This window comes from Silene latifolia, chromosome 7 (assembly GCF_048544455.1).
Source record: "Silene latifolia isolate original U9 population chromosome 7, ASM4854445v1, whole genome shotgun sequence".
Lineage (NCBI taxonomy): Eukaryota > Viridiplantae > Streptophyta > Magnoliopsida > Caryophyllales > Caryophyllaceae > Silene > Silene latifolia.
In genome coordinates, this window is record NC_133532.1 from 116,919,932 (window position 1) to 116,992,020 (window position 72,089).

General features: G+C 38.2%; 4 protein-coding genes and 3 long non-coding RNA genes across 10 annotated transcripts; 4 read left to right on the forward strand and 3 right to left on the reverse strand.

Moving 5' to 3' along the window:
* Positions 1-4,313: 4,313 nt before the first annotated feature.
* On the forward strand, positions 4,314-9,548 carry LOC141592678 (mediator of RNA polymerase II transcription subunit 4). 2 transcript variants are annotated; one of them, XM_074413437.1, is made up of 4 exons: positions 4,314-4,452; positions 6,327-6,501; positions 7,986-9,250; positions 9,370-9,548. In XM_074413437.1, the coding sequence occupies exon 3, from the start codon at positions 8,018-8,020 to the stop codon at positions 9,248-9,250; it is 1,233 nt and encodes a 410-aa protein (XP_074269538.1). In that variant the 5' UTR covers positions 4,314-4,452; positions 6,327-6,501; positions 7,986-8,017; the 3' UTR covers positions 9,370-9,548. The 2 variants fall into 2 exon arrangements, with proteins under 2 accessions (XP_074269538.1, XP_074269539.1); XM_074413438.1 differs by having other exon boundaries at positions 6,334-6,501; positions 7,986-9,548.
* A 2,835-nt stretch (positions 9,549-12,383) lies between these two features.
* LOC141592679 (uncharacterized) lies at positions 12,384-16,330 on the forward strand. Its single transcript, XM_074413439.1, has 2 exons — positions 12,384-15,573; positions 15,784-16,330. The coding sequence occupies exons 1-2, from the start codon at positions 12,615-12,617 to the stop codon at positions 16,137-16,139; spliced, it is 3,315 nt and encodes a 1,104-aa protein (XP_074269540.1). The 5' UTR covers positions 12,384-12,614; the 3' UTR covers positions 16,140-16,330.
* Positions 16,331-16,820: 490 nt separating this feature from the next.
* On the forward strand, positions 16,821-17,998 carry LOC141591272 (mediator of RNA polymerase II transcription subunit 4-like). Its single transcript, XM_074411612.1, has one exon. It carries the CDS (start codon positions 17,086-17,088, stop codon positions 17,797-17,799), a length of 714 nt encoding a protein of 237 aa, XP_074267713.1. The 5' UTR covers positions 16,821-17,085; the 3' UTR covers positions 17,800-17,998.
* Positions 17,999-21,377: 3,379 nt separating this feature from the next.
* Positions 21,378-35,599, reverse strand: LOC141591273 (uncharacterized). Of its 2 annotated transcripts, XR_012520778.1 has the most exons (4): positions 35,414-35,599; positions 29,087-29,136; positions 24,884-24,926; positions 21,378-21,608 (listed from the first exon to the last, which is right to left on the reverse strand). It is a non-coding gene; the product is annotated as an uncharacterized LOC141591273 (long non-coding RNA). The 2 variants fall into 2 exon arrangements; XR_012520777.1 differs by lacking the exon at positions 29,087-29,136.
* Positions 35,600-48,165: 12,566 nt separating this feature from the next.
* On the reverse strand, positions 48,166-51,288 carry LOC141592682 (uncharacterized). The gene is made up of 3 exons (XR_012521199.1): positions 50,155-51,288; positions 49,163-49,777; positions 48,166-48,489 (listed from the first exon to the last, which is right to left on the reverse strand). It is a non-coding gene; the product is annotated as an uncharacterized LOC141592682 (long non-coding RNA).
* A 23-nt stretch (positions 51,289-51,311) lies between these two features.
* On the forward strand, positions 51,312-53,754 carry LOC141592680 (mediator of RNA polymerase II transcription subunit 4-like). The gene has a single exon (XM_074413441.1). It carries the CDS (start codon positions 52,326-52,328, stop codon positions 53,028-53,030), a length of 705 nt encoding a protein of 234 aa, XP_074269542.1. The 5' UTR covers positions 51,312-52,325; the 3' UTR covers positions 53,031-53,754.
* Positions 53,755-55,186: 1,432 nt separating this feature from the next.
* LOC141592681 (uncharacterized) lies at positions 55,187-63,157 on the reverse strand. 2 transcript variants are annotated; one of them, XR_012521198.1, is made up of 5 exons: positions 62,873-62,992; positions 62,628-62,690; positions 61,654-61,703; positions 61,319-61,361; positions 55,187-55,424 (listed from the first exon to the last, which is right to left on the reverse strand). It is a non-coding gene; the product is annotated as an uncharacterized LOC141592681 (long non-coding RNA). The 2 variants fall into 2 exon arrangements; XR_012521197.1 differs by lacking the exon at positions 61,654-61,703 and having other exon boundaries at positions 62,873-63,157.
* Between the last annotated feature and the right edge of the window lie 8,932 nt (positions 63,158-72,089).

A 72,089-nucleotide genomic window follows, 5' to 3' on the forward strand; every position in this document is an offset into this window, starting at 1 on the left:
CCTCACCGCTTTCTTCTCCATCATGAATAACTTTCCATCGGTCTTCTCGTCCACCTCCCGGACAAGATCGGGCCGAGGTGGCCGGCTTGGCACCCGACCTTTGATTGTTGTTGTTGTTCGTCGGTGGTTTCTGATAAGAATTACCGTCGTTGCGGTTGCCTCCACTCTGGTAACTCTGACTTCCCCGGTTTGGCCATGACCCAGCTGGTCTGTTGCTCGCGTAGCTCGCGCAGTCTCCGGAAAGATCCTGCACTTGTGCACTCATGTCTCTTGTGGCCTACACCACCACAACTATAGCAGGTCACTCCCCAACTACCACCAACACTTCCACGGCCACGCCCAAAGGAAGCCCCAGCACTAAACCCTGACCCAGAAGAAAACCCCTTAGACTGATTGTGGTTGCCTTTCTTGTGATTAGGTTGGCCACCACCCTCGCTCTCAGACTTCCTCTTCTCACCACCTGACCTCTCTTGAGCCATCTCCACCAACCTCTCGCCTCTCCCACCCTCTCATAGGCTTCCTTAACATCGCAAGGACTCCCACGGGTAACTTATCCATAATCTTAGGGGTCAACCTCTCTCAAACCTCGGTGCCAAATTCTCTTCACTCAAACCCATATCCTCAAAGATATCTAGACTTATCATTGAACCGCTCGTAGTACTCGGCCACGTACATCTCGGCGGTCATCTTAAAATGTCAAACTCTTCTCTCAACTTACTCCTCACATGCTCCGCACAAACTCCTTTCTCACAACCCTACGAAACTCCTCCCAAGGTATAGCGGGTAAGCCTTGGTTTGTATATATCTCCTTAGCACTCACTTTCACCGTATCCCACCACTTGCCACCGCCTCCCTCGGATAGAACGCACTGTTCCACTCTCATCTCATCGGACGGTGAACCAAATCTAATATGTTCTCCATCTCTCTAAGCCAACTATCGAGAAGGTTAGGCTCCCCAACTCCCTTATACTCTTTCGGGTTAAACCTCGCTATATAGAGGCTGATTTTAGAATGATCAACCTCATTCTCCTTATCCTTATCCTTATCTTTCCCCACAGTCTTTAAAGCCTCAGTGAGAGCATCCTGATGCTCCAACATCTTAACGATGTCATCTATGTTCATAAGCTCAGCTCTCGCATACAAAGCAGTCTTCTTGGGCGGCATCTTGAAACTATATAAAAGAAAGGGTAGACATAAACACACGTACTAAACCTCAAAACACGAAAACACGGTGCCCAGAACCTACTCGATCGAGTTCCCAACACACTCGATCGAGTAACGGGCTACTCGATCGAGTACCCAACATACTCGATCGAGTACCCAAACATCAGACCCCAAACAGACCTTCTGATCTCTAACATACTCGATCGAGTACCCAACATACTCGATCGAGTGACCCCCTACTCGATCGAGTACCCCTAGTTACTCGATCGAGTACCCAAAAAAACGATTCTGGACTCAAAATCGTCAAAAACCCACCCGATCGAGTCAGTCCCACTCGATCGAGTCATGCTAACTCATAAACGCTACCCGCATGCTATATCATATGCTAACATGCTAAAAACTTTATAGAACCACATATTATATCATAACTAAGCATATAATGCTACGCATCCTTTCGTACGATCTACGAGATCATTATATCATGCTATTAAATGCCACCTTATAAACATCCAACATGTTATCACTCCAACAACGAGTCTACATATATCATTAACCTTTCTTTCACATTCTCAACTTCTACTTCAAACATCCAACAATTACACACACTTCATCACATTCTTACACGAGCTAACCAAACAACACATATGACCTTAACATACACCCCCCATGTGACCGGTTCAAAATTGTAGGGCAAGTTCGCGACTTTAGGACGTCTCCCAAGCCTTTGCATTAGCTCCTACAACTTTTACCCCAGGTTCATTTTAATTGACTCCCTATGTTCATTAGGTTCATTGGTTACAGGTTTCAGGATCGTCGCTCTGATACCATTTGTAACACCCCCATACTCCAAGTGTCTTACCAGGACCACTCAGGTATGAAGACATTACCATCTCGGTTACCCGAGGCAATGATAATCAAATAAACAATGAAGAAACAACGTTTAAATATTAATACTTAGCGAAGAGTTACAATTCTCAAAACCAAACCAAATGTGTAATACATGTCCTCAACCTGATTGTTCTAACTGAAATGTAAATAACTAATAAACTACAGTGGAAGACTCCTATCATCATGTCGTGGCAATCCCAGCTATCCCAGTACTCATCTCAATACCTGCTCAAAATCTGCTCACCATCCCCGAATGGATCACCGCAGTTTACAAAACAACACCGGGTCGACTAATCACACAATTCAATATATATTAACGATAAGATAAACAGATGCCTTAATCGTCACACACACACAATCACGCCAAATCCAATCATCTCAATCGATCGTCCTTTGGACCACCGCGATGGGGACCGCAGCCGTACCCACCAAATCCCCGCTCCACATAGTGAGCGACAACCCTGTCCATTAATGTGCACATCCCTTCTGTGGCGGGTTCCACAGAAGGCGAAACTAGGGCGTGAAGCCACTCCCGCAAGTGACCCCACTCAGCCGAGGCCACGTCTCACGAATCATAGACAACGATCACAACCACAATCACAATACAATTACTATATCAAACAACCAAACACAACACATCAACCAATATCCCATTATGGGACTAATACCGAGTAGAAATCCTACCGGTAAGCACACAATCGACGGTCTCTCTACCGCCGAGTCAAAAGCTTCTTCTATGAAACCTCCTCCTATCATACGACATATAAATGCTACCGAATCATATACTATACAAAAACCCCCAAATCCCTTAATTAGGGTTTAACCAAAATAAAGGAAATACAACAAAAAGGGTACACAGCTCTTACCCTTGACGCAAGGAACTCAACGGTATAACCAACGCTAAGAACCGACCTTCCAAACTCCGGGGATTGCTAATAATGCGATTAGGATGAAGAACTTGCTTGCTTTCTCTCTTAAACAGTAATTTAGGTTTTGCAAAAGTGATTTAGAATAATGACGACAAAGCTTATATACCTTAATCGCATAATTAACAAAACCCGAGAAAACTCCCCGTAAAACCGGACACTCGATCGAGTACCCCCTTACTCGATCGAGTACCCTAGTTACTCGATCGAGTACCCAACAGGTCAGAAACTTTTCTAAAACGCCACTTACCCTTACTCGACAGAGTAAGGCCTACTCGATAGAGTACCCCAAGACTTATAAATACGGAGTATTACAATAACACCATTTAGTTTTACGTAGTTGTTATAGGTTAAAATAATTTGCAAAACTCATAAAGGTCTATCTCAGTTATTAAGGGCGGTTCATTTAGTGAGCTGCACTATATTTATGGAGATAATGTTTTGTATTTAATTAAAACATGTGATTTCTATAACAATAATGGAAAAACTAATTACATACTCTTATTATGTTACTTGATGTTTTATAACTAAAATGATAACTACTAAATGACAAAACTCCTATGCTAAAAACACTAATAGTTCATTGATCAACTATACCAACCACGAACTTTTGTTTATTATAAATGGTTTAAACATAATTGAACTTCTTTTATCAACTATAAAATATATTTATAAAGATGGCCCTAATAGGAGCCCCGTGCATCGCACGGGCTTTTCAATTAGTAAAGTTAGTTAATTATAAAAAGTAGTATTTACGTAACTTTTACACTATTTTTTTTAAAGAGCTACTTTTATTTAATTTAACTTATTTATAATTTTAATATTAAAAAGTAGTATTTACGTAACTTTTATACTATTTTTTTTTAACGAGTTACTTTTATCTAATTTAACTTATTTATCATTTAAATTAAGTAGTTAAGTCTTAGTGAAATTTCAAGGGTTTCAGGTCAAGCCTCCCTAAAACCATTCATGTGGTGTGTTTATGGCACGAGGCTTAGCCTTTAGACAGATTTACTTGAATACTTCCATCTTAAATACGAGTTTGTATTAAAAAAAAACATTTTAATTTAAGATATATTTCCTCCGTTCCGGTCAATTGTTGTCTTTTATTTTGGCACAAAGATCAACGAAAGAGGAGGAGACCAATTATTAAATAACAAGAGTATCAAATTGAGTGTAAATGTTCCAATTGCTCATCAATTATATTCCTAAAATATAAATGATACGGAGTAAATGATAACAATTGAATGAGACACCGAAAAATAAAATTAGGACAACAAATAATCGGGACAAAAGAGATATAACTGTTTTAAATAGGGATTTTTTTTTTTCTTTTTCAATTAATTCCCTTCGCCCCTTCTCTCTAAAAGGGCCCAAAGTCCAAACCAAGTTTCTATAGACTGCGAATTTGCGAGATTGGGTGCAATTTTTCGTTGAACTTTGAAGGTTCACTGAACTGACTGAAGAACCAAGGGTATGTTCTTTTCATCCTATTTTGTCTTTCAATCCTAGTAATTATTTACACTTTCCGTCTCAGTCATTTATTTACTCTTTATATTCGTGGTAAGGGTTGTAAACAAATGATTCGACTGAGTGGTACCAAATTGTATAATCTCTGTACTGTATGAGTTATTGTTGTTAAGTTGGTAGTAGATATAACCCAGAAATTGTGAATAATTTTTAAATTCGACAGTGGTAATTTTGTTTTAATTAAGGTTATCATGATTGTAAATTAGGGAACCCAATTGTTAAATTCATGCTATTAAGTTGTAGTTCATGATATTCATTGATTGAGGTTGAGTTAGTTGCTGAATTCAATATAAATAAAGTATAAAGTGTTAATGGTGACTACAACAACATTACCCCATTGCTTCAATGCTTCCGTAAGTTGCGGGGTAAGGGGGGTCGGATGTAAACAGCCTTACCCTTGTTGTGTTAGTAACATAAAGAGGTTGTTTCCGAATGACCCAAGTGTTAATGGTGATTCTAATTAAGAAATTAAAGGTGGAACTGTGGAAGTAATTGCTTTGATTGTTGATTATTTACTACATATCCTTAGTACTTATCATTGTGGTTAGATTAGTTACACAGTTGATTTCATTAGTAGTAATCTTGCTTCAAATTTGTTACATTAAAAGAAGTTATTCGTCAAGCGTTTCATCTCTGCCTATTGAGTGTGTTGTGTAATCTGATGTTCCGATGGGTGTGCTTGAGATTTGGATAACAATAACGGGTTAAAAGGCTCCAAATGATAGGAAAGTAGAGACAGTGGTAGACTGGTAGTAGTAGTTGAGGGTGGAAATGAGGGAGGGAAGGTATTACTACTTCATAAGACTTGGTTTGGATGAGGTCATTGTTACGGGAGTAAAGAAGCTCGACACAATAAGACAATGGAGGAACATGGTAGTAGATGGTGGGGGAGTAATCGTCTAATTGATACTTCTATCAAGGTTGTCTTAGGGTAATGCATTACTCTATATGGGAGTAATAGGTCTCCATCACCCCTTTGCCACTCTCTATGCCAACCCCGACTGCAGAATAGAATGAACGGGATGCCTGCATATGGGGATAGCACCACAACATAACTTCTCACCACTTTCTTCCACTATTCCACAATTACCCCTGTTCCAAGCAATATTATAATGGTGTAATAGTTACTACTTCTATGATAATGCTTTACTTCCATAAGCGAATCATGATCCCATCCTATTATCGCCTTTTTCCACCCTAGTGACTCTACATAGGATAATAGTTATCTACCCTAGCTATGTTTTACTGTTTTAGCCATACGGGATTAATAGTTCCCCTCTCACACCCTTCTTCCTTCACCACCACCCTCTCCCTCCTGTCTCCTGTCTCCTTTTTCTTTTTTACTTTTTACTTCTTTTATCTTTTAACAATTACCCCATTCCAAGCAAGGCCTAAATGCTGTTGTGAGCTTTAACTGGATTTCTTGGTGTTTCTGTTATCACTCATATGTTCATTGTACAGTTTAGCTTTTGATTTCCTTAATTCCTTTCACCTAACATGCTAACCGAAGTGTAAGGCTTTGATCTTTCTAAGATTATAAATATTTGCAGTATGCCGGATTCTTTATTTGTACAGGCTCTCTCTACATGGGACCCGTAGGACCCGAACATGACAGCCTTTGCAAACAATTTATATGTTTTTTAACCAGTGTATGCTCTTCTATGAAAAATTTACCCTAGTTCTCCAACAGTATAGCAGGGGGGAGTCTATACAAAACAGTTGGAAACTAAGTAGCATTTCTCTCAGTATAATGTACAATGCGCATTGCTCGTGGCTAATGTATGATTGTATGATGATAATTCTTTTTTTTCTATGCAGTTCTCAGGCTGACAAAAATATTGGAGAAAGGGAAGTTAGAAATATTTATAACTGTGGTTTAAGTAGTGTCGGCTGGCGGCTACTGGATAGCTGGATACCAAAGATTCGATGGTCTCTACACCAATTGTACATCAGTGATCAGTGCCAAGACATACTACAACCGCTTCCATTGAAGGTATGCAATAGCATAGTGTGTACTCAATTTAAATTTGCAGAGGGGGAGAGGAGGATAAAGGGTTGTTTTATTCGTTGGAAAATTGATTCAAGAATATGAATTTCTGATTAGTAGTACCACATCTATTCGACCTCAGCCCACAAATCTAACCATCTAGCAAAACCCGTGGTATTTACTGCTAATAATTTATTTCCCATTTGAAGTCCCACACTCCCACAGTCCCACTTGATACTTTGATAGACCAGAGCCATTTAACAGACTAATATTCCGTTTAACTAATTGCTACAACCAGTTTGAATATATCGACTCATTGAATAATATAGATGGAGAGACCTTTTGAATTGCTTGGGTGAGTTGGGACATTTGAATAGGATTTGGAAGGATGGGATAATACTGGCTGTTTCTGGTCCTACAGTAAATCAATAGAACCTGTCATTTTGGGATGGGGCTTAAGAAAAGGTGGTTTTGCACTTTAACCTATAACAGATGTCAGGGATCCAAAGTTGAATTTTCTCCAGCTCATAAATTTAGCCGATAGAAGTTTTATGCTAGCCCAACATTTTATATCATAATTATTTGCTGCATTGCGTAAGTTCTATACCCATAATATTTTGGATTCTGAAAATCAAAATGGCTAATCCGTCACTTTGATATTTTATATTCAAAATTTTAAGTTGTGTACATGTAAATTGTAATCCTGTATGAAGGACGTTTAGGTTGTGATTTGATTTAAGAATTACCATTTCACTTTTCCAAAAATTTACCTTGAATATTTTTCGTGGTACTCGGGTGGGTCAGTTAGGGTCGGACATTTCGGGGTTCGGGTTGTGTCCAGTCAAACTATTCCCCAGATTGGGTTTGGTTTGCATCGAAAGTATTTCTTCCTTGGTTCCTTCTGCTGTTGGGACAATTTGAATTGGTTTGAAGTTTGAACTTCGGTATGATGGAGTTTTAGGTCTGATCTGCGTTGTTCAAGCTCATTAAGTTTGCCTTCCTCTTAGTGCCGATTCATAAATTTCGTCTCTTGGAGTTATTTGGTGAATACACTGTTTTTGTGGAACTCAAAAGTGAGTGTATAATGTCGGATAATACTGATATTCCCGTGAACTGGCTCGTTTAGATACTCTTTCAGTTTAAGTCTCTGATTTTTGTGGGATTTTAAGTTGTAACAGCAGCAATGACCCTAGTTTTAACATAATTAAAGTTACTTTCGCTTCATTTTTCACATTTCTATCTCTTGGCCATTCAGGACTTGTTAAAAGTTGGCGATTGATTTATGTTGCTGTGTAAGCTGGTTTCTTTGTGTAAAAACCTTGCTAATCTGGATCTTTGAGATCTCTGTAGCTATTGGACCAGATTTTTCTGCAGTGAATCTATGCGAGACTAACTGCAATCCTTATGTTTCCTCATTTAATAATACGGGTAATTGTTATCTTTCACATGTAAGATTGTCTCATACTGTCATGTATGTTTTCTCATTTCAGGTTTCTTCATCTTGCTGCACTGAATATTCAAAATGTTCCAAAATGTGCCTCACCAAATTGTGCCATCGCCAGCCAGGCTTGGCCTGTCAAACCCTAATTCACCAGCTCTTCAAAGTCCTAGTCCTGCTGCATCCAAGCCCACCTCTCAGCCATCTCACCAGCCTAACCAGCCTAACCATCAACAACAGATAACCTTGTTAACTCCAAAAATAACGTCGCCCACTCTTCTTTCCCTTCTCCCTCCTCTTCCAAGAGCTCAAACTCTTTTACTTCAGATGGGCTCTTTAGCCACTAAACTCTTTGATGTCTCACCCAATCGTGCTTCATGGCTTAGTGCCTTTCGTGGCTCACTTCCAACTTTCCTTTCTTCCCAAATCCAATCCACGAGTTTACCTACACTTGATTCCTCGGTTTCCAACACCAAGGAAATAATCTCCCTTTTCACCTCTCTTCAAACTCAGCTATTTGAAGCAGTTTCAGAACTTCAAGAAATTATTGATCTTGAAGATACCAAACAAAAGCTAAACCGTGAAATTGAAATTAAAGATGCTTCTATTCTTTCTTTTACCAAGAAACTCCATGAGGCTGAGCGAGTTCTCGACATTCTTGTGGATGACTACGCTGATTATCGCCGCCCCAAACGATCAAAATCAGAAGATACTGATGATGACTCGTCTAGCACAACTGTTGCGACTCAGTTGAAGTTGTCAGATGTCATCTCGTATGCTCATAAGATCAGTTATACAACATTCGCACCACCCGAGTTTGGTGCTGGGGGACCACTTCGAGGCGCTCTTCCTCCGGCTCCACAAGAGGATCAAATGCGGGCCTCCCAGCTCTACACTTTTGCCGATCTCGATGTGGGGCTACCTAAAATGGCTGAGGACAAGGAACGAGCTATCGAACCCCTCATGGAGATCCCTACTATACCCGAGCCTAATCCAATGGGTCTCCCCCCAAATTTCCCGCTTTCTGTTCCAGCTGGTTGGCAACCAGGTATGCCGGTGGAGCTACCCAGAGATCTACCCTTGCCGCCTCCTGGATGGAAGCCTGGGGATCCCATCCCATTGCCTCCAATGGAATCAGCTCCATTGTTATCTCCTAACAGTGTACACCAGCAACAACGTCCTGCTGCTCCTGCTCCTCCTCCTTCAAGAGCATCTGAAGTTGTACATGTCAACCCTATTGACATCAATATTCTTGGTGATGACAGTAGTGATGAATATTCTAGTTCTTCCGAAGAAATGTCAGACGACGAGGATTAGGTACATCACGATTTCATGAATTTTAGTCGGTAATTTGGTATCTAGATGATATATTCCATTTCAGTTTGTGGTAGTATATTTATATGAAGTCACGAAGCAATGTCACATTTTTCTTGCAGATTCGTGCATTTTCGGAAGAGATTAGAAATTTTAATGTATCTTGAGGTAGAAATAGATTAGAAATTAATGTATTAAAGATTGATCTTGTTTTTTCCTTCCAAGATTTTGTGGATTGTTTTTTCCTTTGGTTTTTTTGATCCAGGTAATATAAATTATAAAACTATGAATGTAGCATGTCTCTTTGACATTATGTTATTTTACATTTTGTTCCTTTTCTTCCCAGTCAGGTATGAGCAGTTTTGAACATTTGTTATTCTGGATAGTAATTCTTGTATCGTGACTAATATTGTTTGTGGTTTGCTAAAAATGATGTTCAGAAGACTCGAACATTTGTTATTATGGATAGTAATTCTTGTATCATGACTAATATTGTTTGTGATTTGCTAAAAAATGATGTTTAGAAGACCCTTCAGGGGAGAGAGTGAGAATAATTAAGCACTCGTTGAACCAAAGACATCATCCAGTGTGGTTGTTTGGTTCAACGAGGCGGAATGGAATAAAATGGAGTGGAGTTTTGATTAAAGGCTAGTTAAATTAAAGTAGATTCTAACTTTACCTCAACCCTTTGGAATTTCATACCGATCTTCCTCCTTTGGAATCAAACTCCATTTCAAATCACCCCAACTAAACAATAGAATAAATTCAAATTCATTCACTGCATTCCAATGTAGCCAACAAAACACCCCCGATTTCCCTGACTTGGAGATCTTTGGTAGAATCATATTTGTACTAGCCTAATCTAACTCGAGAGTATCCGTGAGCAAGTATTGACTACTCTATTTAATGATCTGAATTATGAATTAACTTTATAACAACTCAAATAAGGTAAATTTAACACTCAGTATATACATGGTACACAAATGTTACTTTGAATTTCAAAAGATGAGAAAACCTAACTTATGTCCGACCATACATCCCTTAAGTTGGGAGTAAGTTGAGTTGAACCAAACTAAGACCAAATAACAAAGGATAGCCCGAGAAAGCCTAACTTATGTCCGACCATACATGCCTGAACTTGAGTTAAAACCGACGCTACTAACCGACACTAATAACCCACATACTATAAAATGTATAAACTCTCACAGTGATAATATACCCGTTTTAAATATAAAACAGGTCAAATTAAAACTAAACTTATCACATCTATCTAAGTATAAAATAATACGTAAACTGTTTTAACTTTTAAACGGATTATTTAGAATAAAATGTACACAAAATCTCATTGAAGACGGCACGTATCCGTCACTTTGGAGTGACGGATACCATTTCCTCTCACAAATGACCCAAATAGAGGAGAGAGGGAAGCACATGGGGGTGCCCCCACCTTGTCCCCCCTATCCGTTTTGTGAGTGACATTACCCGTCACTTGCTCCGACCCGTCTTCAGCCAGACTAACTGTAAAATGTAAAAGAGGGCACAATGGAGTAGACCTGGCAAAAGCAACCCGACCCGAAAAAGCTGACCCGAGACCCGAATTGACCCGAACTACATCACCCGAATGTGACCCGAAAACCCGAATTGACCCGACCCGACCCGAACATGGCCCGAGCTTTCTTGACCCGTACTGGCCCGACCCGAAAATGACCCGATCCGAAACCACCAAACCCGAAAATGACCCGACAAAATATACCTCTAATTGAACCGAAAAGACTTGAAATGGCTATTTCTCTATTATTCATTGACCCGAAAATGTCCCGATCCGAAACAACCCGACCCGCTTGACCCGAAGCAGACCCAACAACAAACCCGAAATAGACCCGAAACCCGAAAAGACACGTACCGACCCGAATTAACCCGAACTCAACGAGAGACCCGAATTGACCCGACCCGAACCCGACCCGTTGACCCGTTTTGCCAGGTCTACAATGGAGTAGTGGATTACGATTAGACACCGACTAGGAGCCTACCAAGTTGAAGTGATTGAATAGAATGCTTAAAGTGGGAGTGTTTTTTTTTTTTTTTTTTTGACAGCAGGGAGTGTGTTAATACTCGGCTTGTATCACTAATTTGGTAATCTATCACTAAAAGACAATACGTCAAAAACACTACAAAAGTATCCTTACTGAGATACAAAAAGGAACAAATACTTGAAATGCACAAAAGTAGGTGCTCTCTTATATTCAATCGTTCATACTTGTTCACACCTTATAGTAGTACTAATGTATGATCATGGGGCATGGCCGCATGGGCATTTAATTGTTGACACATCGTAGACTTTCCATGACTCCACTTTACACTTAGTTACCAATCATTTTCATGTGATTAATATTACATTACATAGTGATTACAAAAATGTGCTCTTCAGATTCTCTATCCCATTTACGTGTCTCATTATAAAAATTCAATGAGGTCAAGACATGTGACATAACTAGTACATGTGACAAAACGCCTTATCCTCTTAAATTGAAACCGTTTTATTGTTAAGACATGTGACATAACTAGTACAAAAATTCAATGAGGTCAAAAATAGTGAAAATGAAAACAATTGATTGTACTAAACTAAATCTCGGTTATCTTTTCAGAAAGTAACACCAAAATTACAATATCCAAGTGCCTTCAATGTGACTTCGCTACTGGCTATAATGAACATGTTGTAAACTTACGCCTTACGGTGATTTTAAATTACACTTAACTCTTATTTTAAATAAAACCGTCTCAATAACTATTATGACAATTAATTATGTTGGGACCAAATTATGACAATTAACTATGTTGGGACCATATCTGATTTTAGCACAACAAACACCGCAAATTCTTATTTCAGGCAGACTATTTTTGTCTGAAATAAGACGGATTAAATGTAGCCATTTTACGATAAAATATTACCGTCATTTTCCAGGTAAAAAATGACAATTTTAATTATAATATTTTGTCATTAAATAATTACATTCTATTAAAATAATGATAATATTTAATCCGTCTTATTTCAAACCCGTTAGAAGACGACTTATTGATTCATTAATTGTACATTTGCATGTGCAACTGTAACCTTCACCACACTACTGAGTAAAACAGTGTAAAACTGTAAAGTGCATTCAGAAATACAGAAATTCAGAACTCCTCCATTCACACTGTCAGTCCTTAACCTTACTTAACACCACAGTAATTTCTCTCACATTCTCATATACCTGAAAAACATGACTCAAAACACATTACTTTGTTCTTTTCTGCTCCATAAATCCAATATTCTTCCAAACATTCCATGAACAAAATCTGGTAATCTCTTAATTTCACTACTAAAATAATGTCATTAACTAGTAAAACTACATTTTTACTGTTACATTACTACATATTTACTCTGTTAACTTCGTTTAGTAATTCATATGCTTTGAATTCTGATGAACAAGCTGTAGTATCCCTTATATCCAACTGGGTTGTTCCTAATTCTGCAAAATTTAATAGTTCTTCTTCCAATTTTACCCCTTGTTCATGGATTGGTGTGTCCTGTGACAAAACCCATCATGTAATTTCACTTAATTTTTCCGGGTTAGGAATTTCTGGTTCTTTAGGTTCTGAAATTGGGAATTTATTTTATGTTAAATCCATTGATTTTAGTAATAACATGATTTCTGGTAGTATCCCAATTGAGATTTCTAATTGTAATTCTCTTGAATATTTGGATTTAGCTGATAATGCTTTGACTGGTGAAATTCCTGAGAGTTTTGGGAATCTTCAGAAGTTGATTTATTTGAGCTTGTTTGGTAATTTACTGACTGGTCAGATTCCAGAATCCTTGTTTAGGGTTTCAGGGTTGCAGTATCTTTATTTGAATAGTAATAAGCTTAATGGTTCGATTCCGGAGAATATAGGGAATGCTAGTGAGCTTGTCTGTCTGTATCTTTATGGCAATCTGTTATCGGGTTTTATACCTTCGTCGATTAGTAATTGTACTGCACTGGAAGAGGTTTATTTGAATGAAAATGAACTTGTTGGGAAGTTGCCTGAAAATTTGAGTAATTTGGAGAAATTGGTGTATTTTGATGTGAGTTCAAATTGTTTGGTAGGTACTATTCCTGTAGGTTTTGGTAATTGTGAGAATTTAGAGGAGTTAGTTTTATCGGATAACGCGTTTCATGGAGTTATTCCGGAAGATATTGGCAACTGTAGTAAGTTAGGCACATTTGCTGTTAGAAATAACAAGTTAACTGGAGTGATACCTTCTTCACTTGGTTTGCTGTCAAATTTACAAGTTCTTTACCTTTCGGAAAACTCTCTGTCTGGGAAGATACCGATGGAGCTTGGAAATTGCAAGTCATTGACCGATTTACAGCTGAAAGAAAACAAATTAGAGGGTGAAATTCCAAGTGAACTGGGGAACTTAAGGAAATTAAGCTATCTTGAGCTGTTTAATAATCGTCTGTCAGGGGAAGTTCCGCTTAGTTTTTGGAAAATTCAGACCCTAGAGTATGTTATTATATATGGTAACAATCTAACAGGAGAGTTGCCTTGGGAAATAACCGAGTTGAAAAACCTCAAGAACATTTCCTTATTCGAGAACAACTTTTCTGGAATCATTCCTCGAGGTTTAGGGATAAACAGTAGCTTGCTGCAGGTTGAGTTTACAAACAATAGGTTCACTGGTGAAATCCCGCCCCACCTTTGTTTCGGAAAACAACTGGAAGTGCTCAATCTGGGTGAAAACATGCTTACGGGTAGCATTCCACCTGGTATTGGGAGTTGCTCTAGTTTGACAAGGTTAAGGCTTGAACAAAACAAACTCACGGGAGTAATTCCGGAGTTTGCTGAAAATCACAATCTATCATTTATGGATGTTAGTGGCAATAACATTGAAGGGATTTTGCCGCAAAGCCTTGGGAAATGTCGGGAACTCTCTTCAATCAATCTGTCGAGGAATAAGCTTAAAGGCGTGTTACCACCAGAGTTCGGGAATATGACTAATCTTCAAGCTGTGAATCTATCTCACAATCGTCTGACAGGATCGTTACCATATCAACTCGGGAACTGTAGCAAGTTGCTTCAATTTGACGCATCTTTCAATTTGCTGAATGGGTCACTCCCAGAAAGTCTAAGTGCTTGGACGACCTTATCCGTCTTGAACTTAAGAGAGAACAAACTTAGTGGAGGAATTCCCCTCTTTCTATCAGAATTACAGACGCTGACCGAACTTCAACTTGGCGGGAATTCGTTTGGAGGAGCAATCCCTTCTTCGATTGGTACATTGACAACTTTAAGATATGCCTTAAATCTCAGTAGCAATGGTCTAACAGGTGAATTGCCGTCTTCTTTGGGTAGTTTGGTTAATCTACAACGCCTAGATGTATCACAAAATAATTTGTCAGGATCCTTGACGTCTCTTGGTAATCTCCCCTCTTTAATTGAGATAAATGTTTCCTATAATCATTTCTCCGGTCCAATACCTCCGACATTGTTGGGTCTATTGGGCTCATCGCCATCTTCCTTCTTGGGGAACTCTGAGCTCTGCGCAAAAGCAAGCACATATATCCGACCATGTGATGGTCAAGGGGGAAATCATAATAGGCGCCTTGATGGTATCCATGTGGCCATTATAGCTCTTGGAGCAACATTTTCTGTTGTATTTATTATTCTGTGTGTTTGTTACGTCTTTCTGAGACGCAAAAGAAGGCGAAAAGACGATGCTGAAATTTCAGTCCAGCAGGGTTCTTCATTCTTTTTGAACAAAATACTGCAAGCCACTGAGAATCTCTGTGAAGATTACATGATTGGGAGAGGGGCACATGGAATCGTCTACAAGGCCAGTTTGGGCCCAGACGAAACCTACGCTGTCAAAAAGCTTTCACTTGGAGATCAAAGAATTGGAAATGGGAGTATGGTTAGAGAAATTGAGACCTTGGGGAAGGTTAGGCACCGGAATTTGGTTAAGCTGTGCGATTTTTGGTTTAGGAAAGATTACGGCATAATATTGTACGAATACATGGAAAATGGAAGCCTCTATGATATTCTTCACGGAACACGTCCTAATGTGGTGTTGCCTTGGGATGTACGGTATAAGATAGCACTTGGAACAGCTCATGGATTAGCGTACCTCCACTTTGATTGTCGTCCTGCTATAGTGCACCGTGATATCAAACCGGAGAACATACTATTAGACTCTGATATGGAGCCTCATATTTCTGACTTCGGCATTGCCAAGCTTTTGGACCAATCAAGTTCATCTACTCAGTCATCTGTAGTCACTGGAACTACAGGGTACATTGCACCAGGTGCTGACTTCTGTCATGTCGGTCTTTTGTATTTTGGCCTCTTATTTTAAATTAAGTCATTTGAATTTTCCAGTGAGGTGTGCGTTCACCCATGGACGATTCTAAAGGATGATTCATGCCAGCTGACCCCAAATCATTTTGGGATTAAGGCTCTGATGTTGTTGTATTTGAATTTTCCGCTATGATCCTAATTTTGAAATCATTGTACAGAGAATGCATTTGCTACGACAAGAAGTAAAGAATCAGATGTGTATAGCTATGGAGTAGTATTGCTCGAATTATTAACAAGGAAGAAGCCAGTGGATGCATCATTCCCTGACGGAATGGATTTGGTGAAATGGGTCAATTCGATGTGGGATAGTTCTCAACAGATTGATAAGGTGATAGACCAGACTCTTCAAGAAGAATTCATAGATTCTAACGTCATGGACGAAGTATATGACATGTTGTCGATAGCATTGAAATGCACGGAAAGGGAACCGAGCAAAAGACCAAGCATGAGAGAAGTGGTAAAACAGTTGGAAGATGTCAAGGTTTCTGGTAGACAGAAAAAGTCTTTTAGTTAACTATGGTGTTGCTGCAATGTTGATGTTCTTATGTATATATACTATTAACAGATAATGTTGTTTTTGTAATGGCTCTGTTAATTCTGGCTAAACCACCGCGACTATGGTGTTGTTGCTATGCTTGTCTGTCCGATGGAAATCTTTTGAATGTCGTTTGGTTTAAAGGGAGTTATAAAGACAATTTTGATGCACATGCACAATTAGGACTAGCATCTCCGTCTAGGGTAGAGAAATGAGAATTAGCACGGGTCGTTGATTGTCTTAATTACCTAATGATAATTGGCGCAGTAGTAGCATGGGGCTGCGCTTGGTAGGGAGATCTGCGGATCGATCCCCCACAACTACGATTGAGAGGGGTTTAAATACCGTAATCCTTGGACACGCCCCGAAATCCGGATTAGTCGGTCCAATGTGGCTCGGATTACCGGATGATTTAGACCAAAAAAAAAAAAAAGATTTCCTAATTTTAACCGAATAATTATAAATAATTAAGTATTTCCTAATTCCGGTAAAAAAATATTTCCTAATTCTAATAGAAAAGTGGATCAGATTTCCTAAATTAAATATCCATATCCATTATATAAACAAGAAGAAATTGGGTTTTTTTGACAAGCTTTATTTGATTTCGCCCAACTTTTCAAAGAGTACAACCAAGTTTCTCTACTGATTGCAAATTTGCGAGGGAGATCACTGAAGAACTAAAGCTATAACGTCAACAAGTAAGTATTAAATAAAGATCATACTTTGTTAAATTCATGCTATTAAGTTAATTATACTTGATAATTCTTAGTGTGTATAATATACTTCCTTTGTCCCAATCATTCGTCTACCAGTAAGTCATTGAAGGAATCTCGTGGTAGTAGTCGATGTTGATTCTTTCACGTGTAAAATTGTCTCATACCGTTATACTTGTATATATTTCAGGTTTCTTTGGAGAATATTCAAAATGTTACAAATGGTGCCTCACCGTGAAAGTGAAATCAAGTGTGCGCCGGTTCTTACCTTTACTAAGAAAATGAATGCGGCTGAGCGACTTCTCGACGTCCTTTTAGACGACTATGCTGATTATCGCCGCCCTAAGCGATCAAAACTAGAAGATATTGATAACTCGGCTACCACAACGGTTACCTCTCAGTTAAAATTGTCAGATATCATCCAGTATGCTCAGAAGATCAGTTATACAACCTTCGCACCACCCGAGTTTGGTGTTGGGGGACCACTTCGAGGCGTTGTTCCTCCGGCTCCACAAGAGGATCAAATGCGGGCCTCCCAGCTGTACACTTTCGCCAATCTCGATGTGGGCCTACCTAAAATGTCGGTGGAGATCCCTACTATACCCGAGCCTGTTCCAATGTCTCTCCCCCCAAATTTCCCAGTTTCTGTTCCAGCTGGTTGGCAACCAGGTATGCCGGTGGAGTTACCCAGAGATTTACCTTTGCCGCCTCGTGGATGGAAGCCGGGGGATCCCATCACATTGCCTCCAATGGAATCAGCTCCATTCAATGTACACCAGCAACAACAACAACGTCCTCCCGCAAGAGCATCTGATGAAGTTGTACATGTCAACAGGGTTGACATCAATATTCTTGGTGATGATGACAGTAGTAGTGATGAATATTCTACTTCTGAAGAAGAAGAAATCTCAGACGACGAAGATTAGCTAGCTACACTCGTGATTTCGTGAATTTTAGTCGATAATTTCTAATTTGGTATCTAACATTTTGTAGAATTTATTGATGATATATTCCTTTTCATCAGCTTGTGTTTGTATATTTATATGAAGTCAGAAAGCAATGTCACATTTTTTTTTGCAGATTCGTGCATTTTCGGTAGAAAGAGATTAGAAATTAAAGTATTAATGGCTGATCTATTTTTTCATTCTTCAAGTGTGGATTGAACCAAACTAACAAACGATGATATTTTAGCTTGACAAAACCTAGCTTACTTGATATGCCCGACATGATTTAGGAATTAGGATGTCATGAATCGGTTGGATCGGATTTTGCGAGATTAAAACCCAATCCACTTATTTAATGGATCGTGGGTTCATATCAAAACTTTAAAATCCACACTCGATCTGGTATATTATTTCCAAATTCATACCGATCCACAATATAATCCATAACTCGATCCCAAACAAAATTTGAGTTTATAAAATTAGATCTAATGTCCATGTGATGCAGGGTTGCATTGTAGTATTGTTTTTATAAGCGAAATGATTGAATGAAACAAGCTTTAGAATCTAAGGTGTATATAATACAAGTTCATAATATAAAATGTTTCAATTAGTCTCACTATAGACGGATATATCCGCTTAAAAAGTGAAAAAAAAAGTCAAATACGCTTAAAGTGATGATATATTTTGGTTACCCATCACGTAACTTGTTGTCTGCCTTATGCTTAAATTAAGTGGGTGGATATTTGACCCGTCTATAACTATAAACGGATATCTCTCGTCTATAATGAGAATTTGTGAAAATGTTTATAGGTGAAATAAATTAGGTAAGTGAGCCAAATTGAGTGTGGATGAACAACTTGTTCATCATAGACATTTCTAAAATAGAAAGGTAAACAATTCAACATCCAAAATAAAATAGGTAAACAAATGATTGGAATGCAGGGAGTAACTTCTAATAATACCTTTAAGGGGCGTATATTTCGCGCATGGGTAGAGTTGGCAATCGGGTCAGTCGGGTCGGGTTTGGGTCGGGTCACGTCGGGTCGAGTCATATCGGGTTCGGGTCATATCGGGTCAGCATACCCTTTCGGGTCGAGTCGGGTTGAGTTCGGGTCGTTATCGGGTCGGGTCATTTCGGGTCAAATGATGTGGCCTGCCGGGTTTGGGTCGGGTCATTATCGGGTTCGGTAAGTTAATCGCATTACTATAATTTTTTACCATTAAATTTAGTTTTTAACCTATTATTTGGTTTAATTAATTCATTACTAAGTCAAACATATCAATCTAAACACAAAATTACTTTCATTTTGATCAAAATTAAGCTTAATAATTATCGGGTCATCAATTTAATCGGGCCAAGATTCGGGCCGGGTCAATATCGGTCGGTCCGGGTCGGGTTCGGCCACCGATAATCGGGTCGTGTCGGGTTACGGGTCATCATCGGGTCGGGTCGGGTCGGTTTCGGGTCACAGTATTTTCGGGTTCGGGTCGGGTCGGGTTTGCTCGGGTTCGGGTCGGGTCACTCGGGTCGGGTCAGACTTGCCAGCTCTGCGCATGGGTATGGGTTTAGAATCAGGAACTATACTTGAGTGGTATTGGTGATGTGAACACGGTACGAGAACTTTAACGAAAATTCTACGAGAAAATTACCGTATCAAGGGACGCGAAAAATAAAACAAAAACAGTCCGAATAAGGCTTGGGGGCCGTGCAAACCGTGAAGAAAGGGATGAAGAACCTCGAGAAAGACCAAGGCCAAGTGCATGGAACTACCTAGTTTTTTATACCACCTAGTTTTCTTAATCGCCTAGTTTTCTTCCTAGTCTTTTCTAGTTTTCTTCTAAAGTCTTTCCTAGTTTTTCTACACTAGTCAAAACTAATAACTAGGCACCTAGAACTCATGCAAACATTGAAAGCTTGCCTTGGAGCCCAAGCATCATTCGGCCTATATAAGGCTTGGCTCTCTTCATTTGTAAGCATGATGTTTTGAGTAAAAAAAGTTCACCATGTGTGAGAAACTTGTCTCCTTATTTGTGTTGTTATACGAGTAAAAGGCTCAAGAGGTCGAAACGAGTTTTTCGTACCTTGCTTAGACCGAGGACGCGATCCAAAGTTTAAGTCGGATTGTTTGACGCATATCAAACAATTCACCCATTGACGTAACTATAGGTCTAGTTACGGCAAATATCCCATTGTTTTCGAGGTCTTCATTGATCTTGAAACAAATATCCCCTTTATTCAAAAACACAAAAAACAACCTTACAAAAATGTCTTCCGCTTCCGCCAAATTCACATCAATTGGGTTGGAAGTGGAACTTCATTCCTGATGTTTAGTGCTTGTTGATGTTGCATTGTGTTGTATTAAGGTAACAACTTTGCCTTACAATTGCCTCGAGTTTTGACATGTATGTTAGTTATACTGAAAATTCGATTTTATACCCCATTCTTATCTAATTATGTCGTAAAGATTTAAATGTTGTTTAATGATGTTAGGCATGGTCTCGAAATTTGGAAATTTTGTTTTAAAGTCCTCTTGAATTAATTGAGTAATAATACTTCAATTTCTATTAGTAACTAGTTCTTGTGCTCGTGAGATTCACGGGGCGTTTATGTGTAGTCATATGTTTGGCAACTATGCATAATTTGGTTTAGGAAATTGTGGTCATTACGAGAACGTTTTTGTTTATTTGGTTTAACTAGGTTTGGTGCCCGGCTTCGCCCGGGCTACCTCTATTTACCGTTAAATTTTATTTTCAATGAAATAAATTATGTTGGAGTTGTCTAACTCACACGTTTACTATTTGTAATATATTTTTCTACGGCATATCTTGTAATTATGATGAAATGTAAAATTTATTTTCAAACTATGAGACACGTTCACTACCCCGCTATTAATATTATTATTTTCACGACATTCTTTCTTAATATCATTACGTTCACTACTCCCGTGGTTACTATTGTTTATTTTACTAATTTCTCTATTTTTTTTATGTTAAATTCATTATTCCCGTTAATTTTATCCGGCCTATATTTAAATAAATAAAATATTTCCTTGAGTCGAATGGTTATTTAATTGTTCATACTTTTTCTCATTGTTACCACTGCTACTTTCACTATATTCGTAGTTACTTTCACTACTCCCACTATCATTTTTATAACTGTCACCACTCCCACATTAATACCGTTAATTTTATTAATCTCGTTGCTGCTACTATTACTTTTACTATACTTAATTTAATGTATAATTCTATGGTGATATTAATTAATTCCATAAGTGGGCATGTTAATTTTAAGGAAAATCACTATATTCTTGTATTTTCTAAATTTAATTACTTTAATTTAATGTAATTTCCATAAATATTCTTTATCAAGGCATCTTTATTTTATACTTTTAATCAAAACTATATAATATTTACATTGAGGTCCCTTTATCAGGTCCATCACACGGTGCTATTGATTTAAAACTATATAGTATAATTAATTTGTATAAATTTCTTTAATTACATTAAAGTCCCTTGGTTTCTGGAATTAATATATAGTATTGAAGAGAGCAACTCAATAAACAATCTGTTTTAGTTAGATATCTTTCAATAAAAGAAAACGATGTAAACTCTTATGCAACTATTTAATGCGGTTGAACTTTTGATCCCATATTAGCAAGCTCGATAAACTTTCTTCCACTTATATCTTTGACTTGACGTTAATATCAGCACATTCATATTCGCACCATAAAAACCATAAAATCATGTTCCACCAGATTCCTATGTAGGATTTCTGTCGGTTGGAAATACTCCTGGTCAACACAAAAAAAAACCTAGATCAACAAAGGATCCGATGACCATCGATTGGTATTATTACAAACTACAAGCTCTTTTAACAAATTTTCTTTGTGATAATGCTTTTGAGGTAACTTGACTTTAACTGTTGCGTTGTCAGCTTGACCACTGGCTAAAAATAACTAAAGACCTTCCAAATAAGAGACTCCATATTAAAGATCTCATGTGTCAAATCTATTGACCAACTCTTAATTGATTTTAAGATGTTGGATATCGACCGATCAAGCATAATACAAATTTACAGTAAAAGCCAAGATTGATTTCTAAATTCAAGTACGAAGGTAGAAAATCAGGTTAGGAAGCGAGCTTCAAGAGACTGCTTATACATTCCTGAACAATTCTCAACCAACATCTACGATTCATTCTTGCTGTCCTTTTAAGTCTAGAGCACCAAATTGAATGGATTAAAAGTGTCTTATTATCAATTGCTAAATGGTGGATACGGGAGGACAATTTACTAAACAATAAGACCTGTTGTCACTGGTAAATTTGTGAGGTAGAACTGGTTTAATAATGGCAGGGGCGAAGCCAGGATTTAATTTCCGGGGTAGCAATCGAACCCAGGGCGTTAGGTTGGAAACCAAAGCCTTTACCATTGAACCACAATGTCTATTATATACTTAATGAGATAACATTTACTTATCAGCTATTCAGCAATATTTGGGGTAGCAAAAATCCGTCTTCTAAACCAATTTTTTAAAGTTTGGGGTAGCGACCGCCACCCCTTGCTACTAGGTGGCTTCGCCCCTGAATAATGGCCAGGATGTCTACATTAGCAAAGAAAGCGACATGAAATTAATAAATGATTTGAAGGAAATTGTGAATTTGTGAGAAAACAACCCAAGGAAAATTTGCAATTGTTAGGGAAGTTAAAGCAGCCTAGGTACACAAAGACCCCAAGATTACCAAACCGAGTGCCTCAAGTCTCAACTTTTGGCTGCTAGTAGCAAAGATTAAGTTATACAAACCGACCATAGATCATAAACATTAGTGTCTATTAGCAAAACTAAAAATTAAAAAAGAAAGAATTCATCGCAGTATAGCAGCACCAAAACGTCCTACATTTGCTCAAAACACTGAATAGTCAGATAGTGTTAACCACTAAAAATGAATGAACAATGGTAAAAACTTCTCAACAAATACTTTGGTACCTAAAGTAAACAATTGTGTCTCTACCATCATTTTAGTTCAAATATAACTCCAACATCTAATAATTTATGACTCTATGTAATCATTGAAGAACAAAATCATAGCCACTTCATACACAACATGAAAGGAAGAACTTAGACAACCCATTAAAGCGTAAAAACACCCGCACACAATCATGATTTTTCTTCACCATGAAAGTATATAATTTAGTCATCCAAAATTAAATTGCTTATTATTAGAATAATTAATTATTAAACCATGTTATAATATGCCTCTCGAGCGACAACTAATCTAGTCCGCCCAAGTCTAAGGTCTTGTTTGGATACCAAACAAAATAGGAGGGAAAAGAAGAGAGAATGGAAGAGGTGATCACTACAAAAAAAAAACGTTTCGATGCGACGGACACATTGCGACGGAAGATTAACCCGTAGCAAATTTAAACCTGCGACGGATCCTGCGACGGACCTCAGAATCTGCGACGGACTTTCCGTTGCAGCATATTTTCCCGAGAGCGCCAAATTTTCTGACATGGCGGGAAGGTCTGCGACGGAATTTCCGTCGCTACATTAAAATAATAATAAATTCTGCGACGGAAATTCCGTCGCTGCATTAAAATAATATTTTTCCTGCGACGGAATTTCTGTCGCAAACATTTTTTAGTGTCCACCTGTACATCTCTTAACACGCTGGACTAATATTATTATTTTATCCGTCGCAGGATTTATTATTATTTTATTTTTGCGACGGAAAATCCGTCGCAGGATTTCTTTATACGGGCAGCAGCGGATCCCTTCTCCTTCATTATCACTCTTCAATTATTTACCCAAAAAATCTCTAAAACCCGTCTCCCTCAATCCCACCACCACCACTCCCACCGCCACCACTCCTACCACCACCCCACTCCGCAAATCACTCCTCCTATTTCTCCTTTCTCGTTTCCCTTTTCCCCTTTCTTCTTCTTTCCCCTTTCTTCTCCTTTCCCCTTTCCCTTTTTTTTTTCTGCCGCCGACGCCGCCTGCTGCCTGCCGCCGCCGCTCCCTCCCCTTGTCTCCTTCTCTTAATTAATATAAGGTTTGTTTAATTTATTTTACTATTTTGATTAATTAGGGTTTATGGTTATTGTTTTGATTAATTATGATTAGTTTAGGATGCTTAGTATTATTAGGATTGTTTAGTTTAGTTGAAAGCCAATTTAGGATGTTTAGGATTGTTTAGTTTAGTTGAAAGTCAATTTAGGATGTTTAGTATTATTAGGATAGTGAAATTTAGTTAAAATCCAATTTAGGATGTTTAAATCAATTTTATAATACTTAGTTTAATTAAGTTTAGGATTGTTAAAATAAATTAGTTTAATTAATATCCAATTTAGAATGTTTAGGATTATTAGGGTAGTTTAATTTAGTTAAAACCAATTAAGGATGTTTAAATCAATTTTATAATGCTTAGTTTAATTAAGTTTAGGATTATTAAAATGATTTAGTTTTGCGACGGGTTACTGCGACGCTTTGATCCGTCGCAGATTTTCCTGTGCAACGGAATTCCCGTCGCAAAACTAAATTTTGCGACGAAATAAAGCGACGGAATAAATCCGTCGCAATTCCGTCGCAAGTTCTGTATTTGCGACGGGATTGACATATTTGCGACGGAGTTTTCCGTCGCTATGGAACCTTTTCTTTGTAGTGGATTTTCCCTCAAGATCTTTCTTTTGTTGGAGGGAAATAATTTGACTTGTAAAAGAGAATTAGAGGGTTCCCTTTTCCTTTCCCTCGCCTCCTTTCCAAATATCCCTATACCTTCATTCTGCTACCAAACAAAGAATTTCTCGTCCCTCCAAGTTCCTCCCATCCCGCCCAATCCAAACTTGAAACAGAGATGTTATGCCTGTGCCAAATAATGTCTAATCCTTGAGAGAGTAACCATGACACTCGACCAATTGATAAGATTATACTCCGTATGAATTAATGAACAACAAAATTCACAATCAGTAAATTCACTTACTATTCAATCACCCAATGGGTAAATCACAATACAAAGTTAATGTTCACAAAATTGAACCTATCTACGGAATACCTAAGGAACTTACAAATTTACCGGAATGGGCTATCATCATCCATACTCTCCCAGCCCTATAAAACAGAAGAATAAAAATTAATTAGATTTCAATCCGAAAATAATATAAATACCAATCTGAATACAGTATCATACTCACAAAAGCAGTTTGAAATAAAAACACAACTATTATCCAAAGTCACATTCAAATAAATTGGAAGACATGTGAAGGAAAAAGGCTACAAAGTAAAAACTGAAAATTTGATTCTAGTCTATACGTGATGAAAAGAATACCGGCATACCGCATTGGGTACCCACATAATAACATCGACTATTCAAATTTACTAGTTTTAAACCCGTGCATAATTGCACGGGTCTGTATACTTAACAATTATTATAATTAATTGTAAAAGAATTGATACAGAGTATAAAGTAAATATTAATAAAGAACAAATTTTTTGACTAAGGCCCTGTTCTTTTGGACTTAAAGTTGCTGAACTTAACTTAATTTTGCTGAACTTAACTTATTTTTGCTGAACTTTTCTGAACTTAATTTTTCTGAACTTAATTTTGCTGAACTTTTCTGAACTTAATTTTGCTGAACTTAACTTATAATAGCTTAAGGGGTTGTTTGGTTACCCAGCATAAAACACATGAATTGCAATTCATGTGATTTGTAAAATTGATAGGTTGTTTGTTTGCCCCAAATCACATGAATTGAAGTTCCATAGGAACTCTAATTCCTCCATGATGGGGGAAGTTGCTTACCTAGGTCCCCCTAGGTAAGTGGGAATTCCTATGGAATTCATTTCCTACATTCCAACCAAACATTTTTTTTCCATTTCACATGAATTGCAAAATCATGTGAATTGTAACTTCCTTGGAACTTCAATTCCTCTAGCGAACCAAACGACCCCTAACTTTTCTAAATTAAAATAATGTTACTTAAATTAACTTAATTTAATTTCACTTAATACTAATAATAATAATAATAATAATAATAATAATAATAATAATAATAATAATAATAATATTTAATAATAATAATACTATTACTTCCTCCATTCAACTCCAAACTACCATAGTACACTTTTCACGTTTGTCAACGCATGTTTTGCGCAGTAAATATCATTAGCTACGTATATGCAAAAATTATAAAAGTTACATATTTTTAATGTACTCGTAAAGACGAATCAAATAAGATCCCACAAGAATATATTTTCACTTATATATTGAGAGAAAATTGCAATTGAAGATTCATTTGTGAATAGTATGCAAAAACCAATATGGTAGTTTGGAGTTGAATGGAGGAAGTATTTAATAATAATAATAAAGAAATATAACTAAAAACACAAATAAAGATTATAAAATACTTTATTTATATAAGTTAATATTTTCGTACACATTACCTAATATATAAAAATAAAAAGTAAATCACATTACTTTTTTTTTTCTTTATAATCATCTAGTTCCATATTATCATCTTCCTCGTCACTTTTTTCATCTTCATTTGAGCTCACCCCGTCAAATCCATTGCCTCGCCAAATGTTCTTGACTATGTTATTTCGCACCTTGTACATAGCTTTTTTCCGCTTCTTATCAAACATGCCTAAATCTTTTGTCCCTAGAACGTTCTCATGTTGTATAACAGATATCCCATGAGTGTGCATCCGTATAAAATTATGAAGTGTGAAATTAGAAACAATAATGGACATTTGATACTTAGGTGACATTTGAGGCATAACTTTTAACACCTTCCACCTTTTTTTCAATTGACCTTCCACCTTTTTTTCAATTGACCAAATGCCATTTCAACTTTCATTCTCAATGACGAATGTCGGTAATTAAAATGCTCTAACATACCTTCGGGGGATAGGTAAGAATTCGGCTTTAAATAAATGTTTTTTTTTTTTTGAAAAAATTATATAGAATAATAATTAATCTCGGATTGTTTATACAACCGATTTGAACGAAAATTATATCTATTTTTTAAAACTCGTCAATATTATGAAACTTATTATTCTGCTGAACTTAATTTTGCTGAACTTTTCTGAACTTAATTTTGCTGAACTTAACTTAACTTAATTTTACTGAACTTTTCTGAACTTAACTTAATTTTGCTGAACTTAACTTATAGAGAGTGACTTTAAGTCCAAAAGAACATGGCCTAAGTGCATAAATATTGAAGACACTATTACACAAAAGATTAAAGTAAATATTGGTAAAGAACAAAAGATTTGACAAAATGTATAAATATTGAATATATTATTATTATTATTATTATCATACAAATTACGGAGTATAATTTTAAATACTACGGAGTATTTTATTGATCTTAATCATTTATATACTTTTTTTATTTCTTTATAAAGAATATTTTAATCAGAGGCGGCAATTATTGACACGACCCGAAAACACGACACAAATCCGACACGAAGTTAGTGGGTTATGGTTAAGTCGTTGTGACTCATTTAAATAATTGAGTTGACACGAACACGACACGAACTTAAATGAGTCGGGTTAGGGTTGAGCTCTTTTGACACGAACCCAACATGACTAACCCATTTATTTAAAAATGTCATTATAAATTTGGGTTGAGTCAATAATTCAACCAAATAACTTTTTAATATGCATTTTCATTCGTCGATTTTAAGATTATAGACCTGTAAAACTTATTTTATTTTATTAGTTTCTTGAGTTAAACAGGTTAAGTGGTTAATAATGATCTGCTTGATAAATGAGTTAAATAAATCGGGATGGGTTATAGAAAAATTAAATTGATTGGGTTAGGGTTGAGACAAATGACTTGTTTATGTAACTGGGCGGGTTAGGGTTGGGGTAATGGTGACTCGTTTAAAGTTAATACGGTCATGAACACGACACGACACAATCTGTTTGCGAGGTCTAATTTTAATTAAAAATAAATACACACTTCGTAATTAGGATAAAAATGAGTATAAAATACGGAAACGAATACGGCATAACACAATCGATTTGTCAGGTCTAATTTTAATTAAAAATAAATAAATACGTGTAGACGTGTAGTTAGGAAAAAAAAAAGAGTATATCATCTAATAAAGGAGAAATTATAGGGGGCAATTTACATCCTAACTAAACTACTATTGAGTGTTATGAATCATTGGATCATAGATAAATTCATAAAAAAGCTCATATGACCCAAAAAATATGCAAAAAATATAACCCTAAACACAAACACTTCCCACCGTCACAAATAGCATCCCACCTCCATATAAATTGCATATTGCCTTATTTCTCCTCCTGTGAGTTATGAGTTATGACTCCATTTAAGTAATAATTAATATTAATAATTAATAATCATGATAAAAATACAACATCAAAAAATCACTATCGTTTTTATCTGTAGAAAAGCATATTGAAGGCGCAAATTTACGTCGTGTTGGTACAACGGATGGAGCATAAGTAAATCGACAGCTCAGATAGATCTATTATTCATAATGTATTTTTTCTGCTTTTTTGAAAACTATTTTCCTTTTAATACCATTTAATGAAAATATTCAGATCTATTAATTAAAAATGATTGGATTTTTTTTTTCAGAATAATCTAATAATTCGTTTGAGTCTCGATTTTTTTTTTACTGTGGTGTTTTTTTTTGTTGGCGAATTTTTTTAGTTATTTTGTTTGACTATTATGAAGTTATTTTAATATTTTGTGAATTATATTTGTTTGAATAGGTTAGATGTGATGAGAAAATTTTGATTTTCCAATTTTTAACATGCATTTTAAATTTTGGGTTTATTATTTTTGCCTTATTGATCAAATATTTCATTTTTGTGAAATTTATTTGTTATATTAGGTGAATGATGATTATTATTTTACCAAATCACTTAATTATGTTAGTATATGATTGATAAATTTATATAAACATAGTTTTGTTGTTGTCCTCATATTTTTCGGAGTATACTATTTTTTTTTAAACTTGTAATTTTTTTATTCAATTTTTAATTTTTATTTTTATATATGTAGAATGGGTTGAGAATAATTTTGGAAATGTATATTATATGGGTAATTATATTCAATGTGTTGTATTGGGAGGAATCAATGAAATCATAAGAGTAATTAAATTCCACCCATGAACGTGGGTTTCATATTAGAAAAAAAGAAAATTTCAACCCTAAAAATCAGGAACCAATCATAGTCTTCTATATGCTTCAGCTTTTATAGAAAGAGGATTATTTTAAGAAGAGCGCAGAATACCTGGATAGCTAGTTTGCGAGATCGCCAATTTATCATCAAGGGTCAAATAACTTGAGAGAAAGGCATATGAGGAGAAGAGGAGTTAAAAGGAGAGGAACATATAAAAAGAGATTAATTATAGAGTTAATTTACAGAATACTTCACGACAATTAAACGACATTTGTGAATATCAATAGAATCTTTTATCTATAAAAGCTGAAGCCAATAAAGCTTTTCTATTGGTCCATAGTTTTTAAGGATTAAAAAGAAAAAAATTAAGGTAGGACCCCCCATGTTCATCCTACCCATTTAATTATCCTCTCTCCTATATTTCACTTGATTTGCTTTTCTTTTTCTCCTTTTCAAACTACTGAATTTACCATATTTTAATTTTAGTTTTAACTTTTTTTATAATTACATATTATACATATATATTTTCCTAAAATGTTAGGAAAACATCTGAATGAAAACAATTAAAAAAATTACAAAATAAATAAAATTACAAATTATTTTTACTGGTTTTCTTATTGATAGGTACCCAAATAACATTCTTATACAAAAAAAAATGCAAGTCTTGATAAGAATTAAAGCACATTCATATAATTATAATTCATAATGTTAAGAAATATACAAAATTTAGCAAAATTTGAAGAAGATTCATATAATTATAATGTTAAAAAAAATACACATGGTAGATTTTAATGATTATAAAAAAGTAACAGCACAATTCATTATATGTGGTTACAATAATAGATAAGAGGCTCGATTAAAATCAATACCGTCTCTATGGACAATCTATATTATTACGATATTGAACACTTAACATTTGTTATTACGACCCGTGCATTTTTTTTTTTTGCACGGGTGTAAAACTAGTGAGGCATTATTGCGTTAACCTTTCATATAGAAATGGATTTCAAGTTGGAAGAGCAAGCTAAAGAACCAAATTTGTACAGGAGTAGGTAAAAGTTCAGTCATCACAATCAACAATGAACAATCATATTATTTGAGGCATATTCAAAGGTAACTAAACCATTAGCCAATGCTACAAATAAATCTAAGTAATAAGCTTATAATGTATACAAACACTTTACATAAGTGTATTAGGGACCAAAGCCTATCTTAGTTCAATTCTTAACCAGTTATTTCCACCTTCGTTCTTAATATCCTCTTCTCCTTTGATCTTTAAGGACTCCTTTTATTCGATCATGAATATGAATATTAGTCTTAGATGGAAGTTGAAAAATGAGAAATACGCTATAAGTTTAGACTAAATTTAAGAAATGAAGAAACGTGTAAATGAACCAAGCTAAGTAAAAGAAGTTGACGTTGAAAAATGCCCCTACTTTACGAAGGGTAGAATTCTGCAGAAAATGAAATGGTAGATGGGATACGAACATTTTGGAAGGCAGTGTTCTAGAGAGCGAGACAAATGATCGCCAACTTAAGATCATTTAAATACGTCTCTCGATAATCAGCGAAACTACAGAATGTAGTAGCCATCAGCTAAATTGGTAAATTCAATCCAACTCATCAACTTGATTCAAACACCTTGGTACTGTTAAGGAACTAAATCCAATCTCCTCTACAAATAAGGAGAATATCAGTTAGTTGCCATTATTTGATTTAGTCAATATGTATATTATCTTGTTCATATTATTAGCTTCATTCTTTCCTACTTTTACGTATATTGTTATTATTGTTAGCTTGCTATTAGGGCTAGGTTTAGTATATATACATATGTAATTCCTGTATTCATCATCAAGTTATATCAATACAATTCCTTCCTTTCAATCTTACTCTTATATGGTATCAATCGCCTTCGATCCTACGCTTCGTATTCCTTCGTCACGGCACAAAACGCCCTCATCCTACCCAACGCTGCTCAACCAAATCACCCTATCATCTTTGTGAATCTTTCCCAGTGCACCAAACTCACCACCTCCAACTACACTCAATGGGCTTTTCAAATTCGGTCGTTCCTTGAAGGGATGGAGCTATTCTCGTTCATCGATGGTTCCAATCCTTGCCCGGCTGAAAAGGTCATTGTCGACAATGCCCCCACCATCAACCCCGCCTACACCACATGGTCACGACAAGACCGTCTCCTCCTCGCCTCCCTCGTTGGCACACTTGACAGCTCTATCGCTCCTTTGGTGACTCAAACGAAATCCTCTAAAGAAGCCTGGACCATTCTCTCCTCCACCTTCGCAAACCCTTCTCGTGGCCACATCCTCCAAATTAAGAGCCGCCTCGAAGCCATAACCAAATCTCCCACCCAAACCATAACTGAATATATGCATAATATTAAAACCTGCACCCTCGAACTCGCCAATCTTGGCAAACCCATGGACCCGGAGGATATTATTGCAAAAGTTCTTCGTGGTCTCGACCCTGTCAAATATCGATCTGTCAAAGACACAGTCGAAGCCCGTGACGAACCCATTTCCTTCGATGCATTACACGAAAAGCTTATCAATCATGAACTCCAAAATCCTGAAAACACCACCACATCACCCTTACCCACCTCTGCCTTTGCTGCACATGTCCGCCCTAACCAGTCCCACCTTTCACCACGACCATCCTCTCCCTCCCCTGAACCTGCTGCGCCGCCAAAGGATGTCACGGTCTGTCAGTACTGTGGTTATAAGGGTCACTCTTTCCTCTCCTGTCGCAACTTCAAAAAGAATCACCCCTCCCTTACCATCACTCCCTACACTCGTCCCAATCGTTACCCCAATCCTCGTCCCCAAGCCCATACTGCTACTACCTCCGCATCTCCACCAAATTCATGGCTTGTTGACAGTGGAGCTACTCACCATCTCACCAATGATCTTTCCAATCTCTCCCTCCATGCCCCGTATGCAGGTCCGGATGACGTCGTCATTGGTGACGGTTCTTCACTTCCCATCTCCCATATAGGTTCATTTCATTATACCTTTAATTCTAATTCTTTAGCCTTTCGTAATGTTCTTCATGTTCCTCTTATTTCTCGTAACATCTTATCCGTGTCTCAATTCTGTCTCGACAATAACGCAACTATTGAGTTCTCATCTTCTGCCTTTTTCTTTAAGGATATCACGACGGGTCGGATACTACTCCACGGCAAGCTTGATCGTGGCATCTATTCTTGGAACCCGTCTCCTCCGCAGACTTTTCAAGCTTCATTGTCGCCCTCCACGGTGCTTTGGCATCACCGTCTTGGGCATCCCTCTTTGAATGTTTTCTCTTTGCTTAGTCGTACTTTCAATTTATCAGCTTCCGTTTCTACTTTTGATTATTGTAATGCTTGCAAAATAAACAAATGCCATAAACTTCCGTTCTTTGATTCTACACTTACGTCCACTGCTCCTTTACAATTAATTTTCTCTGATGTTTGGTCCTCCCCGGTTCTATCTCATAATGGTTTTAAGTACTATGTCCTCTTTGTTGATCACTTCACCAAATATTCATGGCTTTATCCCTTAAAACGTAAATCCGACACCCTCGGCATTTTCTCGCAATTCAAGCTTCTTGTGGAAAAATTTTTTAATCGTCCTATTGTCCAACTATTCTCTGATAATGGTGGCGAATATATTAAAATTACCCCATCTTTACTCCAACATGGTATCTCTCATCTTACCTCCCCGCCTCATACACCCGAACATAACGGGTATGCGGAACGGAGACATCGACATATCGTGGAGACGGGACTCTCCCTCCTTACCCACGCCAATATGCCAACCACTTTTTGGCCAAATGCGATGGCCACCGCTGTTTATCTCATTAATCGTCTTCCCACCCCTACACTACAAAATGATTCTCCATATTTCAGATTATTCAACTCACTTCCTAATTATAACAAACTTCGTGCCTTCGGCTGTCTATGCTACCCATGGTTACGACCTTATTCCTCAAATAAACTTGATCCCAAATCTGTCCAATGCGTTTTCTTAGGATACTCGACTACACAGAGTGCCTACCATTGTCTTGATCCTACTACAAACCGAGTCTACACATCTCGCCATGTTACATTTGTCGAAACAGAGTTCCCATACACTCGCCTTTCCTCTTCCCAATCTTCACCCTCTACTGTCTCCATTGATGATTGGTGTGAACCACCAGTTGTCTTCTTGCCTCACACCACCTCCTCTCCTTCACCTTCCAGTCCCCAACCCGACAGTCCCATCTCGCCTTCCTCGCCAACATCCACTACCTCCCCTGCTTCCTCTACTCCGCACAGCCCCTCCACACCTGCCAGCTCGCCTATCACCTCGCCCAACCCTGCTGCCTCCTCTGATTTACCTGAACCGAACCCCACCTCGACCTCTGAAACCGGTCCTACCTCTCCTCCTGACCAACCCGTGCCCTCCCCACCAACCCGTGCTATAACCCGCCTATGTAACAACATCCGTAAACCGAATCCTAAGTATGCTAAACTGGCTATCACTACCTCTCCTCACTCCCTACCAAAAACCACCAAGCAAGCCCTATCCTCTCCTCACTGGCGTGCTGCAATGATTGAGGAATACGATGCTCTAATCCGTAATTGCACTTGGGACCTTGTTCCCAACACCGAATCTCATAATGTTGTTGGATGCAAATGGGTTTTTCGTGTCAAGTACAATCCCGATAACACTGTCCAAAAGTACAAAGCTCGATTGGTTGCTAAAGGGTTTCACCAAAAACATGGCATTAATTACAGTGATACCTTTAGTCCGGTCGTCAAGCCCGTCACAATTCGGTTACTGCTCTCTCTTGCCCTCAGTCACGGATGGTCTCTTCGTCAATTAGATATAAACAATGCGTTCCTTCAGGGTACTCTCAATGAAACCGTGTTTATGTCTCAACCACCCGGGTTCCTAGCTCAAGATTCTGCCACTCATATTTGCAAGCTACGCAAGGCTATCTATGGTCTCAAGCAAGCCCCGCGGGCTTGGTACACCGAACTAAAATCCTACCTTGTTCACTTCGGCTTTCATGTGTCCCTTGCTGACTCCTCTCTCTTCATCTACAAAACCAATGCCCACACTCTCTATGTTTTGGTCTATGTGGATGACATAATCGTGACTGGACCCTCCTCGGCCTTTCTTGCTAGTTTCGTTACTCAGCTTGCCAACCGGTTCTCGCTGAAGGATTTAGGGAATCTCTCCTACTTCCTCGGAGTTGAAGTCACGCCCAACAAACATGGCCTCCTTCTCTCCCAATCCAAGTACATTCATGACCTTCTCCATCGTCATGACATGTTGGAGTCCAAGCCTTCTACAACACCCATGCTCCCCTATCCTCCTCTTACTGTTGGCACTAACTCTCCCTGTGATGCCAGCACTTATCGCTCTATTGTTGGGAGCCTCCAGTACCTTGCGCTTACCAGACCGGATGCCTCCTTTGCTATCAATAAACTTGCTCAATTTATGCAAAATCCTCAAGCTTCTCACTGGGCTGCTCTAAAACGCCTACTGCGTTATCTTCACGGTTCTATTCATCTTGGCATTCAGCTTCATCGCCACAATCCTCTACGTCTCCATGCCTTCAGTGATGCGGATTGGGGCGGTGACAAAGATCGTTTTACTTCCACCAGTGGCTACCTTGTATATCTTGGCCGAAATCCAGTTGCTTGGTCCTCAAAGAAGCAAAAGACGATTGCCTTGTCTTCCACAGAGGCTGAATTTCGGGCTGTCGCTGAAACTACAACTCAGCTCTCATGGGTACAATCTCTCCTTACTGAACTCGGTTTCTCCTCCTCTCGGCCACCAACTATTTATTGCGATAATCTAAGTGCTATTCATTACTCAGCTAATCCGGTTTTTCACTCTCGTATGAAACACGTTGCATTGGCTTTTCATTTTGTTCGGGAACGTGTTCAAGCTGGTACATTACGTGTTGCTCATATCAGTAGCAACGATCAGTTGGCCGACATACTTACAAAGCCCCTTGCTCGTCCGCTGTTTGAATCTCTAATTTCCAAGATCGGACTTTTCGACGGTCAGTCCGTCATGCGGGGGAATGTTAAGGAACTAAATCCAATCTCCTCTACAAATAAGGAGAATATCAGTTAGTTGCCATTATTTGATTTAGTCAATATGTATATTATCTTGTTCATATTATTAGCTTCATTCTTTCCTACTTTTACGTATATTGTTATTATTGTTAGCTTGCTATTAGGGCTAGGTTTAGTATATATACATATGTAATTCCTGTATTCATCATCAAGTTATATCAATACAATTCCTTCCTTTCAATCTTACTCTTATAGGTACTAACAGCGACTTTGAGAATCCTTTTATACCAATTTTCAAACACATACATCTGGGATTTGGGGATGGTATTTTTTTTAGTACGGAAAACTTGTAGGTTCAGAATACTTACCATGATTATACGAGAAACATTTGTAGACTGCGAAGTGTACTATTCAATCAATCAAACCCGGATCTGCAAAAACCAGATTAAATCGTAAATCATAACATAAACAAATTGAAGGTATTATTAGCTTCACCAAACACAAACTACAGAGTATATAATAATTTAAAACCCGTATGTTCCGGCAACGTAAAGTTCAATAGCAACAATAAAGCTTGTTAATAATGTGTTGCTTTGCTTATATATGGATCAATGCTTTGTTTACCTTTTGGGTCGTATAGTTTTGATGAGTAAAGACGTGTAGATAATTTGTTGAGTGGTAGTTTTGATGAGGGTAGTTGGACAAATGCTAATAATTTGTGATGAGTGGTTGTATTTGAGAGTTATGAGTGTGAAACATGTGTTTTATTGGGATTAATGTAAGTTTCGTTTGAGTTGGATTTGAACCTTGTAAGTGGGTAGATGTATGATTCATGTTTGGAAAGTAAGGGTAGTAGGAAGTGACTTTAGCTTGCGTAAGGTGTTTTGAAATTGAATAAGATAATTGTATGACGTAATTGTGGATAATGAGTGATGTGTGATCTAGGTTGAGTATTTGTTGAGTGTTTGAACTTATGGATAGTGAATGAGGTTTGGGTTGCATATTAAGGAATATTATTGTTGAACATGACTTGAAAATTTTGGTGAAACAATGAGAAAGTAATTGAGGTACCTAAGGGTGAAATAAGATGATAACTTTGGTTGATTGATAATCGAGATATATGATAGTGGATTTAGTATTACCGTGTTTGATTTTCGCGGTCATGAGAGTAAGAGTGTGGCATGTAATGCTGGAAGATTCAATCATATTGTTGAGATATTTGGTCATTCGTGTTATAGAGTGCAACCATTTAATTTGAATAGGTGTGTATAAGTGTGAAAGTGGTTGTGTGGGAATCCGACCCTATGAGTGGTAGTATAGATGTTGTTGTAAACATGCCTCCTAAACGTCAGGTAAAACGTCCTTGGTATACATTGTGAGCTTGTTGTAGTATTCCGTTGAATTAAAGTATTGTCATAGGTGATAATAATATCATGCCCATGAGTGTTAATGTGATTATGGTGTTTCACACTATTGTGCGTTTGTTGGTGACGATGGTGTGATACCGTCACCGGGTATAGGGGAATGCAATGTTTATGAAATAAATTTTGAAATATCATGTTTTTTTTTTTGAGTTGGGTTGAAATAATGGCCATAAGGCCGTGAGTTTGTTTTAATTTGGTTATTTGATGATATATTAGTCACCATCAGAGTCTATTAGCATTTGTGTGATGAAATAGATAAGTTTGGAACCGAGTTGAGAATGAAAATATTCCGCCCAAGTGACATTCGACCGAGTGGTCGCCTACTCGACCGAGTGGCCTCTTACACACGACCGAGTGACCTGCTTTGACCCTTGTTTTGTTGATATTTGACCAAATATTGAGTGTGTACCCTTATTTTGCGGTTATATCAATTGATTTGTGCTTAGATGAGCATGTTGGCCCCACATGAATGATATTTCGTGAATTGTTTACGTTTGACTTTAGGGTATGACATTTTGCAAGTAAATGGAAATGGTTGATTCGACATGAGTGGACTGATGACGGAAATGATATGATAATCCTGTTTGATGTGGGTTAATCGATATGATTTTTTTTTTTGTAAGAGTAAGATGAAAAATGCAAATTAGGTGTCGCACATTGGTCGTTTGCATGTGTAACACCCCCATACTCCAAGTGCCTTACCAGGACCACTTAAGGCATGAGAAAGCTACCATCTCGGTTACCCGAGACAATAATAATCAAATAGACAATAACGAAATGTACTTAAATAACAATAAAGTTTAAAGTGATACAACCAACTCCAAAACTGTTAAAAGAATACAAAGGTTCTCAAAACTGTCAACTACTAAACAACTAAAAAGTGTTCGACACAGCGGAAGACTTCTAAAACAGCAACGGGGTGACTCATCCCAGCTAACCCATACGCATCGTCCCATACCTGCTCAATAACTGTTCACCATCCCCGAATGGATCACCACAGTTTTTAAAACATTTAAACGGGGTCAGTACTAATTACATAAAAACAACAGATGCAATGAAACCAAATTATAAACAACACAAACAGCGCATCTCAATCTCCACAACTCCACCCTATCTCCACATATTTGACTACACACTAAAGTGTGTAACCCTGCCAGAGTACCCATCGCAACAAGTAATTCTCGCCACCAGTGGGGAACCGCAGCCGTTCCCACCTAAGCCCCGCTCATCTCCATCGAGCGATAAACCCATGTTCATTAATGTGCACATCCCTTCTGTGGCGGGTTCCACAGAAGGCGAATCAAGGGCGTGAAGCCACTTCCGCAAGTGACTCCACTCAGCCAGGGACGCACCCCGAAGATCACAGACAGTTATACAACGATAATCACATTACACTACCAACAATCACCAAATCAGAATCCAATCCAATGCCAATATGATATACAACAACAACAACAACAACAACAACAACAACAACAACAACAACAACAACAACAACAACAACAATTACCAACAACACTTATGTAACCAATACTGAGTAGGGAGACCCTACCTGGAATGCAAACCCACAGACGGTCTTAGAAGCTAATCAGAATCTCTCCTCAACGAAACCTCCTCCTATAACATACATACATACAATTACTACCACATCCATACAAATCACCCAAAACCCCCAACATTACCCAATTAGGGTTTAACCAATCTTAACGAAACATTATAAAAATTATATAAAAAGCTTACCCTCGACACAACGATCACAACGGCGTAAAGAACAAGATGATCCGACACTCCTAGCCTTGGGGATTTGTTAACAATGCGAAGAACACAACTTACGTAACTTCTTTTCTTCTCAAAAGGTTTTTAGAATGATAAAAGAGTTTAGGGAAAAGTGACGAATCCTTTTTATATTAATCTCACATTATTAACAAAACCCGTCAAACTCAGCCCGTAAAACACACTTACTCGATCGAGTAAGTGACTTACTCGATCGAGTGACCATTACTCGATCGAGTCCCCAACTTACTCGATCGAGTACCCTACAGGCAGACTACTGTTTTGCGTAAAAAGCTATTTACTCGACAGAGTAAGCCTACAGGCAGACTACTGTTTTGCGTAAAAAGCTACTTACTCGATCGAGTGACCATTACTCGATCGAGTACCCTACAGGCAGACTACTGTTTTGCGTAAAATGATACTATTTAAAACTATATAGTATCATTTTATTTACACAATGTTTCGACCATAAAACTCAACGGATTTAATTCAAACTAATCGATTAAATAAATAAAAAGTGTCAAATTCCATGTCTTCGCTTTTTTTTTCACAAAGTAAACTAATACACTATTTTTTTTTATTCAAATGAGCGCACTATATCGCCGATGAGAATCAAGCCCCCCCAACTTTATAGTTGGAGTAGGAGCTTTTACCACTTCAACTAACTCTTGTTCTCGTAAATAAATAGACTATATCGCACGAGTAACATCAATACTATATATTAAATCCAGAAACCAAGGGACTTCAATTAATTAAAGAAAGTTATACAAATTAATTATACTATATAGTTTTTGTAACAACCAGGATCTTTAGGAATGTTGTTGACCGATCTTGTTGACCAAACAGACCTTAGAGATGAATGGGTGAGGGATCAGACTTGTAACAGGAGACTTATAGGTTTAGTTACTCGACCTAGTTGAGGCCACTCGGCCGAGTATCACAAGTACTCGACCGAGTGGAGACTACTCGGCCGAGTATTAGTATACTCGACCGAGTATGGCTGCTGTTGACACGTTTTTATAAATGCAAGTTCGCGAGATTCATTTCATTTTCCCTTATTCCTCGACAGTTTCTCTTTCTCTAACCCTAGACTATCTCCCTCCTCTATCACCCCATAGCTTCATACCTTAAAGAAATTAGCCTAAACCTCTACCATGGGAATGTCGGGATTCGCGGAGCAAGGATGACGTAGGTAGTGGTTGTCTATGCCGTCACCGGTGCGCAAGGTTAGGGTGCTTATTGGAGTCGTGCATGGCTGTAAATGGAAGTCTTTCATGCTTTGCGATGAGGTAGGGTTTCCTACTCAGTCTTCTGTTAATTGATTTGAGATTATGATTGTATTGTGATTCATTGTTATCCGCTGATCATCGGAGTATAGTGGTTGTGGTAATGATGGCGTTGTTATGTGACGGCTGCGATGCTGTGATTGGGATTGTGGTGGAGTCACTTGCGGGAGTGGCTTCACACCCTAGTTCGCCCTCCGTGGAACCCGCCACGGGAGGGGATGTGCACATTAAAGGACAGGGACTGTTAGTCGCTCGTTGAGGAGCTGGACTAGGTGGGGATGGGCTGCGGTCACCCACTGGCGGCGAGGATTACCTGTTGCGATGGGTAATCTGGCAGGGCTACACACTTCGTGTGTAGTCGGTGTTTGTACGAGGTGGTGAGTTCGGGTTAGTGGATGATCAGCTATTTACTTTATTGTCTTATCTTACAATTTGATTAGTCAGTACTGACCCCGTGTTGTTTTGTGGTATCTGCGGTGATCCATTCGGGGATGGTGAGCAGTTGGTTTAGCAGGTATTGTTGATTCCTGTTGCTGGGATTGGAGGGATCGAGTCATCACTTATTTCTTTGGTCTAGAGATGTAGAATCACAAGTGTTGTAGTTGAACTTTGTTTTAGAGACTTGAATAAAATAGTATCGTGGCAGATATTCTATTAATGTAATATTGTTCTTGTATTGTCTAATTTGATCTACTTCCTCGGGAAACCGAGATGGTGACACCGTCATACACTGGAATGGTCCTTGGTAAGGCGTTCTGGTGTGCGGGGGTGTTACAAAGTGGTATCAGAGCCGACGATTTTGGAACCTGAACTAACAAAATTAATGAACATAGGGTGTCAATTAAAATGAACCTGGTGTATGTACGTTGGGAGCCCCGGCCGATGCTAGATTTTGGGTGTGTAGGCGCCCTCATTTCAAAATCATGGCCCCATCGGACTTAAGCCAGACACGGGAAAAAGGGTAGCTAGTGTAGGTCGTTGATTGCTTGGTGATGTATGTTGTGTGCATCTATTATGTGTGTATCTATTATTAGAGTGGTATGTGTTAGATATATGTGTGAAAAGGTGGAAGTGAATGTGGAACTAATGCAATGTGCGATCAGTGATAAATTAATCATATAGTTTCACGAGGAATGTGTTGTGTATTGAATTGCTACGTTACAAATGTGGTTTTGGTGTGTCTCTGGTATTGAGCGGAATTAAAGATGATGTGACATAAGAATTTAACTTTGCAAGTACTGTAGTTAGATTGCGAGTAGGCTATAAAGATAGAATGAGATAGTTTGTGGCAAAGGGAGGAATATGGGTAAGAATGATGTTTATTCCGGTGATGGATGTTATGTGATATGTGTTTATGTAGTAGCGTTAATAGTGACGAGCCGGATGTCCGGAACTCCGAACGACGTTGTTTAATCTTGCAGGAATAACAAAAAGTCATTACTCCTCGTTTGTTTGCTGAAAACTCGACCGAGTGGATCATACTTGGCCGAGTATCAAGATACAATATCTGAGTGTCCGTAATGTGGAAATAATAATCGCTTCTGTTCTTCAAAACTCGATCGAGTAAGAAAGGTACTCGACCGAGCAGAGGCCACTCGGCCGAGTATCCTAAACACTCGACCGAGTAGTGAACACTCGGCCGAGTATTCCCAACACTCGACCGAGTATTACTGTAGTGGGCTATTTGCGGGTTATACAAAAACCCTATTTTCGTGCCTTTCTTTCTTATTTCCGCCTCCCATCTTCATCTTTCCTTCTCTCTAAAACTCCATACTTCTCCTTTCTCAAGCTTTTGGGTAAAATCTTGGTGCCACACTTGTTCTTATTTGCTCTAAATCGGTTTAAGGTAAGATTTAAACTCAAATTCCTTTATTGTTTTCAAAGACATTGTATGTTAGCATGTTATATTTCAGTTTCTTGTTAAAAAACAATCGAAATTCTGTCTTAAACTTATTGATTTTCGAATTTGACCACACATAGAACTTGTGTATAACTTGGTTGATTAATTTCATGAGGTAAAATTTAATTTCTGAATTCTAGGGTTAGCAAAAACGGAATTCTTCTTATTATTGATGAGTATTCTCTGATTTGAAACAATTTGAAAACTTGGAACCATATGATTTGTAAGGTAGTTGGTGATTTTCCGATAGTTGTCTTAAAAAGATCGTTCCTAAATCGATATACAAGTGAAACAGTCCGTCTTTTGTGCTAAGAGCTTCAAGTGTCAATCCTTTGTTAAAAATGATTTCTTGCAGTATGGTGAAAACTAGAGGTTTACCCAACAAGAGACCTCGCGCGAATGTCCAACCCGAGGCTGGGCAATGTAGCAGTGGACCGGTTGTACCGCCGGTGGAGGCACACCTATCGGTAATTTTTGCTAACTTCGATCATCGTAAGGCTTTCGTGGCTCTTATGCGTCGTCCTTTTCGTCCCACCCGCTTTGTTAACCCTAGTATCCTTGAGACTTTGGGAATTAAGGAGGACATAGTTCACATTTTCCAGATTTTGGGCATGGAGGGGTTGTACCACCTGAGAAAGAAATCCTACCCCCATTTGACTTTAGAGTTCTTGAGCTCTTTTGTTTATGATAAGAAGGGAAAGACCGTCTCTTTTCGTCTCATGAATGAGGATCATGAGCTTACCCTGGATGAGTTGGCTGACCATTTAGGTTTAGAGGCCGAGGGGGATGACTACCTTAGTGACGTGGCCAAGAACAGTGGTGCACCTCAGCACCTTCCTTATTTGACTGGCAGACCCGCCCCTACCGTCAGTGCCATGTTGATTAATGATATTCAGCACGTTTCCCTTCGTATGTTTCTAAGGATGATGACCTGTCTGCTTTACTCAAGAGATGACGTGAGTAAGCTCAATTCTCACGAAGTCATTCTCCTTGTGTCTTACCTTAACCTCCACCGCTGGAAACCGTTTTACTACAGTGCTCCTGGTATAGTGTGCTCTAGTCTGGAGCGCATGGCACGATGCTCCGAGACCCGATTCACACTGCGGGGCCATAGTGACCCGCCTAGCTCAGCGGTTGACCGACTTTGAGGCCCCACCTCCTGAGGGGAATGAGTATGTTGAGGTTGTACCCACCATGGACGCCCAATACTGGCGTCAGAACCGATGGTTGAGGAAGATGGATGATGGGTCGTATGCTTGGAGAGTGAGGGGAACTATGTGGATGGTGCTTCCGGACCCAGCTCATCTCCTTGTTGTTGATCATTTGGCCGAGTGGGAGCCTTGTGGCATCCCTAGACCGAGCCCCGGGATCCCCGATCGACCCACGGATTCTCCCGGACTTACCCGAGCCTCGTCACCGTACATGAAGGACAAGAAGCAGCACCTCCCCCACCTAGGGAGCGTCATGGAGTTAGGCAGTCTAGGGTAGACCCGGTTGTATCCGAGCCCTCTTACTCCGCCCCGACTCCTACCCTTACCCTCCTTATCAAGACTGCACCCTACGGTGCATGACCCTAGGATGCACCTCATGAGTGGCCGAGCGGATCTCTTCTACTTTGGTACTCCGCAACCTACATGAGATGACCCTTAACCAGGGCATCGGGACTCGATTAGCACGGCACATGCCGGTGGAGAGGACCGGGAGTGGATACGGGAGTGTTCCACAGCTATGGGGTGGACCCGAGTTTCTGGAGACCTCCGGAGGAGACTGAGTTTGGCTACCTCGCGGGACCGTGGGGAGCCAACTCCGGCAGTCAGCTAGGAGGGGACTACTCAAAGAACTGCGGGTTTCCCAGAGCGGGAGTTCAGTGGTACCTGGCGCAGGTGGAGATGATGGCATGGAGGAGGGTCCTCGTTATTGATCTTATGTGGTTAGATTATTTACTTTGATTTCGTTTATGTCGGATTTACTTGGTTGTGATGGATTTACTTTGTTGGTTGGATTATTATTTCTTCTTTGGATATTATTATCGACATTTGGTATCTTCTGTTGGATGATTGTATTTGGCCATAAGGCCGTTACTTGGTTAACGTATGGGGACGTGTTTCATGTCACTTCAGGTAGGAATTAGTTATGTATTAAACTACTGTGAAGAATTGTTGCAGGTTGTTAGTGATAGCTAAGTAATCTTGAGAAAACGCTCTCTGGCGGACATCACTCGACCGAGTATAGATTACTACTCGACCGAGTAGAGCTTACTCGGCCGAGTATTCCTATACTCGACCGAGTAGAGCTTACTCGACCGAGTAAGTCTTTCATACTCGGCCGATTACTGCTGATTCAGAGGTTATTAGAAATTTGTTATGTGAATCTCATAATTACGAGATAATTGTATGACAAAGCTTGTTAGATACTTGTTTTACTATGTTATACTAGATGACGTCCCACAGATGGATCATTATGGTATCATGGATTGTGATTGTTGGTATCGGCTATAAATTTATGAATGTTTTGTTGTATAAACAGGTTAGTTATTTAGGGGGGGAAATACCTTAGACATCTAATTATATGAAGGTAATACTTTTCTCATATCACGTGCTCACTGTAAGAAGTTTTATACGTATGTATATGTTTGGTTACGATGATAATTGTTTCAATGAGGTTACGCATAGACCTGTCTTTTTTTTTCAATTATTCTATATGATAATTGTCGCTATAAGAGTATATATGTTGGTTGCTGAAGTATTTAGTTTTTTTTTAGTCACAAGAGTGTAATGTCGTAAAACAAGTTGAGCTACATGAGCTTATGAGTAATGTCACCGTCATGGGGTACGTTTTAGCGTTGGGTTTGGGAAAATGATTAGTGGTGAACTTCGGGGACGAAGTTCCTTTAAGAGGGGAAGAGTAATGTCGCGGAAGTAAATATTTAATTATGTAAAATATGTGTTTAGTTATACCTATGATTTTGGAATCACATGTATGTAGTTAACATTCGGAATTTATGTTCATGTTTCCTTGAAGTGATAGCTATGTTGTATTCGGGTAATATGAAGATTATACTATACACGGATGTCTCAACTCAATTTTTATGACAAGTATTTTATTTATGAAACATGTATCCTATTCATGTATAAGTATTTAATTTTATGAAATATTGGGAATCATATGTATGTTAGGTGTGCCCATATTCGGAATTACTGGATTACAATTATCTTTTCTTTAAGCCGCATCTAGGTTGTATTCAATTAATACGAAAATCGAAAATTTTATGGTGCACGGGTGTCAAGTAATATAAAGATTCGAGTCAATTGATGATAATTGGTATGCGTGTTCGGAATGTGGTGATTGTGTATTTATGTATCGCGTGTTCGGAATGTGGTGATTGTGTATTTATGTACTGTTTACAATTTGAGTGTTGCTTTACAATGGTGTATCGCTTTGCATTTGTATATTTAATATAAGCGTACGGAACGTGGTAGTTTACATTTGTGTATGGTTTTCTTACATTGTGTAAAGTGTTGCAATTGCATACTTATGTAAGTATATGGGTGAATACTGTTTTGAGAATGGGTTATTGTTTGGAAAGGTAGCTGTGATAAGCGATTGTTGTTGAGTAAGATGGTTGATGGTAATGTATAGATAGTGTGAATTTGTGTACCTTTGTGAAGGTGGTTAGGGTCATGGTACGTAATCTTGCGGAGAGTGTCGTGCGGGCTGAACTTCGGGGACGAAGTTCTTTTTAAGGGGGGAAGATTGTAACAACCAGGATCTTTAGGAATGTTGTTGACCGATCTTGTTGACCAAACAGACCTTAGAGATGAATGGGTGAGGGATCAGACTTGTAACAGGAGACTTATAGGTTTAGTTACTCGACCTAGTTGAGGCCACTCGGCCGAGTATCACCAGTACTCGACCGAGTGGAGACTACTCGGCCGAGTATTAGTATACTCGATCGAGTATGGCTGCTGTTGACACGTTTTTATAAATGCAAGTTCGCGAGATTCATTTCATTTTCCCTTATTCCTCGACAGTTTCTCTTTCTCTAACCCTAGACTATCTCCCTCCTCTATCACCCCATAGCTTCATACCTTAAAGAAATTAGCCTAAACCTCTACCATGGGAATGTCGGGATTCGCGGAGCAAGGATGACGTAGGTAGTGGTTGTCTATGCCGTCACCGGTGCGCAAGGTTAGGGTGCTTATTGGAGTCGTGCATGGCTGTAAATGGAAGTCTTTCATGCTTTGCGATGAGGTAGGGTTTCCTACTCAGTCTTCTGTTAATTGATTTGAGATTATGATTGTATTGTGATTCATTGTTATCCGCTGATCATCGGAGTATAGTGGTTGTGGTAATGATGGCGTTGTTATGTGACGGCTGCGATGCTGTGATTGGGATTGTGGTGGAGTCACTTGCGGGAGTGGCTTCACACCCTAGTTCGCCCTCCGTGGAACCCGCCACGGGAGGGGATGTGCACATTAAAGGACAGGGACTGTTAGTCGCTCGTTGAGGAGCTGGACTAGGTGGGGATGGGCTGCGGTCACCCACTGGCGGCGAGGATTACCTGTTGCGATGGGTAATCTGGCAGGGCTACACACTTCGTGTGTAGTCGGTGTTTGTACGAGGTGGTGAGTTCGGGTTAGTGGATGATCAGCTATTTACTTTATTGTCTTATCTTACAATTTGATTAGTCAGTACTGACCCCGTGTTGTTTTGTGGTATCTGCGGTGATCCATTCGGGGGATGGTGAGCAGTTGGTTTAGCAGGTATTGTTGATTCCTGTTGCTGGGATTGGAGGGATCGAGTCATCACGCTGCTGGTCTAGAGATGTAGAATCACAAGTGTTGTAGTTGAACTTTGTTTTAGAGACTTGAATAAAATAGTATCGTGGCAGATATTCTATTAATGTAATATTGTTCTTGTATTGTCTAATGTGATCTACTTCCTCGGGAAACCGAGATGGTGACACCGTCATACACTGGAATGGTCCTTGGTAAGGCGTTCTGGTGTGCGGGGGTGTTACAGTTTTAAATCACTAGCACCGTGTGATTGACCCGATTAAGGGATCTCAATGCAAATATTATATAGTTTGGGTTAAAATTAAATTATATAGAAGCTTGGTAATTTTCCTAAACATTTGTAAGAGACTAAAACATAGTCAATTTTCTAAAAATAAAATAATTAATTAAGATGGTCAATTAAGATGGTCAATTTCTTTAAAATAAAATAATTAATTAAGATGGTCAATTTCAAGGAGACTAAAAGAAAGAAGATGTTTGGTAATTTTCCTAAATATTTATAGAAGACTAGAAGATGGTAAATTTCCTTAAAATAAAATAATTAATTAGTATAAACATGCACACTTATGGTATTAATTATTATCATCATAAAATTATATATTAAATTTAAAATCTATGCAATTTTATTAAACTTTATAGTTTATAAGATGTATAGATATCTTAATTATTTAACATGCAAAAATATAATATAAGTAGGTTATAAATAATTTAAGTTAGATTCCATAATATATTTATATAAATATATAATCCTCTTAAAATTACATGCCTAAGTAGTAAAAGTAATTTCACCAGTAAAGAAAAGAAGTGTAGTAACATTGGATATAGTTATATGATAGTAATCACTCATTTGAATAGTAAAAGTAACAATATTATCAGCAAGATTAGTGAAAGTGGTAGAAACAACAACGAGAGTAGTGAAATAATCAATATTAATGCGGCAATAGTGAAAGTAACAATAATTACGGCGGGAGTAGTGAAGTTATCAATATCAATGCGGCAGTAGTGATAGTAACTATAATTACGGCGGGAGTAGTGAAAATAACAATGATTACGGGCAAGTAGTGAAATGTTATTACTATTGTTTCATTAATAAGAGTAAAATATTAATAGCGGGAGTAGTGAATTTGTCTCAAATTTTATTTTATCATAATTTTAGGATATGTGATAGAAAAATATATTAATGATAAATGTATGGGTTATGCAACTTTAAGTAATTTTATTTAATGAAAAAAAAAATTAATGGTAAGTAGAGGTAGTGCGAGCGAAGCCGGACCACCAATATTAGTTATAACAATCTAAACAACCTTCTTATGTTTTTATTGAAGACACATGGAAAAAGGATACCCCAAGGCAGAGCAAACGGATATTCTCGCTTGTGACAAAAAAGAACTTTTTTTTATTATCAAGAAGGGACAAATCCCGTAGACCTACAGTGAGTTGAGTCCTAAAGAAAAATTCACAAGAAAACAGAAAAGTATGAAACCAAATAAAGCCTTGTCTGCTTTCGAAAAACAAAAAACCTGCATACTAGAGGATTCCTTTATATCGTTATTTAAATCAACCGTGAGACGTCACAAGCTTTGGACAGTCACAAATGAAAATTTTACAGCATATAGCCAATAAAGCCAATTTGTTGTGCCATCTTAAAATCAAATCCATAATAAAAGGATACACTCAACACAAAGTTAATATTATAGTGTAAAAATAACCATACAATAATTATGAAACTAACAAATAACAATACATATTGTTATATGAAAGTAAATGACGAAATACACTAAAATAACTGCTAGGGTTTCATACATCCAAAGAGAAGTAAATGACCATCCACTTAAATAATTGCTAGGGTTACATAGATTGGAAGAAAGTAAATGACCATACACTTAAATAATAATCGCTAGGGTTATCTTTGGGGATAAGTTTTGACTTAGCAGCCCGACTTTTTAAAACTTGAGCATCTTCTTGAATAACTTCCCCCGCATCAGTATGAGCATGACTACAATCACATATGATGGTCTCAAGATTGCACGAAATAAGCACGATAAACAATATTAACTCGACGTCTACATCGCATCCATAAAATCCAGCTACCAGAAATTCTCTAAGATTTGGGTGACCTTTTCGCTCTAATTCCATTTTATACCTCATTTCAAAGTACTCCCAATCTCTGACGTCATTCTTAGTCTTGTCATCATCATTAGACGAGTCCAATTCATTCAGCTGATAAGCCTCGTCATACAAGCTATCATCATACAAAACTGGAAACTGCATGCAAGTTTATATTTACGCTGCCACTTGTTAGTCGTTACAAGATGTATAACTCAAGTCTGGATTGTTAACAATTGTGAACTTGACCTTATCAAAAACCATGAGAAACAACTAGGTATATAACTCTCCTAGGCCCTGTTCTTTTTATCTTTGAAACTTGTAGGATTCGAATCGAACCGAACTTATAAGATCGGATCGAATCGAATCGAACCTATAGGATCTCAACTTAATCGAACTTATAGGATCGAACTTAATCGAACTTATAAGATCCGAATCGAATCGAACTTATAGGATCTCGAATCGAACTTAAATTAAGTGACGTATAGGATTCGAATCGAATCGAACTTATAGGATCTCGAATCGAATGTAACTTAGGATCTCGAATGTAACTTATAGGATTTGAATCGAATCGAACTTATAGGATCGATCGAATCGAATCGAACTTAGGATTCGAATCGAACTTATAGGATTCGAATCGAACTTATAGGATTCGAATCGAATCGAACTTATAAGATCTGAAGTGAACTTAAAATTAAGTGACTTTAAGTCCAAAAGAACAGGGCCTAAGTCATACCTTTGAGAAACAACATGAATATATTGCTCAATTGAAACTGTTAATTATATGAGAACAAAATAAATGAAATAAAAATAAGCGACAGTGGAACATTACCTCCACCTTAAATTCACAAAGCTTTGGGCATGCCTTTAGAAATTGATTTATGGAAGCAATAAGCTCATCTTCGAACGTCTCATCAACCTTCAGAGTCAACTGCTTGAGATTGCAGAAAGTTGGAAGAGATTCGGCAGATAATACACCCAACTATATATGACATAAAAATGGATCACTTGATGATAAAATGGATCAGTTGAAAGGAAGAGTGTATACAGATTTCTCAAACATCAACCAGCTCAGCTCTAGGTTCTTAACTTGCTTAGATATTGCAAATCTAACCCATTTGTCAATGTGATGAGCATCGCTTCTCTCAAAGGCAAAACAAACTCTAAATGTGTTGATGCATGGGCTACTATGTATGTCAACTACTTGATTCACCCAATTTATATATTTATTCTTTATGGCGCGAGTCGCTCTAAAATAATATTCATTAAATTCTGGTAATATAATTGAGTGATTAAAGTCCAGATGAGTCCCTTTGGCCCAGACGTATCTCCATCGTTTCGAAAGAATGCTGGTTTTGGCCGCCTCTTTCATCCCCATTGTTGATACAAAGCTCATAAGAATGTCATCCGGCAGTTCACTTATACGATCCTCACCCTCGCCACACTCCTGAAACAATATCACCACCAATCAACAAATTACAATTTCTCACTACAAGAATTCAGGACACGGACCACTATTTTAGGGACCGCATATCATCAAGGATCAGCTAATACTTACAGTGGCTTGTATAGTTGTATGTATACCTTTACAATATGCTTCTTATATACGGAGTACTACCTTTAGGGTTTTAGTATTACTCCTCTTAAATAAATTAAATAAATACCCGAAAAATATGTAACTAACTAATTACGACAAATGCAAATTCGATTCAGTTTAATTCTTCAATCGCAAAGACGGTATTATAATGTGATATCGGTCACCGATGCGGTCATGGTCATGACTTCTCAGTATCCAATGAATTAACAAGGTAAAACAAAACTTACTCTCTCTACCGGGAGGGAAAGAGTGCCCATAGAATTTCACAAAGCAGGATAAGGTAAAAGATATCAACTTTTACTTTCCTGGGACGTAAGAGGAAAATATCAGAGTAATCAAATAAGGAAGTTAATCGAGTATATTTATAGTAGATACAACACTATACTAATTTCCTAATCTGAGATAAGGTAAAAGATACTCTATTACCGTCTAATTTAAAATTCTCACAATATTATCATAGTGTTTCCTAATCTTAATAATTTATTAAGAGTTTCCTATTATTATTATTATTATTATTATTATTATTTCTCTAATATCACAGAAGAGCTGATCATACATATTGTTTCACACGGTTATTACCTGTGATCGAATGAGTAAGGATAAAAAAAAACGTGAGAAACTCAGAAAAGTATAAAAGGGCAAAAGCTTCAGTATGGTTTTCCAACTATTCACAAGCCAATGCAAAAGTAATCGTGGCTTACTAGCATACCTACTAATCTCTTCAAGTAAGATGGGCCAAAAATTATACTGATTTAACATAGGCCGAAAACTCAAAATTTCGCTACAACTCCTCACCAATCCAGCGATTGAACTTTTATCATATAACTCCATGCAATCGATCTTAAACAACTTTAAATTTATAAGCAACAACTTTCATTTCATAATCAGGTAACCCAAGACAGAAAAAAGTGAATAATGTCAAAGATATCGCCTTTCAGATTGAAGATGTCAAACAATTAACAAACAACAAAGTTTAAGACATAATCGACATATAAAGTTACATATTAAGTAAAAATACAAACTTTAGCACGGGGTATATATCATTTGTTTGATTTTGATTTTGGCACAAAGACCAAGGAAAGAGACGCCAATTATTTGATGACAAGTGTAATAAATTGAATGTGGAGGATCAAATTGCCGATCAAAGGCATTCCCATGATAGGAAGACAAACAACCGACTGAGACCGTCCAAAATGAAATAGGCAAACAAATAACGGGACAGAGGGAGTATCTAGATTCCAAATCACTATTTTCAAAGCTTGAATTAAGCAAAGTTACAAACTTTGACATTGAAAACATACAAACGCCAAAAAATTAGCCAAATTTACAACAACAAAAGCAAAAACAGTAAAGCTGAATTGAATAAGATGTAACACATACCTGAGTAATAAATTACAAGGGGCGATTATCAGATGCCCCCAATTGATGACATACAATCCAATAATTTTAATTTGGATGAAAGATGGAAGTTTTATTTTCAGAACTACACAGATGAAAAATAAAATAAAAAAATGTGAAAATTGTTACTAATCACCTAACATTCACCGTATTTTACAAACTACCACCTAGTATTTCGTTTCCGCGAAAGTGGTAATTAGGCCCCTTAACTTTGTTCAATTGTGAAATTAGGCCCCATAAGTTTTATTTGGAGCAATCAAGCCCCTTAACTTTCACCAAAAGTGACATTCAACCCCATTTTTATAGTTTTCACCAAATTCTTATATTAAAACGAGTTCGTTGATATTAGTCATATTACTATTATTAGAGTATTAGGTAAGCAAATGAGTAAGACCGTCTTAGCTTAAGAAAAATATGATCATTTGGCACACTTTAGAAAAAAACCCAAAAAAAAAAATAGTACTTTTAGAAAACAAGTGTACAAAATACTACCGAAAATTTCCTAATTTTAGCCGAAAATTTCCTAATAAAAAAATATTTCCTAATTCTAATGGAAAAGTGGAATAGATTTCCTAAATTAAATATCCATATATCCATTATATAAACAAGAAGAAATTGGGTTATTTCAAGACCTTTATTTGATTTCGCCCAACTTTTCAAAGAGTACAACCAAGTTTCTCTATAGATTGCAAATTTGCGAGGGAGATCACTGAAGAACTAAAGATATAACGTCAACAAGTAAGTATTATACATCATACTTTGTTGTCTTGAATTGATGCTATTAAGTTAATTATACTTGATAATTCTTACTCTTTTAATATACTCCCTTCGTCCCAATCATTCGTCTACCCGTAAGTCATTGAAGGAATCTCGTGGTAGTAGTCGATGTTGATTCTTTCACGTGTAAAATTGTCTCATACCGTCATCATACTTGTATATGTTTTGGTGATTTTTCCTAATATAATATTCTTATTTCAGGTTTCTTTGGAGAATATTCAAAATGTTACAAATTGCAATCAAAGACGCCCCGATTCTTACCTTTACTAAGAAAATGAATGCGGCTGAGCGACTTCTCGACGTTCTTTTAGACGACTATGCTGATTATCGCCGCCCTAAGCGATCAAAGCTAGAAGATATTGGTAACTCGGCTTTGAAAGTATCAGATATCATCCGGTATGCTCAGAAGATGAGCTATACAACCTTCGCACCACCCGAGTTTGGTGCTGGGGGACCACTACGAGGCGCTCTTCCACCGGCTCCACAAGAGGATCAGATGCGGGCCTCCCAACTGTACACTTTCGCCAATCTCGATGTGGGCCTACCTAAAATGGCCGAGGATATCGAACCCCTCATGGAGATCCCTACTATACCCGAACCTAATACAATGGGTCTCCCCCCAAATTTCCCGGTTTCTGTTCCAGCTGGATGGCAACCAGGTATGCCGGTGGAGTTACCCAGAGATTTACCTTTGCCGCCTCGTGGATGGAAGCCGGGGGATCCCATCACATTGCCACCAATGGAATCAGCTCCATTGTTATCTCCTAACAATGTACACTACCAGCAACAACAACAACGTCCTCCTGGAAGAGCATGTGATGAAGTTTTACATGTCAACAGGGTTGACATCAATATTCTTGGTGATGATGACAGTAGTAGTGATGAATATTCTACTTCTGAAGAAGATATCTCAGACGACGAGGATTAGCTACACTCGCGTTTTCGTGAATTTTAGTCGATAATTTCTAATTTGGTATCCAACATTTTGTAGAATTTATTGATGATAAGTTCCTTTATCAGCTTGTGTTTGTATATTTATATGAAGTCAGAAAGCAAGCAATGTCACATTTTTCTTGCAGATTCGTGCATTTTCGGTAGAAAGAGATTAGAAATTAAAGTATTCATGGCTGATCTATTTTTAAATTCTTCAAGTTTGGATTGAACCAAACCAACACCAAATAACAAACGATGATATTTTAGCTTGACAAAACCTAGCTTACTTGATATGCCCGACATGATTTAGGAATTAGGATGTCATGAATCGGTTGGATCGGATTTTGCGAGATTAAAACCCAATCCACTTATTTAATGGATCGTGGGTTCATATCAAAACTTTAAAATCCACACTCGATCTGGTATATTATTTCCAAATTCATACCGATCCACAATATAATTCATAACTCGATCCCAAACAAAATTTGAGTTTATAAAATTAGATCTAATGTCCATGCGATGCAGGGTTGCATTGTAGTATTCTTTTTATAAGCGAAATGATTGAATGAAACAAGCTTTAGAATCTAAGGTGTATATAATACAAGTTCATAATATAAAATGTTTCAATTAGTCTCACTATAGGCGGATATATCCGTCTAAAGTGAAAAACAGGTCAAATATGCTTAAAGTGATGATATTTTTGGGCCCCATCATGTAACTTGTTGTCTGTCTTATGCTTAAATTAAGTGGGTGGATATTTGACCCGTCTATAACTATAAACGGATATCTCTCGTCTATAATGAGAATTTGTGAAAATGTTTATAGGTGAAATAAATTAGGTAAGTGAGCCAAATTGAGTGTGGATGAACAACTTGTTCATCATAGACATTTCTAAAATAGAAAGGTAAACAATTGAACATCCAAAATAAAATAGGTAAACAAATGATTGGAATGCAGGGAGTAACTTCTAATAATACCTTTAAGGGGCGTATATTTCGCGCATGGGTATGGGTTTAGAATCAGGAACTATACTTGAGTGGTATTGGTGATGTGAACACGGTACGAGAACTTTAACGAAAATTCTACGAGAAAATTACCGTATCAAGGGACGCGAAAAATAAAACAAAAACAGTCCGAATAAGGCTTGGGGGCCGTGCAAACCGTGAAGAAAGGGATGAAGAACCTCGGGAAAGACCAAGGTCAAGTGCATGGAACTACCTAGTTTTTTATACCACCTAGTTTTCTTAATCGCCTAGTTTTCTTCCTAGTCTTTTCTAGTTTTCTTCTAAAGTCTTTCCTAGTTTTTCTACACTAGTCAAAACTAATAACTAGGCACCTAGAACTCATGCAAACATTGAAAGCTTGCCTTGGAGCCCAAGCATCATTCGGCCTATATAAGGCTTGGCTCTCTTCATTTGTAAGCATGATGTTTTGAGTAAAAAAAGTTCACCATGTGTGAGAAACTTGTCTCCTTATTTGTGTTGTTATACGAGTAAAAGGCTCAAGAGGTCGAAACGAGTTTTTCGTACCTTGCTTAGACCGAAGACGCGATCCAAAGTTCAAGTCGGATTGTTTGACGCGTATCAAACAATTCACCCATTGACGTAACTATAGGTCTAGTTACGGCAAATATCCCATTGTTTTCGAGGTCTTCATTGATCTTGAAACAAATATCCCCTTTATTCAAAAACACAAAAAACAACCTTACAAAAATGTCTTCCGCTTCCGCCAAATTCACATCAATTGGGTTGGAAGTGGAACTTCATTCCTGATGTTTAGTGCTTGTTGATGTTGCATTGTGTTGTATTAAGGTAACAACTTTGCCTTACAATTGCCTCGAGTTTTGACATGTATGTTAGTTATACTGAAAATTCGATTTTATACCCCATTCTTATCTAATTATGTCGTAAAGATTTAAATGTTGTTTAATGATGTTAGGCATGGTCTCGAAATTTGGAAATTTTGTTTTAAAGTCCTCTTGAATTAATTGAGTAATAATACTTCAATTTCTATTAGTAACTAGTTCTTGTGCTCGTGAGATTCACGGGGCGTTTATGTGTAGTCATATGTTTGGCAACTATGCATAATTTGGTTTAGGAAATTGTGGTCATTACGAGAACGTTTTTGTTTATTTGGTTTAAAGAGAGCAACTCAATAAACAATCTGTTTTAGTTAGATATCTTTCAATAAAAGAAAACGATGTAAACTCTTATGCAACTATTTAATGCGGTTGAACTTTTGATCCCATATTAGCAAGCTCCATAAACTTTCTTCCACTTATATCTTTGACTTGACGTTAATATCAGCACATTCATATTCGCACCATAAAAACCATAAAATCATGTTCCACCAGATTCCTATGTAGGATTTCTGTCGGTTGGAAATACTCCTGGTCAACACAAAAAAAAACCTAGATCAACAAAGGATCCGATGACCATCGATTGGTATTATTACAAACTACAAGCTCTTTTAACAAATTTTCTTTGTGATAATGCTTTTGAGGTAACTTGACTTTAACTGTTGCGTTGTCAGCTTGACCACTGGCTAAAAATAACTAAAGACCTTCCAAATAAGAGACTCCATATTAAAGATCTCATGTGTCAAATCTATTGACCAACTCTTAATTGATTTTAAGATGTTGGATATCGACCGATCAAGCATAATACAAATTTACAGTAAAAGCCAAGATTGATTTCTAAATTCAAGTACGAAGGTAGAAAATCAGGTTAGGAAGCGAGCTTCAAGAGACTGCTTATACATTCCAGAACAATTCTCAACCAACATCTACGATTCATTCTTGCTGTCCTTTTAAGTCTAGAGCACCAAATTGAATGGATTAAAAGTGTCTTATTATCAAGGGTTATTTAATGAGAATAATCCAACCTATGCCCCCTCTTCTTATATTAATCCATACTCTCGATTAACTGAGAAAAATCCTACTTATAACCTCATTTATCTTTCATTGAACTTTGCCTATTTTTGACCTATTACTAGAGGTAAACTATCAGGTCACCTCCTTAATTTCATTTTCCTTTTTCCTAGGCTTCCCATTTCTTGTTCTTCATTACCCCTTCTTCCTCTGGCTATCTATAACTTTCATCCATTTTATATCCCTTTATCTGGCAATCATCATCAGCACTCTCATCATGTAACCAAAAAAAAATCATTAGCACTCTCAACATCGGACAACCTTCGTCATTTAGTGATAATCTCACCCAAAAACAACAATTTTGACAATCTCACCCAACAATTTGATAATTTCACACAGCCTCTAACCCACTACAATCAATCAATCATTAACCCACTTATCCACATTATCACCACCTACCTACAAACATTACCACCACCACCACCACTACAAAGACGAAAGACGGAGTCATGATTCTTCATATTCAAGACGACATCTCTTTCGATTTTCCTGTCTGCTTGCTTGGGATTTAGTCTTTAAGGTTACCATTGAAGACATTTTCTTCTTCTGCCAGACGTTCTTCTTCTTCTTGTTGTTGATGTTGAAAATCCAATACCATGATATTTATGTTTATGTTGAATAATAAACCTCCAGTTCTGGGTTGAAGGTTTAATTTAGGTTGAATAATAAACTCAATTTCTGGATTCAAATTTGGCTTATAGATTGAAGCTTTAACTTAGGTTGATTAATAAACCCACATTTTTTTTTTGGGTTATTTGACAACAATAATCCAAACTATTAGTGGTCTTCTCATAATAATCCGAACATCATTTTAACTCAAAATACACCATACAATTGCTCTCATTCTCTCTTATTAAACTCGGTAACCGACTACCTCTTTAGCAGGTCACCTTACCCTTAATTTCACAATCTCACCCTAAACCCACCCACCTACCTTAATCCTAAGGTCACCTTTAAAAAAAAAAAAAAAATCCTAATATCATTAAACCAGTAGCCAGGTAACTCCATCTTTCGTCAAAATCATTACCTTCATCTTCCATTGAAACATCCCTTCGCCTCTTTATACTCCTTCCTTCATCACCAAACATCAAACACCTAAACCAGTAGCCACATCCTCACTCCTCGCGGCATCTCAGTTCTACCATTCAAATCGAACCCCGCGTCAAATCAGCGTCTTGCCGGAGTTTCTGAGGAGAGGGAGAAACAGGTGTTGTAAGATTGTCGACGGCCTTCAACGGTGGTGGAGTAAATGGGTTACGAAGAGTGATTGCCGACGAATTAATATCAACTAATTTTCTGGGTTTAAAAACACCGTTTAAAAATTAGTTGATATTAATTCACATCCCAGAAATGGGTTTTGCCGGAGTTTACGAAGAGTAAACAGGTGTTGTACAAACAATTTTCTGGGTTTAAAAACACTCACATTCGTTGCTCCCTCTACTTCAAAACCCATTTCTCCATTTTTTTCATCAATCTCATTTAATTTTATGGGTTTTGGTTCTTTGTTCATGTAAATCATATCATATCATATTGATTCTGGGTTCACCAACAACAAACCCCGATTTTTGAGAACTCGATTTGGGTTCACCCGTTTCTCCGCTCCGGACCGAAACCCGATCTAGCAGGCGCCAGATTTTTTGGTCCTATTCATAATATTATAGTGTAGTGGTGGTTGGCTGTAGTGGTGGTGATATTGGTGACTCTTGGTGAGGGTGTTCATGAAGGAGGAAGAAAAAGTCTTAAACAAAAAAATGGGATTCACCTGTTAGTTAACCGGATTTTAAAGGTAAAAAATGACCCAAGTGTAGTATGGGAAAAGGAGGGTAATAGTATGGTTTATTTTGAGTTAAATTAAAGTTCGGATTATTTTGAGAAGATGACCGATAGATTGGATTATTCTTATAAAATAACCCTTTTTTTTTCAAAAGTTAGGTTTCAAATTAATTTGAGTTTGTTGATAAACCCCCAATATATCTAGGTTTACATTCTGGTTTCTGGGCTCACCCATAATCAATTTCTTGGTTCACTCATGATAAACGCCAAAAAATCGATTGGGTTTGTTAGTGATTAAAATCGACTGGAAGGGAATCGATTGGAAGATGGTGGCTAATTATTTGGGTTTGTTGACGATTAAAATTTCCATTAACAACAACCACCGACAATAAGGTATTAGCCTTCCGCCAAAAAAATTCGTCCTGCCTTGAAGCTTTGATGTTGTTGTGAAGGGAGAATTGGAAATGAGGCGGTACTATTTTTTGAAATTCTGAAAAGTCTAGCAATGGAGTGAAGTTTGTATTATATGAATGATTATTATGGAGGTGTACTGTACTCAGGAGGTGGTAATGGCAGAAAGTATAACTAGGAAGTAAGGAGATGGAATTTTTTTTTTTTTTTTTTAAAAAAAATACGACCTGAAAAATAGGTAGCCGGTTACCTGGTCTAATTTGAGATAAATGAGGTCATAAGTTGGATTTTTCTCGGTTAATCGTTAGTATGGATTAATATGGGAAGGGGAGACATAGGTTGGATTATTCTTATTAAATAACCCTATTATCAATTGCTAAATGGTGGATACGGGAGGACAATTTACTAAACAATAAGACCTGTTGTCACTGGTAAATTTGTGAGGTAGAACTGGTTTAATAATGGCAGGGGCGAAGCCAGGATTTAATTTCCGGGGTAGCAATCGAACCCAGGGCGCTAGGTTGGAAACCAAAGCCTTTACCATTGAACCACAATGTCTATTATATACTTAATGAGATAACATTTACTTATCAGCTATTCAGCAATATTTGGGGTAGCAAAAATCCGTCTTCTAAACCAATTTTTTAAAGTTTGGGGTAGCGACCGCCACCCCTTGCTACTAGGTGGCTTCGCCCCTGAATAATGGCCAGGATGTCTACATTAGCAAAGAAAGCGACATGAAATTAATAAATGATTTGAAGGAAATTGTGAATTTGTGAGAAAACAACCCAAGGAAAATTTGCAATTGTTAGGGAAGTTAAAGCAGCCTAGGTACACAAAGACCCCAAGATTACCAAACCGAGTGCCTCAAGTCTCAACTTTTGGCTGCTAGTAGCAAAGATTAAGTTATACAAACCGACCATAGATCATAAACATTAGTGTCTATTAGCAAAACTAAAAATTAAAAAAGAAAGAATTTGTCGCAGTATAGCAGCACCAAAACGTCTTACATTTGCTCAAAACACTGAATAGTCAGATAGTGTTAACCACTAAAAATGAATGAACAATGGTAAAAACTTCTCAACAAATACTTTGGTACCTAAAGTAAACAATTGTGTCTCTACCATCATTTTAGTTCAAATATAACTCCAACATCTAATAATTTATGACTCTATGTAATCATTGAAGAACAAAATCATAGCCACTTCATACACAACATGAAAGGAAGAACTTAGACAACCCATTAAAGCGTAAAAACACCCGCACACAATCATGATTTTTCTTCACCATGAAAGTATATAATTTAGTCATCCAAAATTAAATTGCTTATTATTAGAATAATTAATTATTAAACCATGTTATAATATGCCTCTCGAGCGACAACTAATCTAGTCCGCCCAAGTCTAAGGTCTTGTTTGGATACCAAACAAAATAGGAGGGAAAAGAAGAGAGAATGGAAGAGGTGATCACTACAAAAAAAAAACGTTTCGATGCGACGGACACATTGCGACGGAAGATTAACCCGTAGCAAATTTAAACTGCGACGGATCTGCGGCGGACCTCGGAATGACCGACGGACTTTCCGTTAAAAAGATATTTTCCGAGAGCGCCAAATTTTCTGACATGGCGGGAAGGTCTGCGACGGAATTTCCGTCGCTACATTAAAATAATAATAAATTCTTCGACGGAAATTCCGTCGCTGCATTAAAATAATATTTTTCCTGCGACGGAATTTCCGTCGCAGACATTTTTTAGTGTCCTCCTGTACATCTCTTAACACGCTGGACTAATATTATTATTTTATCCGTCGCAGGATTTATTATTATTTTATTTTTGCGACGGAAAATTCGTCGCAGGATTTCTTTATACGGGCAGCAGCGGATCCCTTCTCCTTCATTATCACTCTTCAATTATTTACCCAAAAAATCCCTAAAACCCGTCTCCTTCAATCCCACCACCACCACTCCCACCGCCACCACTCCTACCACCACCCCACTCCGCAAATCACTCCTCCTATTTCTCCTTTCTCGTTTCCCTTTTCCCCTTTCTTCTTCTTTCCCCTTTCTTCTCCTTTCCCCTTTCCCTTTTTTTTTTCTGCCGCCGACGCCGCCTGCTGCCTGCCGCCGCCGCTCCCTCCCCTTGTCTCCTTCTCTTAATTAATATAAGGTTTGTTTAATTTATTTTACTATTTTGATTAATTAGGGTTTATGGTTATTGTTTTGATTAATTATGATTAGTTTAGGATGCTTAGTATTATTAGGATTGTTTAGTTTAGTTGAAAGCCAATTTAGGATTGTTTAGTTTAGTTGAAAGTCAATTTAGGATGTTTAGTATTATTAGGATAGTGAAATTTAGTTAAAATCCAATTTAGGATGTTTAAATCAATTTTATAATACTTAGTTTAATTAAGTTTAGGATTGTTAAAATAAATTAGTTTAATTAATATCCAATTTATAATGTTTAGGATTATTAGGGTAGTTTAATTTAGTTAAAAGCCAATTTAGGATGTTTAAATCAATTTTATAATGCTTAGTTTAATTAAGTTTAGGATTATTAAAATGATTTAGTTTTGCGACGGGTTACTGCGACGCTTTGATCCGTCGCAGATTTTCCTGTGCAACGGAATTCCCGTCGCAAAACTAAATTTTGCGACGAAATAAAGCGACGGAATAAATCCGTCGCAATTCCGTCGCAAGTTCTGTATTTGCGACGGGATTGGCATATTTGCGACGGAGTTTTCCGTTGCTATGGAACCTTTTCTTTGTAGTGGATTTTCCCTCAAGATCTTTCTTTTGTTGGAGGGAAATAATTTGACTTGTAAAAGAGAATTAGAGGATTCCCTTTTCCTTTCCCTCGCCTCCTTTCCAAATATCCCTATACCTTCATTCTGCTACCAAACAAAGACTTTCTCGTCCCTCCAAGTTCCTCCCATCCCGCCCAATCCAAACTTGAAACAGAGATGTTATGCCTGTGCCAAATAATGTCTAATCCTTGAGAGAGTAACCATGACACTCGACCAATTGATAAGATTATACTCCGTATGAATTAATGAACAACAAAATTCACAATCAGTAAATTCACTTACTATTCAATCACCCAATGGGTAAATCACAATACAAAGTTAATGTTCACAAAATTGAACCTATCTACGGAATACCTAAGGAACTTACAAATTTACCGGAATGGGCTATCATCATCCATACTCTCCCAGCCCTATAAAACAGAAGAATAAAAATTAATTAGATTTCAATCCGAAAATAATATAAATACCAATCTGAATACAGTATCATACTCACAAAAGCAGTTTGAAATAAAAACACAACTATTATCCAAAGTCACATTCAAATAAATTGGAAGACATGTGAAGGAAAAAGGCTACAAAGTAAAAACTGAAAATTTGATTCTAGTCTATATGTGATGAAAAGAATACCGGCATACCGCATTGGGTACCCACATAATAACATCGACTATTCAAATTTATTATTTTAAGAAGAGCGCAGAATACCTGGATAGCTAGTTTGCGAGATCGCCAATTTATCATCAAGGGTCAAATAACTTGAGAGAAAGGCATATGAGGAGAAGAGGAGTTAAAAGGAGAGGAACATATAAAAAGAGATTAATTATAGAGTTAATTTACAGAATACTTCACGACAATTAAACGACATTTGTGAATATCAATAGAATGAGGCATTATTGCGTTAACCTTTCATATAGAAATGGATTTCAAGTTGGAAGAGCAAGCTAAAGAACCAAATTTGTACAGGAGTAGGTAAAAGTTCAGTCATCACAATCAACAATGAACAATCATATTATTTGAGGCATATTCAAAGGTAACTAAACCATTAGCCAATGCTACAAATAAATCTAAGTAATAAGCTTATAATGTATACAAACACTTTACATAAGTGTATTAGGGACCAAAGCCTATCTTAGTTCAATTCTTAACCAGTTATTTCCACCTTCGTTCTTAATATCCTCTTCTCCTTTGATCTTTAAGGACTCCTTTTATTCGATCATGAATATGAATATTAGTCTTAGATGGAAGTTGAAAAATGAGAAATACGCTATAAGTTTAGACTAAATTTGAGAAATGAAGAAACGTGTAAATGAACCAAGCTAAGTAAAAGAAGTTGACGTTGAAAAATGCCCCTACTTTACGAAGGGTAGAATTCTGCAGAAAATGAAATGGTAGATGGGATACGAACATTTTGGAAGGCAGTGTTCTAGAGAGCGAGACAAATGATCGCCAACTTAAGATCATTTAAATACGTCTCTCGATAATCAGCGAAACTACAGAATGTAGTAGCCATCAGCTAAATTGGCAGATAAATTCAATCCAACTCATCAACTTGATTCAAACACCTTTGTACTAACGGCGACTTTGAGAATCCTTTTATACCAATTTTCAAACACATACATCTGGGATTTGGGGATGGTATTTTTTTTAGTACGGAAAACTTGTAGATTCAGAATACTTACCATGATTATACGAGAAACATTTGTAGACTGCGAAGTGTACTATTCAATCAATCAAACCCGGATCTGCAAAAACCAGATTAAATCGTAAATCATAACATAAACAAATTGAAGGTATTATTAGCTTCACCAAACACAAACTACAGAGTATATAATAATTTAAAACCCGTATGTTCCGGCAACGTAAAGTTCAATAGCAACAATAAAGCTAATAGAAGGTGAGGTTTGAAGATGGAAGATGAAGATACCGGCATAGAGCCCAACAGCAATCCGGTTAAATACGTAAATTGTAATTTGTAACAAAGCTTTTATAAACATTGATTGTCATTAATTATTAGTAGCTATTATTTGGGGGAAAACGTATGAATATATACCAAGAGGCAAGAGGCAAGAGGCAAGAGGCAAGAGGCAATCAATTTGTTGATATGGTAACGCGTTTCTGTGTTGTGTGTGTGTGTGGGGTGGGGGGGGATGGGTGGGTATGAACAGTGTAAGGAATTCTAAAAGTTGGTTTTCTGGCTCTTTAATCTTTTTTTTTTTTTTTTGCCACTAAATGTGTAGAAGGCTCCCCAGAGGCTTGTTTTTGTTGTTGTTTAGGCGCCATTTAGCTAGCCACGTGGACATTTTCAATCACCACTCAACTACCCTTTTTTATAGTATTGTATAGATACTACGTATTGTCCTAAGTTGGTAATTCCGCCTTAAAATCTTGACCAAATATTTGATTCCTTCTTTTATCTTAAACTTAGCTTTAACGCTTATTTTTAGGGAATAATCCTTGTGAAGTTATGAGTATCACTGTAATAACATAGTTTAAATCGAAATTTCCGTTTTAAAAGTGGACCAATTTTTTTTTTTTTTTTGAGATTTCATGTGTACATCCCTAAATGTTGATTTTTATATTTGAAACATGGCTTAATTGTCTCATAGTGCCCCAACCTTGTCAATGGTGAAATGTGTGGAAAATTATAATGTTGATGCTCAAATTCTGATTTTGTGCTTAATACTTGGTTTTATGGTGCCGCAAGCTTACAATTTTGTTAATAATACTATGTATGGTCTTAAGTCGAGAATCTCACCTTAAAATTTTGCCCAACATTTTTTGTTATACCATGGTGTATAAGATTAAGTTTTAAATTTTGTATTTGAAACATAGTTTCATTGTTTCGTAGCGTTGCAATGTTTGTTAATAATGTGTTGCTTTGCTTATATATGGATCAATGCTTTGTTTACCTTTTGGGTCGTATAGTTTTGATGAGTAAAGACGTGTAGATAATTTGTTGAGTGGTAGTTTTGATGAGGGTAGTTGGACAAATGCTAATAATTTGTGATGAGTGGTTGTATTTGAGAGTTATGAGTGTGAAACATGTGTTTTATTGGGATTAATGTAAGTTTCGTTTGAGTTGGATTTGAACCTTGTAAGTGGGTAGATGTATGATTCATGTTTGGAAAGTAAGGGTAGTAGGAAGTGACTTTAGCTTGCGTAAGGTGTTTTGGAATTGAATAAGATAATTGTATGACGTAATTGTGGATAATGAGTGATGTGTGATCTAGGTTGAGTATTTGTTGAGTGTTTGAACTTATGGATAGTGAATGAGGTTTGGGTTGCATATTAAGGAATATTATTGTTGAACATGACTTGAAAATTTTGGTGAAACAATGAGAAAGTAATTGAGGTACCTAAGGGTGAAATAAGATGATAACTTTGGTTGATTGATAATCGAGATATATGATAGTGGATTTAGTATTACCATGTTTGATTTTCGCGGTCATGAGAGTAAGAGTGTGGCATGTAATGCTGGAAGATTCAATCATATTGTTGAGATATTTGGTCATTCGTGTTATAGAGTGCAACCATTTAATTTGAATAGGTGTGTATAAGTGTGAAAGTGGTTGTGTGGGAATCCGACCCTATGAGTGGTAGTATAGATGTTGTTGTAAACATGCCTCCTAAACGTCAGGTAAAACGTCCTTGGTATACATTGTGAGCTGGTTGTAGTATTCCGTTGAATTAAAGTATTGTCATAGGTGATAATAATATCATGCCCATGAGTGTTAATGTGATTATGGTGTTTCACACTATTGTGCGTTTGTTGGTGACGATGGCGTGATACCGTCACCGGGTATAGGGGAATGCAATGTTTATGAAATAAATTTTGAAATATCATGTTTTTTTTTTGAGTTGGGTTGAAATAATGGCCATAAGGCCGTGAGTTTGTTTTAATTTGATTATTTGATGATATAATAGTCACCATCAGAGTCTATTAGCATTTGTGTGATGAAATAGATAAGTTTGGAACCGAGTTGAGAATGAAAATATTCCGCCCAAGTGACATTCGACCGAGTGGTCGCCTACTCGACCGAGTGGCCTCTTACACACGACCGAGTGACCTGCTTTGACCCTTGTTTTGTTGATATTTGACCAAATATTGAGTGTGTACCCTTATTTCGCGGTTATATCAATTGATTTGTGCTTAGATGAGCATGTTGGCCCCACATGAATGATATTTCGTGAATTGTTTACGTTTGACTTTAGGGTATGACATTTTGCAAGTAAATGGAAATGGTTGATTCGACATGAGCGGACTGATGACGGAAATGATATGATAATCCTGTTTGATGTGGGTTAATCGATATGATTTTTTTTTGTAAGAGTAAGATGAAAAATGCAAATTAGGTGTCGCACATTGGTCGTTTGCATGTGTAACACCCCCATACAACAGATGCAATGAAACCATATTATAAACAACACAAACAGCGCATCTCAATCTCCACAACTCCACCCTATCTCTACATATTTGACTACACACTAAAGTGTGTAGCCCTGCCAGAGTACCCATCGCAACAAGTAATCCTCGCCACCAGTGGGGAACCGCAGCCGTTCCCACCTAAGCCCCGCTCATCTCCATCGAGCGATAAACCCCTGTTCATTAATGTGCACATCCCTTCTGTGGCGGGTTCCACAGAAGGCGAATCAAGGGCGTGAAGCCACTTCCGCAAGTGACTCCACTCAGCCAGGGACGCACCCCGAAGATCACAGACAGTTATACAACGATAATCACATTACACTACCAACAATCACCAAATCAGAATCCAATGCCAATATGATATACAACAACAACAACAACAATTACCAACAACACTTATGTAACCAATACTGAGTAGGGATACCCTATCTGGAATGCAAACCCACAGACGGTCTTAGCAGCTAATCAGAATCTCTCCTCAACGAAACCTCCTCCTATAACATACATACATACAATTACTACCACAGCCATACAAATCACCCAAAACCCCCAACATTACCCAATGAGGGTTTAACCAATCTTAACGAAACATTATAAAAATTATATAAAAAGCTTACCCTCGACACAACGATCACAACGGCGTAAAGAACGAGATGATCCGACACTCCTAGCCTTGGGGATTTGTTAACAATGCGAAGAACACAACTTACGTAACTTCTTTTCTTCTCAAAAGGTTTTTAGAATGATAAAAGAGTTTAGGGAAAAGTGACGAATCCTTTTTATATTAATCTCGCATTATTAACAAAACCCGTCAAACTCAGCCCGTAAAACACACTTACTCGATCGAGTAAGTGACTTACTCGATCGAGTGACCATTACTCGATCGAGTCCCCAACTTACTCGATCGAGTACCCTACAGACAGGCTACTGTTTTGCGTAAAAAGCTATTTACTCGACAGAGTAAGCCTACAGGCAGACTACTGTTTTGCGTAAAAAGCTACTTACTCGATCGAGTGACCATTACTCGATCGAGTACCCTACAGGCAGACTACAGGCAGAGTACTGTTTTGCGTAAAATGATACTATTTAAAACTATATAGTATCATTTTATTTACACAATGTTTCGACCATAAAACTCAACGGATTTAATTCAAACTAATCGATTAAATAAATAAAAAGTGTCAACTTCCATGTCTTCGCTTTTTTTTTCACAAAGTAAACTAATACACTATTTTTTTTTTTATTCAAATGAGCGCAGTATATCGCCGATGAGAATCAAGCCCCCAACTTTATAGTTGGAGTAGGAGCTTTTACCACTTCAACTAACTCTTGTTCTCGTAAATAAATAGATTATATCGCATGAGTAACATCAATACTATATATTAAATCCAGAAACCAAGGGACTTCAATTAATTAAAGAAAGTTATACAAATTAATTATACTATATAGTTTTAAATCACTAGCACCGTGTGATGGACCCGATTAAGGGATCTCAATGCAAATATTATATAGTTTGGGTTAAAATTAAATTATATAGAAGCTTGGTAATTTTCCTAAACATTTGTAAGAGACTAAAACATAGTCAATTTTCTAAATATAACATAATTAATTAAGATGGTCAATTTCTTTAAAATAAAATAATTAATTAAGATGGTCAATTTCAAGGAGACTAAAAGAAAGAAGATGCTTGGTAATTTTCCTAAATATTTATAGAAGACTAGAAGATGGTAAATTTCCTTAAAATAAAATAATTAATTAGTATAAACATGCACACTGATGTTATTAATTATTATCATCATAAAATTATATATTAAATTTAAAATCTATGTAATTTTATTAAACTTTATAGTTTATTAGATGTATAGATATCTTAATTATTTAACATGCAAAAATATAATATAAGTAGATTATAAATAATTTAAGTTAGATTCCATAATATATTGTTCCGGGTGTAATTCCAGAGCAGTTACTTGTTACCACCTATGCTTGTAGAATGACGTCTTTGGTTGAATCCTCCTTTCGGTCTCCTGAAACAATGAACAAACTGAGGGCTCGGCTTTGGACCGAGCGAACTCACTCCGACGCTCAAGTCAGTAAACTTAAGAGGATTAAGTTATGTGTTACTTGGCGAAGTATATATTGTAGAGAGATAAGGAAGATATTACCAGATTATGAGGTGTTTAGGTTAAATTATGGATCCTTTCCTCAATGAGAGTTGAGGAGTATTTATAGACTTTCACCTTTTGTCACGTAGTGGCCAAGTGGCTAGCAGGTGGAAAGACTGATCTACCCTCGGCCGAGGGACCCATAGGAGGCCGGCGGGCCCTGTTGACTCGCCGCCGAGGGGTCTTGGATATGAGTTCGCGGATATGTGCCTTACCGGCTAGTTGTCCCGGCCCGAGACTCAAGAGACAGCCGACGGGTGCGTCGGTTAGTTAGTTTGTCTAAGTCGTTGACTTCTTTGTGGATATCTTTGACCTTGCTCAATATGTTGACCTGGTCAGCGGGTGCAGAATATGCCCCATCAATTTGCCCCCAGCGTAGTCTATGCCGTGGTATGGGCTCCGATGTGTGTTGAGCGTATATTCTGCGTAAGTAAAAATTTTCTGCCCCAGCTTCTTCTACCTCGGCTTGGTTCTGCTTAGGTCGTACCATATCCCCCCTCCACATGGATGTGTGAAGGGCATCCGATGTGGAAAAGAGAGTGACGTTGGCCGAGACCGGGGTTGAGAGTGCTTAGGTTGTTTTGATTGCCCCGACCGGTGCTACCTAGCTTGGTTGATCATGTGGCCGGCGGAGAACAGATACTTAGGAATTTGTTGAGGAAGATGAATAGGCAAAGAGATATGAAGGGACGTGTTGAAGACGCTTGGTCACTGTTGCATTGATTGACGTTCAACTGTTGCAACGATTGACATTCCGTGGTTGCATGTCCGACACGTGTCTCATTCGCCGATTGGTCGACGTTTCACGGGCTGTGCCCTGATTGGTCCTTCTTCATGGGCTTTCCCCTATAAATAGGGCAGTTAATCCCTGAAATTGGCCACCAATTTCACTTTCTCTAAAATTTTCTTCTCTCTAAACTTTCAAGGGCTTCTTTCTCTTCTAATCTTCAGAGTCGTTACTTCGGCTAGTGCTTTTCTTCAAGGTTAACAAACAAATTTTTCTCAATCTCTTATTTTGTTAAGTAATTGTTGCTACCATGTCTTCTGCTGATGCCGGACCTAGTAACCGTGCGCCGGGGGGTTCCCCGTCGCGTCTTGATGAGGAGGAGATACTAGACGCCGTCCCGATAAGGTCTGGGGGCCCTAGGTCTCATTCTCCCGAAGTTGACCCGAAAGTTTTGGAGGATTGGGAGGATGATGACGAAGCTGATGAAGACTTTGATGATGACGGTGAGGAAAGGATTCCTTCTGGTGATGAGAGGCCACATATCCTGGATCATGGCGAGGCCTGCATGACTGGTCTTGACCGTGCCTGGACCAATAAATTCGCCAGTTGTTCCGGTGGAACTCTTTTCGAGGGTCATTTCTCCTTCGGTGAGGGGTACAAAATTGTTATCCCTGAGGAGGGTCAGGCGGTCTGTTGCCCTCCCCCGGGTCATATCGGCGTATATATCAGGCACCTGGAGTATGGGCTCCGGTTTCCTTTGAATGAATACGTCATGGCCATCATCAAAGCTATGAACGTCGCTGTGGCTCAACTGCATCCGCTGGCCATTAGGACGATAGTTGGCTCCGTGTGGCTCTGTCTCTTTAAGGGGGAGGTCCCTACAGTTAACTTATTCCGCCGGCTTCATCATCTTCGGCCATCGACCCCCGGTAAAGTGGGGTGGTACAGCGTGCAGATGGAGTCGGGCTACGTTTCCGTTGATAAGCTTTCCTCCTGCAAGGACTGGAAAGAGCGGTGGGTGTACGTTAAGGTGCCGGATGACTATCCGCTGCCCTGGTCCTTCCAGCACCAAGTTAATTTGCGGTGCGAGAGTAAGGCAGAGCATGACAAATGGGTAACCCGGAGTAAGCTTAAGATGGACGCTTCGAAGGTCTATCTTAATGCGGATGAGGAGCGGGCGATGCAGCTGTTTGATGCTGAGAAGGGATGGGTGCCCCCGACTCAGATTATTCTTCAGGATGAGCGCGTTTGCTGCGTCGGCCTCATACCGGCCCTCAACCGGGGTGAGTAGGGTCGGTGTGAGGCCCATCTTTACTGTTATGCTCTGTTTTTAGAGCTTTGTTTTACTTCTTTCATGTAACTCTTATCGGTTTCTTCGGACCGGTTTGGCCAGGATCATGCGAGAGGATCTTGAAGAGGTTAGGGCTTGATAAGGACGGGAAGGTCGTTCGGCGGCATCCTCGGCCGACGCGCGTGATCGTAGGCGGCTCCCAACGAACTCATGGACAAGCGGTGAAGGCACTTTGGATCCGGCGGTGGCTCAAGCACGGGTTCTCGGAGGCGTGCCGAAGAGAAAACCAAAGGCAGCGTCCAGGTCGGCGACGTCGTCAATCCCAACTCCCTCTTCAACCCCAACGGTCCAGAAGGAGCATGTGGAGGTCGTCGATATCACCGAGGAGGTGGTGACCGTTGCGAAGGGCCCTCCTCCTCCAAAGAAGAGAAAAGAGCCACCGCCGGCTTTCTACGCTTCGGGAAAAGAATGATTCACCCGGTCCTTTATCTAAGAAGGTCCAGACTGGTACGGACCTAACATGTGGTTCACACTTAGCTGGTTCATTATGCATTCCCGATGACAGACTCTCTGATGTGTCAATGAATGTTGACATGGATGCGCTGTGTGAATTTTTGTAGATCCGTCGTCGGCAGCCACCGTTCTTACTGAGCGGCAATTAGAGAAGCAGCCTGAGAAGGCGGGTGATAGAAATGTCACCGTTGACTCCTTACTCCAGAAGGTTCCCCCCGCCGAGCTTGTGGCAGAGGGTACGAGAATATACAAGAGGCTGGCGAAGTGGACTCAGCTAGCCGGCTCCCACATTATGGAGTAAGAAAAGGTCATGGCCCAAGCTGGGCCATTGATCGAACGGCTTAAGCTTGATCTTTCCGCTTCAAAGGGGGAAGCCGGGAAGGCTAAGCTGGACCTCCTTGCTGCACGAAAGCGTGTGGAGGAAGCTGAGAAGCTACTATTGGCCGAGAGGGCCAAAGTTGAGGCTGCTGATGCCACCGATGCCAAGCTGCTGGAGGAGCGGGACAGGTATAAGGGTGGTTACGACGCCGTTGTTGCCAAGAGGGAAGAATGGAAGGATATGTATTTGGCTCAGTCGGAGGCACATAGGGGCACAAGGGCTATCCTTGCCCAAAGGGAGAAAGATATTAAGATGCTTCAAACTGAGATCATCCCTAACATGTGCGCCCAATTTCGGGATCAGGCCGAGGAAGCGACCAGGGAGGCAATCAAGAAGCTCATTCCTGAAGGCTCCTTCCCGTGGCAGGAATTTGACCAGCTTCTGGATGAGATGGCCGAGGCTGGGGAAAAAGCGGCTGCGGAGAAGGCGGAGGCGGCGAAGGCGGCTCAGATAGTTGAGGCCAAGGCGGCCTACGATGCAAAGGTGAAGGAGGCCAAAGAGGAGGCTGAGAGGCTAAAGGCACGTGAAAATGACGAGCTTTCCTCTGGGCCGGCCACCGAAGATGATGCTGCTGCCGATGGAGGGCAGCAACAAGCATAGGGAAACGGGCGGTTGTCACCAGACTCACCCGGCATCTCGGATAGCTTTATTGCGTTCGGGGCCAACTATTGAGCCTTTCCTCCCTGCCATCTTTTGGCGCTTCAAATGATATGTCTGTAACCTTTTGCTTTCTTTTCCTTGTTTTTGTAAAACTTTGGTAGGTTGCGTTTTGGCTTATCCCTATGGGGACGGCTGTCGTCTGTATTATTCTCATTTGTAACCTGTTATCATTTTTAATAAGAGTTTGCTTATTTTGCCTCTGGCTTGGCCGAGGTCTTTTCCTGTCTTCGTCTGAGTTGTCTTCTTACGTTATTAATTGAGCGCTTCTTTTGTTTCTACCTCGGCCTGGCCGAGGCAGCTTAGAATGCGTATCTCAACTGTGTTTAACGTTTTTTAAACATGTTGGCATGTTGGTCGCTTCCTCTTTCACTCTCGGTCTGGCCGAGGCGTCAGATTTGCGATTCCCAACCGCCGCTGTGAACATGTTAGCGTATCGACCGTTGTGTCCCCTGCCAGGCCTTCGGTTGGCCGAGGCGACTAGGGGTTACGGCGCGACAGCGTTCGTATCTTTAGACATATTGATCGCTTCCTCTGTCAGACCTTCGGTTGGCCGAGGCGGCTAGAATTGCGTCTCAACTGTACTTATACGTTCCTATGGCATGTTGGTCGCTTTCGCGAGTATCAACTGCACTGGTAGTGACTGCCGTAGCGTCTACTTCTTGGGGTGACTGCCCGGCTTGAGCCGTGGCGTCTACCTCGATATGACTACGGAGGGGATAAACACTTTGATGGAAAACTTGGATGATTCTTTATTAGATATGAACACGCGCCGGGGTGCCAACAATTGTTTTGGACACCTCCGCCGCTATACAAAGTATTTCCTGAGATTGTCAGTGTTCCAATGGCTCATCAAAGGCACATCCTCCATGTCGGTCAGCCGGTATGTACCCGGCCTCATTTCTTCAACCACTTTGTAGGGACCCTCCCAGTTGGCCGTTAATTTACCATGAATGTTTCCTTTGTTGGTGGCGGCCGACTTTCTT

What these genes read in the sequence shown, in the direction of transcription:
- LOC141591272 (XM_074411612.1), top strand. Translation starts at nt 17,086, where the DNA reads ATGTTACAAATGGTGCCTCACCGTGAAAGTGAAATCAAGTGTGCGCCG.
- LOC141592680 (XM_074413441.1), top strand. Translation starts at nt 52,326, where the DNA reads ATGTTACAAATTGCAATCAAAGACGCCCCGATTCTTACCTTTACTAAG.
- LOC141592679 (XM_074413439.1), top strand. Translation starts at nt 12,615, where the DNA reads ATGTCATTAACTAGTAAAACTACATTTTTACTGTTACATTACTACATA. An exon ending in TACAGGGTACATTGCACCAG is followed by an intron (nt 15,574 to 15,783) that starts GTGCTGACTTCT and finishes ATCATTGTACAG; the next exon opens with AGAATGCATTTGCTACGACA.
- LOC141592678 (XM_074413437.1), top strand. Translation starts at nt 8,018, where the DNA reads ATGTTCCAAAATGTGCCTCACCAAATTGTGCCATCGCCAGCCAGGCTT.